The 72,089-nt window shown below is 32.1% G+C and overlaps 1 non-coding gene across 1 annotated transcript; it reads left to right on the forward strand.

The window, feature by feature from the left end:
* The first annotated feature begins 40,058 nt into the window (after window positions 1–40,058).
* Window positions 40,059–40,165, forward strand: LOC139879244 (small nucleolar RNA R71). The gene has a single exon (XR_011770097.1). It is a non-coding gene; the product is annotated as a small nucleolar RNA R71 (small nucleolar RNA).
* The last annotated feature ends 31,924 nt before the right edge of the window (window positions 40,166–72,089 follow it).

Consider the following 72,089-nt stretch of genomic DNA (forward strand, 5'->3'; position numbering starts at 1 on the left):
TTATTTAACGGGTAGGTACTGTAGTGACCCGAACTTTTCCATGTTTATATATATTAATTGAGATTGATATTTACATGATTAAATGTTTCCAACATGTTAAGCAATCAAACTTGTTAAGACTTGATTAATTGAAATATGTTTCATATAGACAATTGACCACCCAAGTTGACCGGCGATTCACGAACGTTAAAACTTGTAAAAACGACATGACGATATATATATAGATATACATATGGTTAACATGAGATTATGATAAGTAAGTATCTCCATAAGTATATTAACAATGAGTTATATACATATAAACAAGACTACTAACTTAAGGATTTCAAAACGAGACATATATGTAACGATTATCGTTGTAACGACATTTAAATGTATATATATCATATTAAGATATATTAATATATCATAATATCATGATAATATAATAATTTAACATCTCATTAGATATAATAAACAATGGGTTAACAACATTAATTGAGATCGTTAACTTAAAGGTTTCAAAACAACACTTACATGTAACGACTAACGATGACTTAACGACTCAGTTAAAATGTATATACATGTAGTGTATTTAGATGTATTAAAATACTTTTGGAAGACTTCAAGACATATATCAAAACACTCATACTTAACGAAAATGGTTACAGTTACTTTCCCATTCTTTTCTTTCATCAAGAATTCTAGTCGTATTCTTACCCGTATTATACACAGCTTCAAAACGTACTTACTATGGGTATATACCAATAGGAACTAGCATGGGATTCCACTCTTGATTATTTCATGTATGACTAATCAATTTTAACTTCTACCATGAGCTATTCAACTAACTAGAACTCCTTTTAACCCCACTCACCACTCACCAATTACCACTCATCATTCACTCCATTTCACTTCCAATTCTCTTTCTAATTCTCTCTCAACACACCCACACTATTATGAACGTATTTTTCCAGTAGTTAATCATCATCTTCATCAAAAATCACTTCAAGAATCAAGCTATAATCATCATAGGAAGAACACTTCAAGAACACTTCAAAAATCCCTTCAAGGTTACTAATTTACTTCCAAGCTTTCTAATCCATTCCAAGTAATCATCTAAGATCAAGAAACCTTTGTTATATACAGTAGGTTATCTTTCTTATTCAAGGTAATATTCATATTCAAACTTTGATTCAATTTCTATAACTATAAACTATCTTAATTCGAGTAAAAATCTTACTTGAACTTGTTTTTGTGTCATGATCCTACTTCAAGAACTTTCAAGCCATCCAAGATCCTTTGAAGCTAGATCATTTCTTGTCACTTCCAGTAGGTTTACCTACTAAACTTGAGGTAGTAATGATGTTCATAACATCATTCGATTCATATATATAAAACTATCTTATTCGAAGGTTTAAACTCGTAATCACTAGAACATAGTTTAGTTAATTCTAAACTTGTTCGCAAACAAAAGTTAATCCTTCTAACTTGACTTTTAAAATTAACTAAACACATGTTCTATATCTATATGATATGCTAACTTAATGATTTAAAACCTGGAAACACGAAAAACACCGTAAAACCGGATTTACGCCGTCGTAGTAACACCGCGGGCTATTTTGGGTTAGTTAATTAAAAACTATGATAAAATTTGATTTAAAAGTTGTTATTCTGAGAAAATGATTTTTATTATGAACATGAAACTATATCCAAAAATTATGGTTAAACTCAAAGTGAAAGTATGTTTTCTAAAATGGTCATCTAGACGTCGTTCTTTCGACTGAAATGACTACCTTTATAAAAACGACTTGTAACTTATTTTTCTGACAATAAACCTATACTTTTTATGTTTAGATTCATAAAATAGAGTTCAATATGAAACCATAGCAATTTGATTCACTCAAAACGGATTTAAAATGAAGAAGTTATGGGTAAAACAAGATTGGATAATTTTTCTCATTTTAGCTACGTGAAAATTGGTAACAAATCTATTCCAACCATAACTTAATTAACTTGTATTGTATATTATGTAATCTTGAGATACCATAGACACGTATACAATGTTTCGACCTATCATGTCGACACATCTATATATATTTCGGAACAACCATAGACACTCTATATGTGAATGTTGGAGTTAGCTATACAGGGTTGAGGTTGATTCCAAAATATATATAGTTTGAGTTGTGATCAATACTGAGATATGTATACACTGCGTCGTGGATTGATTCAAGATAATATTTATCAATTTATTTCTGTACATCTAACTGTGGACAACTAGTTGTAGGTTACTAACGAGGACAGCTGACTTAATAAACTTAAAACATCAAAATATATTAAAAGTGTTGTAAATATATTTTGAACATACTTTAATATATATGTATATATTGTTATAGGTTCGTGAATCAACAGTGGCCAAGTCTTACTTCTCGACGAAGTAAAAAATCTGTGAAAGTTAGTTATAGTCCCACTTTTAAAATCTAATATTTTTGGGATGAGAATACATGCAGGTTTTATAAATGATTTACAAAATAGACACAAGTACGTGAAACCACATTCTATGGTTGAATTATCGAAATCGAATATGCCCCGTTTTATTAAGTCTGGTAATCTAAGAATTAGGGAACAGACACCCTAATTGACGCGAATCCTAAAGATAGATCTATTGGGCCTAACAAACCCCATCCAAAGTACCGGATGCTTTAGTACTTCGAAATTTATATCATATCCGAAGGGTGTCCCGGAATGATGGGGATATTCTTATATATGCATCTTGTTAATGTCGGTTACCAGGTGTTCACCATATGAATGATTTTTATCTCTATGTATGGGATGTGTATTGAAATATGAAATCTTGTGGTCTATTGTTACGATTTGATATATATAGGTTAAACCTATAACTCACCAACATTTTTGTTGACGTTTTAAGCATGTTTATTCTCAGGTGATTATTAAGAGCTTCCGTGGTCGCATACTTAAATAAGGACGAGATTTGGAGTCCATGCTTGTATGATATTGTGTAAAAACTGCATTCAAGAAACTTATTTTGTTGTAACATATTTGTATTGTAAACCATTATGTAATGGTCGTGTGTAAACAGGATATTTTAGATTATCATTATTTGATAATCTACGTAAAGTTTTTTAAACCTTTATTGATGAAATAAAGGTTATGGTTTGTTTTAAAATGAATGCAGTCTTTGAAAAACGTCTCATATAGAGGTCCAAACCTCGCAACGAAATCAATTACTATGGAACGTTTTTAATCAATAAGAACGGGACATTTCAGTTCGACCGTGTACCTCTGACATCTGATTCTTATGACCGTTTTTGTCCTTTAAAAATTGTCTTTTTACCTTGTTGAATAGTTGCAACTAAAGGCCAATTACTTCTGAAATTATCCTCATTACCCTTTATGTTTTAGACATAAGCTTAGAAGTTGACATGTCCATTAAAGAAGAAGGTCTTCAATCTTTGACCATTTGTCATTGATTACCAAAAGAGGTAATTGCAGATTTTTGTCTCTTGACAAACCATTATCTTCCAAAAGCTTCATCAACCTTTCTTAATCACTTGTCATTTTGCTTATGGGAGTTTCTTGCCTTTTAGAACATTGTTACAACTTAAATGAACTAGTTTTGGATCTAGTTTGAACATAATGATTCTTGTTACAACTTGACTAGACTTGAACTAATTATATTCTCATACAAATAATGATACATAGAACTAATGAGAGAGCAACTCTTTAATTGGGACTTTAATGACCATTATTAGTATGTTTAAATGACACTATGCATTTGGATAAAAGGATATGTCACTTGAGTGTTTTAGCCTAAATCAAGCTTAAAGTGTCATTAAGATGTCATTAGGTGTGATTAGTAAAAATTAACATCTTTTGGTTCAAAACTCTTTTGAGATCAAAAAGGACAACTATTATAAGTGTGTTTAAAAAGGTTTCATAAATTATAGATGCCTCAAAGTGGTCTATCTTAAAGTGGATGAATTTGGTAACAGAGAAAAATGCGGTCGGGCTGCGGTCGTCCGTGAAGTCAACCGTAGATTTACAGTTTTAGAAAAACTTGAACTCGTTGATACAGGACACACACGGTTGGTTTCACAGTCGACTATAGTACAGCCGTGTAGCATTTTTACCAAGATAATTACTTATGTGTTGGTCTTTTGCTAGAGATAGTTTAGGCTTATGAACTCATGTCGTCCTATATATGATTAACGAGTAGGTTCTTGTGTGTCATCATCAAAATAAAGTGATTAACTTTTGAATATTATGATTTGAATCTTAACCAACAGACTTCTATTCCTAAACTTGGGACTTTTGGAAATATCCCGGAGCTTGTTGTTAGAAACCCCCACTAAACCCGGTTGAAATCTCGAACCCTGATTTCCTTGAGAATTATAAGGATTATTGAAATTTCTGTTGAACTGAGCTCTTCCCTAAAACTGACTGTTGTTCTGTTGACTAATAAAAGCAATTTCTTCTTTCTGATTCATGGTCAACCCCGCATCACAATCCTTAGCCAAATGAAGCCCACCAAAGAATTCACACCCAACCTTCATACCATGGATGTCTTTATACAGCTTCTCTAGGTGTCTCCCAAACTTATCCAACTTTGCATTAATCGAACCATAATTGTCGTAAGCGCCAGCGATTGCGACTGAAGAAGAACGAGATAAATCATTATCCTCATGCCACTCATGAGAATACTCAGCTTGCCTCTCAATTATCTCATACGCCTCCTGTTCGGTTTTGTTCATGAGACTACCCCCTACTGCTTGATCAATAGTAACACGAGTACTTATGGTACACCCCTTATAAAAGGTTTGTACCTTGACAAAGGTACCTAGCCCGTGTTGAAGACAAGATAGCAACAAACGGATGAAGCGATTCCAAGCTTCATAAAGAGTCTCGTTAGGCTTTTGACGAAACTGAGAAATTTCTTGTTGAAGTCGAGTGGCCTTAGATGCAGGAAAATACATTCTTTAAAACTTCTCAATCAACGTGTTCCAATCCTCAATCGTACCCTCAGGTAGACTGTCCAAGAAAACTCTGGCTTCCCCCTTGAGTGACCATGGGAAAAGCTTCAAATAGATAACGTGATCATGGACATTGCTGAACTTGAACAACCTACAGATCTACAGAAAAATACGAAGATGCTCGTTAGCATCCTCTTGTGGTTCCCCTCCAAACTGAAATTTTGACCCAATCAGACTGATAATGGGGCCTTTGATCTCAAAATCATGCGTGACATCCGGAGCTCTGATAGCGTTACCTTGACCTACTCGGGAGGCCTTCATCCTTTCTGCCACACTCTGACCTTGTTGTGCCATTTGACGAACTACTGGAACCTCAGGTATAAATGGAACCTCAAGTACAACTCGATTATTAAGTACCACTGGTGGTGGAGAAACAACTGGTATCTCCTGAGTTTCAATCACTACTGAATCGGTAAAACTGTCCAAATTAATCACAGGATTGCTAGTTGAGGGTATATCAAAAGTATTTGTTTCGGAAGCCAGTGTGTCTGACTCATCTATGTTATGTCCCCAAATTACTCTCTCTGGTTCAGAATAAGGCACATACAACTCAGCGTTAGACGAGTGTGTATCTGGCATAAACTACCTGTAACTGCAAAATCACAACTAACAAACTAATTAAACGTACCGACCCAATCAAGAATAAACTAAGAACAAAAATATACTAACAAACTAAGACTCAACTAAGAACAATTAGATAAGAATCTTAATTTTTGACACAACTGTCCCCGGCAGCGGTGCTAAAAACTTGATATGTAAAATCGAGTCTATTATTTATGAAAGGAATTACCGGTTGTTAAAGTTTACCCACTAACATGCAGTGTACCCGATCGTGCAATAGTATATAAGTTGGTAAATCCAAGATCGTTCCACGGACAGTTTTTCGCGCGAGAATTAAAATTGTAACTAATGAAAATAAACTAAAGTTAATCTACGAAAATACAAAATACGAAATAGTTTGGTTTTGTGGCTATTTATCGATTAGCCAAATCAAGAGTAGATCAAAAGTAGAAAAATATTTTTGGTTTTTAAATTTATAAAGTGAAAACAATAAAGCAATTAAGATAGTTTTGATATCAAGTGGAATGGATATGCTCGTCTAGACCTTTTACCCTCGGTAATAGATATTTTTATATTTTAGCCCGATAAATAACTCAATTGCATGCAAATTACTCAGTCGACCCACCAAGAGTTCTCTTTAGCAAGTACTCAAACTAAAATTACTAGATGTAGGGTTTTCTAGTATCTAAGACCTTTTCGTTTGTGACCAATTAATTAACTAGATCAAAGATTTGAATAACAATTGCCTTTGCGTTCGCTCTACACAATTCACCCCTATGATGTCTATCCTTCTGAATCTAATTTACCACTTTGGTCCAGTTAGCAAACAATCAATTAAGACAAACCGATTGTAAATCAATATACTAAATTGACAAGAGTTCTCTTATTCAAACAAATGTACTAATCAATTGAAATCATCAAGTTAAACAAACATAAGAATCGATCTTTTATTCAAACTATTGAAATACACATGCATAGAGTTTATAAATCATAAATCATAACATCCAAAACCTTGGTTATTAGTCTAGACAAGCATTAAAAGCTTAGCCAACAATCATGGCTAAAGACAAAATCACAAATAAACAACTAGGAGAATTCATTGTGTTGACAAAGAAATAAACCTTAATGAAAATATCGATCTTGAATGATGAACGAATCGATAAGCGTTTCTGGAATGATTGAACCGTTTGAATGATGTTGGGATTTCCAAAAATCACCAAAATTCATCCTAGAGCTGCTGCAAAACGTCCCAGAAAAAGTCTTTGAAAATTAGGGTTTAATTCCCTTTTTATACCCCCAAAACCGCCACCAGTTATGACCCGCGCCGCGGCTCAGTGAATACTTTGAAGTCTCATTTTTCATCTACCCTCGACTCCACTTTTACCTTATAGCACACGCCATGGAAATTCAAGCAGCGCCGCGGCTTAACATGCATACAGATTCCACCTTTAAGCAATACTCTCGACATGATTTTCACTATTTAACGTGCGCCGCGGGCTAGATAGCCGCACCGCTGCTTATGCCTGAAGCTGACATCCTTAAATGAAACTTGCAAATCTTGCCCAAAATTAACTTAAACTATGAAATCGAGGTAACGAAGATAGACTAACACCAAATGTACCTCATAATGCTCCAAAAATCGTACCAATGATCTTCTCGACTCTCCAAACTCAAATCTATCAAATATCTCATAAAATAGCTCCAATTCGTATCCAATGGACCAAAATGCGACTGATATTGCACGAATAAACAAGTGCAAAATAAGCAATATCAGTTATTGACTAAATACCAACGGATAAAGAAATGTTTTCTGTTGTACTTGACTTTAATGGTAACAGGAATTTACATCCCTATTAGGTAGGGATTAGTCTATGGTCAATTTAATTTGAAAGTAATAACCATTTCAAATCAACTAAGAACTATTTATATTATGTTTATTAGTTTATTCTACTATACTTAAAGGAATTTGTTAGTAACTATAGTGATGTTAGTAATACAGAAATTGTTATCAGAAAAAATAAGAAGGAAAAATGGAACAACACTGATATCATAATATAAATATAAATTTATATTAATGTTACTGGAGTAATTTCCATACTTGTTACAAAAAGATTTTTTTCCCATAATATTAACATAAATCTAATTGTAGCCGGAAGAAAAAAAACATAAATCTAATTATACCCATATCGATCCACAAAAAGCTTCAACTCATAAGCCCAAAAGCACGGCATGCATTACGGTATCGTGAGTTCAAACCCATGAATGTGTGGGAAATAACCTTTGTGGCTGAATATATGGCACCTCGTTGCCACATCAGCAAAAGGATGGCGGTTCCTTCTCCATGTTTGATGTATGAGATCATAAACCTTTGTTCTCACAGCAATCACACAATCTGGTATCGGTGGGAATGTCTGATTAAGAATTTTTAAATCGATATACTTTTCACTTACATCGTGAGACGCAAACATCACCAAACCATAAACATAAACGGCCTATACTTGTTTGCAGTTTTATGCTTCTTCTAAATAACGGAGCCCATCTTGGGTGTATTTTTCATCAAAATAAATTAATAAACCCCTGCGAAAAATCGCATTAGGTTTTTTATTTATCAAACAGCGATGGTAAAGATAAACCATCTGAGGGATAAACCAATGGATGCTCGGCTTGCTTAAAAAAGGATTTGCAAACCAATCGAGCAACACCCAACTGAGTCGATGAATTTATACAAACTCTTGATAATATTTCACCAAGCATATCTTGAGGAAGAACATCGACAATATTGTTGATCTTATGAATTTTTATTTTTTTCATTATTTTAAAAAAGATATAAAAGATGGAAAATAAAGTTGAAGTTTTTGTGAATGGTGTGTACTTAAGATGTTCTGTAAAAGCAGAAAGTAAGTTCAGAATGATGCAAGTTGCCGTCTGAAAAGTAAGCCTTGAAAGTAGTTTTTTTGGGTTACTGATGCGACGTGGTATGTGAACACGTGTGCACTTAAATGATAATAAAATTAAAGCTCAAATATCCTTTAAAAACTTTTATAAAAAAGCTGAATATGGAAAGTATATTTTTAATTTTATTTTATAAGTAAAAAAAATGGAATTCCGAATTTTGAAATTTTTAGATAAGATTTGACGAAGCATATGTTGAGGAATGGGTTCGAGATTATTCTTTTGAATAAGATAAATGTTTTGTTTTATTTAAAAAAATAGATGAAAAGGTGAAATAGATGTTTTTGTGAAAAGTAGTCACTTGAGAGGTATTGTCGAAGATGAAAGTAGTTCAAAATGATGCAAGTTTTAGTCTGACAAATATGGCTTTAAAGTAGTTTTTGAGGCTATTAAATTGACATGGTATGTGAACACGTGTCCAATGAAATGATGATAAAATTTAAACCAACCAATACTTGTAAAATATTTTATAATAATTTATTAAGAGACATTTTAGGAAATAAGGCTCAAAATATGGTCCAATTTTATAAACGTATTATATATCTCGTTTATATATAATAGTCTAATTTTAGAAGTTATACTGGTTTATATATGATCGACATTATTTAACAATTAATTGTTTTAGATGGTATTATTAATAAGATCAACATTACATGAGTTAAACTGATACAAAATAAGAAAGAAAAATGAAACATTTATATTAATATCATAATCAAAATTTATAATAATATTAGATGAGTAAATTTTATACAAAATAACAAAAGTTTTTTCACATAATAATAACATAAATCTAAGTATACCTAAATCGATTTACAAAAAGCCCTAACTCATAAGCCCAAAAACGTGACTACAGTCTGGTATGGTGAGTTCAAAGCCATGAACGTGTGGGAAATAACCTATGTGGCCAGATATAGGGAACATGGTTGCCAAGTTAGCAAAACGATGGAGGTTCCTTCGCCATAGTTGCTATAACAAGCCATAAACATTCATTCTGACAGAAACCACCAAATCCGGCAATTGTGGAAATGTGGCATTAATAATTTTTAAACCCATATCCTTTTCCTCTAAATTGTGAGAGGAAAACATGATCAAACTATAAACATAAACTGCCTCTTTAAGTTGGCAGTTTAAAGCTTCTTCTAAATAACGAAGCTCTAAGTCTGTGTATACTCCATCAAAATAACCTAACAAACCCAAGAGAAAAATCGCATTAGGGTTTTTATTTATCATACACCGATTGAAAAGATAAACCATCTTCGGGATACCCCAATCTAATATAGGCCACATATCTAAGGAAATCCTACGAAAAACCAAATAATGTTCGGATTGCTTACGAAAGGCTTTGCAAACCAATCTCGCAACTGACAACTGAGCCGATGATTCTTGACCGATCTTGAAAAGATTTCACCAAATATGTCTTCAGGAAGAGCATCTACAATATTCTTTGAAACTTGATCCATTTTTGTATTATTTGAAAAAAGTTTAAAAAGGATGGAAAATGAAGTTGAGGTTTTTGTGTTAGGTATACTTGAGAGGTCTTGTTGCACTAGAAAGTAGATCAGAAGAATGCAACTTGCTTTCTAACAAGTAAGGGTTTAAAATAGATTTTGGGGCCTACTCAATCGACTTGGTAGGTTAACACGTATGCACTCCAATAAATTCTCCACTATTTATAACTTTAATTTCCTACTAAATTTGATTTTATATAGGAATTTGGAAACTCTAATTTTAATTATAATGGGAGCGGGTTATGATATTCAAAAGAGGTCAATAACAATAAAAAAACCTCAACGTAAAAAACATCAAGGCAAAACACAATAAAAATATAAGCAAAATAAATTAAATTGTTCTCTATATCAAGGTGGATATGGAGACCAACAGAAATAGTTATGGGAAAACATAATTGTAGAGTTTACATGCCAAATGGAATTTGGTAGAAGGAAACCAAAATCCAACATGTTAACAAATGTATCTTTTTAAATTATGAATGGGATGAGGGTAATTGTTTACAACGATCGGACAATTTAACCTTTGTTGTTGAAGACTTAACAGATGGTGAAGATTTGATTCCTTCTTGTTTGATTTTTTTGAGAGGCGGGCTGAAACATATATCATGACTGGGATCAAATGCCTGACTTCCAGAAGCATTAGAAGCACACTACACAGTTAACTATAATGAGTTTAATGATGATTATTAAAAATGAACTTGATATGAAATTAATTTAGAACTGAGTATTATAGTAAGTATTCATACATTCCCAGAAGAAGCCTATTTGGAAGACGATTCTTCAATCTCAACATCTTCAAAAACCACTTGATGATCGATCCAAGTGATATTAAAGATAGGTTAAGAAACTATTGAAATTTTAAACAGCATACAAACATCAAGTTAAAATGAATAATAATACAAAAAACCAAAAGACAATTATGAAATAAATATATATTATATCCAGAAAAATTCATCTAAAAGTATTAAATGTTACCTTGAAACTCTCATAGATTTTAAAACATGATGGGTCATCGGTCGCATCTTTAACAGTGTAGTTTCGAATTCCCCGTTCTCTGCTATAACCACTAACATCTATCTTAAACAGAAGGGTCTTCTGTAAAAGAACTTCCAGCTGTTCAGGATAATCATCATCTTCAGACAACACCTTCATTAACTCAAGTGCCGATGGGGTAATGTACTTCTTCACCACAGATTCGAAAAGAGTGAAAGACGTTGTGCTGGATTGATTTTCTACCCTAATCGGCACTTTAAACCTAGAATGTAAAATTTTCAAGACAGACAAATTATCATTAAAGACAAAAACTAATCTTTTACACTAATGTTTTGATTGTTTTGAAAATTCACCTCACTACCACCTCCGGCTTATCGATACAACCGTAACACTTCCGTTCCAAGTTTAAAAATTGATCAACGGCCAATGTAAGATCACAGTTAGGGATAACAGGTTTCGCACTCCTTGTTACACTTCTTGCAGGTAATGTAATATACGTACCTTCCTGAAAAGATTTTATTTCAAGAGTTTAATATTGGAGATACGTTTGGTTAAATATGTGGTGCCAAAATTCATTAAAATGATTACCATGGTAGGGTTTGACCGATCTAAACCAACATAATGTGCCTTTTTTAAAAAGGACTTTGGATCACGTCCAGAAGAAATTGACAACGAAGGAGCTAACAAACCAACGGAATCTTTAGAAGAATGAATTTCGGTGAGGCTACGATAACAATAAGCAAGTTAGTTACTTTAAGTGAAGTAAAAAACAACGTTCAATTCATGAATGCGAATATAACTTTACTAGTAAAATGTAGTATATTTGTTTTAAATGCACAATTAATGTACTCATTTATGTAGTGGACAAATGATTGAGGACTTTGGAAATTGGTTTAGTTATTTTAGGAACTACTATGTTGAATAAACATTTTATTATGTTATTAGTAACATTTAATGAATTAAATATTTAATGAATTAAACATTTAATGAACTAAAGTTTTATAATTACCTTGAGATCATTTATCAATAATAACATTTAGTGAATACTAACAGAATTAGATATTATGTCAGCATGGTTTTTTTTATATATTTTCTAACACATTTTTTTTATTTTTTTTGCTTGAAATCATTTAAAGTTGTATTCATTTATTAGTAAACTTCCAGGGAAAAATAAATGAACACTTTCAACATGTATATTTTCATTTATTAGGAAAATGATTGAGTATCTCATAAATTGGTCTACTTTTTTTGGGAAAATGCTTCAGCTAAAAATAAATACAACAATTAAGATTAGTCTTTTATATTGAAATTAGTTAAATTGAACATATATACAGTATTCATTAATAGTCTGAAGTTAATGTTTTTGGGTAATAATGTACCATTTTCTGAACTCATTGATCTGCGGATGATCAGTGTCAATCAAAAAATTCGTGTTTTTCCAGTTGGTAGAAACTGCCAGTTTCTCTGTAGCATTAAAACACAAAAGAAGTTGGTATACAATATCAATAAGATTACATAAACATTTATAATTAAAAAACTGATAAGGTGTATAACATTTAAAAGGAAAACCTTGGTACAGTTTGGTGACTCCAAACTGAATCAATAAGGTGTATAACATTTATTGGTTAATTCGAAATAAATATATAAGGTGTATAACATTTAAAAGGAAAAACCTTGGTGCAGTTTGGAGACTCCAAACTGAATCAATAAGATTACGGAAGCATCATGAGCCAAAACTTTCATAAGGTGTTCGAAATCCATGTAAAATTGACCCCATAGAGTTGCATCCAATTGCAAGCCACTATTTAAAAATGACTCAAAAACGATGTATAAGTGTCTTATGATTTTAAGAACATGTGTTAACAATTAATTCTGAAAATGGTTTTAACTAAAAAGGTGTTAGATATTACTCTAAATCAATGAGTTGAAGATTGATGTACTTAGAATTCATTTCACCACTATTTCGAAAATCATGTACTTCTGAATAACCGGATACAAGTCCAATAACATCTAAAGGGCCACAAAAAATAAAATAAATTTTCATGACATTATAAAGAGTTGTAAGTCAAAGCAAAGTCAATATCAATATTCATGTTTAAAAAAAACTAAAAAATTGAGAAAATAAACATTTATTAACCTGCAGAAACTCCAACTTTAAGGCCTCTAGATCTCAAAACATCAAAAGGGGTGAAACTAAAACCATTAGTCCCACTTCATTCGGTTGCTGGGAATGGCACAATAGTTGTCTTCTTAGTAAACATGAGTTTGAACTCATATTGTATATGTTTGGTCTGAAATTGAAGCGGACTATCAACTACAGCAGCATTAGAAATACAAAAGAAGCCACATTCCCTAATGAGGTTATCAAATTTGTCCTTAAGGGAGTTATAGATGTTGATTACAATCTTAGCACCCTAATATGGAGAAAATAAACATACAAAAGAAAATATAAAAAGGTTCTAAAATGAAAAGAGATATACAAAATATACTAATAAAAGATAATGAACACAAACCTCCTCATCCGAAACTATTAGCTCCAAAGTGGGCTTGCCTTCATCGTAACCATATCCCAGCTTTTGAAGGAGCCGAACGACTTTAATTTTAAGGGTAAAATTAACTTTACGTCCGTCAATCTCTGAAACCTTAACGTTGTTCTTCGATGTGGCCATTATTTAAAATTAAAATGAAAAGAAACATAAGTTAGAAAATAATCATTCAAAAAACATCAAGATTATTGAAGTAGCGTGAAAAAATTAAACCTAGAGATTATTCAAAATGGAAATCGAGAGAGAATTTGAATTCAAAATAACAAAGATGATTTTGAAAATAATCTTATAATAGGCGGGTTAAGGTAGTATCAGATGTGTGAAGTAAAGGTATGTTGGTAAATGTGTGCACTTGAGTGTATTTTTGAAAGAAAAAAAAGCAACCTTCTCACCACTTTCTATACTAAAAAGTAATTTTTTTATATCCATAATGTCTTTGAAAATTGTGATTAGTTGAAAAAGTGGGCTTTTGGTGGAAAGGTATAGATTTTGAATTTAAACTGATCAGGTTTTCTTTTGCCATGTGGAATGGTGACGTGGTGTATGTATTGTATGTATAGATTTAGTGTGAGGTAAAAAAAATAGCAACAAAAGTTGTATATGTATAGTTTTTTGTGAGACAAATCTCTCTCCTATGTGGACCGAAAATGATGGGCTGTTGGACATTTGGACAAATGCTTAACCATATATATGTATACATAGATATATATATATATATATATATATATATATATATATATATATATATATATATATATATATATATATATATATATATATATATATATATATATATATATATATATATATATATATATATATATATGTGTGTGTGTGTGTGTGTGTGTGTGTGTGTATGTGGCAAGCATCTTTTGCTTTTCTCTTCGAGGTCTCCTTTCTATCGGCGGTAATCCTGATACTTGACTTGGATGCTAATGCGATTTTATAGAGGATTTCCCGGAAGTTATGATTTCATCGGAATTTATTTCTTTATTTATGGGGTGAATGAAAAGGGTGGATAGCGGTAGATGGTTTCATGGTGGATTTGGAGTGAAAATGGAAATCGAAGTATGTAGTGGGGGTGTTTAGCCTTAACGAATAGCTAAGGTTTCTAACTTAGTAATTCTCGTCAAAAGGTGTGATTTCGAAATGTAGATCAAGAGCAAGTTTTGATTCATAGATGCCAACATAGGCGCACTCGACGGAAATATAGTGAAGCACTAAAAATGAGTGCTTGTTGGCCTTATTTGGGGTGCCTCACAACTATTATAATATGTCAAATTGCGCCTTTGGTTATGCAATGCTCTTTTAGAAAATTGGCTCAATTTTCGCCAAAAGTTTCGACTTCGTTTTACCCTTTTGTTTATTTTGTAACAAAAACTTTTTGATCATTTATAGAATTATGGAATCCTAAGTGTTTTATAGCTCGAAAAAGTTTTAAATTTTGTGAAAAATTTTAGTTTGTTAAACACTTGAGGATTTTGCGAGAATCATATGTGTAATATATTGCTATCCCACACTTTAAAGTAACATTGTCCTCAATGTTAGGGATACTGCGTATCCCACACTTTAGTTTTGAAAAACATTTTGTTATTTAAAGTTTATTTTGGCAGGGTTGTTAATCCCACACTTAGTGTTTAAAGTGGTCTAGTATATTGCGTATATTCTATTGAAAAAGCGGTGAAGACTTAGTACTCCCCTATGATTGCAAGGTGTGTATGGATGGCTCGCTGATTGTTGTTTCTTCTATTCTTGTGGTGGCACCATTCTCGTTCAATGCGTCCTTGCTCCCAGTTGTGCTTCCATCTTGTGTACAGTCTCGATCGTCGTTTGTTTGTGACGTTTATTCATGCAAACTTATTTAACTAATATCATACAAACTAAAAAGTAAAAAGATAGTTATGCCCAAGATTGAGCGTACAGTAATAAAAAAATGTAATATTATATCACAGATAATCATAAGTGAAATGGTAGAGAGAGAGAGAGAGAGAGTAGAGTCATGGCTGATCTGGTATATGCGGAGGGAGAGAGTATGATATGCCGGTCCAAGGCTGCCTCGGGTGCCTCAAGTCTGATTAGCCTTCATCGCACATCTCCTCGTCAGTGGCCAATCTCCGTACCCACCCTGAAGTGTTGGTGCCTGAAGATACCACGATACGAATCTCATCTGAGCGTGCGATTAGTCGAGTGAGAGATGAGGTGCTAGTATGAATCATTGGCCCCGTACGCCAACCCTGTCCTTCCTGCAGATCTCTATCCCAGTCATTATGCATATCCATTCCTCCAAGACCCTGTGATACATCGTCGGTCATACACTGGCTCATAGCATGTTCCCATGCAGAAGTCTGAACACCGACAGATGTATCTCTATGTGTACTGACGAGGTTTGGACCGAAAATACTGTTGGCCAGATCCTCATACTCTGTGTTCTGCTCCTGTCGTGGAGAAGGAATAACCATGTGCTGTGTGTAGCGATGCTGAGGAGGAGGAGGTGGTGGACGCTGATAACTGGTCCCGATGTCTCTAGGATCCTTGTGGGCGACAATCAAAGGATGGTGACATGGATATGGTGGGATGTTAAGCTGCCTTCCTACATGATGCGTGAAGTGCTGAAGGTTCTGGAGCATGGCAGACTAAACAAACCATCTATCCGGCCAAGGTATATCTCCCATATGATAATGATAAGGCTCATAATATGGGCCCCCTGACGTACTAGTGAGTGCCTCTGACTATCACTATCGGTGGGCTCACCATATGAAGTGGGATCATCCTCATCTCTTGGTTTCTGAGAACCATGAGCTCGCCTCCTACCATCCCTCGTTCTAGGGTCAGGCCTAAAACTTCTGACTACTACATTAGGCACAGTCCGGTCGACTGAGCCTGCAACCGTTGGGTCAGCCCGAACTATGAACTGCTGATCCCATATCTGAATGAACTGCCAATTGTGTAGCAGTTTGTACCCTATCCCCTCTGACTCATTTTCTCTCCTATAACCCATTGTTTCAACACTACCCAAGATATGCATTCGCCTAAGTAGTTTGGTGACAACATCCCTCAAAACTGGCTCACCGTGCGTGGTGCAAGTTTCTCAACAGTAAATGCCTGAGCCAATAGATATGCAACCTGCATGTTCCAGTTCTGGAACATGGAGTGCATAAGCTGCATGTCGGCAATGGTGATGACTTCGGTATACTGGGTCTTCGGGATGAGTAACTTTGCCAAGAGGTGGTGAAGGATGCGATGAACTCGGTTGATGAAACTGGAGGCCTTTTTTCCTGACCTCCAGGCTGCTTAATCAGTGGTGTAGGTGTGCCTGAAAGCTTGATAATCGACTGTCATATCCAAATTAGTGTACCCCTGCTTAATTATCGGGCGGTTCAAGTGAGAACTCTTGTACAGTTCCAGATGTTGGGCGAACAGTGCAAGAGTAAGATGACGAGTAACGTTCTGATGGAGGAAGTGGATGCATTCACGAGTGTTATACTCATCTGAATCAACGTTTGCCTCAAATTCCCATGTAGCCATGAACTCTGCAAACGGTTCCTGATACACGCGCTCATTTATCTCAAAAAGCCTTAACCATGCGCTATGTGTATTCTCATTTGTCCGAAAGCTTAACAGATTCCTTAGCTCATCTGCCCACCCGCATTGCTCCATTATCTCCCAATTAATGTACTTTCTGTGCCCCTTCCGCCTTTTAATCCAATTTTCCATAAAGGGCTCGTATATCCCCGGGTTATCCTGCCCGTGGATAGAATGGGGTAACTCGTACTCGTCGGGAAGATGATATCTATTTTCCATTTGCAATAATTAAGCAATGTAGGTTATGTTTCAAAATAATAAGACTTATCATAACAATAAGACATGAAAAGTGTATATATTTTCGAAAAAAGTTCGAAATGAGGGCTTTAAAAATGGCACTTTTCATCTCCCTATTATTGACAATTATAGCCAAAATTACCGAATACAATATCCAAACTAATTACAAATATATTTAAAGCAAAATTCAAAGCGTACCCGTGATTGCAACAAATAATGCTAAAAAATAATAATTTTAGCGAGTTAGTCGTAATAAGCAACTTTGTTCAAAGTTTGATGGTTTTTCAGCATACAATGATCATAATGATCATTTTTAATTACCTTCAATATTTTAAAACATCAAACTTTCCTATAACGTCCTTAATTCATGATTTAAAACCATTTTTTACCGAAAAATATTCATTTTAACTAAAACATACATAATAAGAAAAAACAAAGACTAGGTTCCAATCTCATTTTTAAGTCAATGATATCTTAATTTTAACTAGTTTCTAAGCCATCCTAAGTTTTAAAAACGTTTTAACATTAGGAAAAATCGAGAGCCTAGTTTTGTACATTTTTATCAAAATTGCAACTTCCAACCAAATGATTCTAAATTGTTTCAAAACTTATTCCTAACTGTTTTGGGTGAATCACTAAGCCTAAATGAGCTAGCAAAACATCAATGCTCCAAAAATTTCACTAATTTCTATCCTAGAACACAAATTCATGAATCGTATGCCAAAAGTGAACCAAATTGCCTCAATCGAACATAAAAACTAGCCTACAACAATCACATTGTCTAACTAAGCATGTAAAGAATCAAAATTGGGCATAAAACAGAAAAAAATTTCAAAAGTAAAAATTTTATCCTAAGCAAAAATTCGATTTTTAACCGTGAAAGAGTACCTAACTTGCGAAGTTGACTGCGAAAATGAGTTTAGAAGGTCTGAGAGACTTGGATTCGAGCTTTGATTCATTGTTCTTAGTGAAGATTTAGTGAGTGTGTGTGTGTGTGTGTGAAGTCACGGTCGAAGGGAGGGGAGGAAAGGAGAAAGAAGAAAAAGAAAGAAAGAAAAGAGGAAGAAGAAAGAAAAGGAAAAAGAAAAATGGGTCCGTGTGGCGCACGGGCTTAAATCCCTGACCCGACTCACGATTTTTATAATTTTAAAATTTTAAATTTGATAACTAAATTTATAAAAGATATATAAAATTTTGCTTCGGATTTTAGTTCAGTTATTTTTATGATTTAAACTAAAATATTAAGAAAAAATAACTGACAGAGTAAAATAAAAATTCTTATTTTATTAATAACACAGATTACACAGGTTCCATAACTAAGATCCAAAAATGACGCGGAAAGAAAGATAAGTTTAAAGCTTCTTTGACCATCCAGAGTAAATCAGCGGAGTGTACTGAGAATATTTCAAAATCACTTAGCGTTTTATGCTCACCCTTTTGTAAACCCCCGATGTCATCCATTAGTTTAACCAAAGCTCTTCTAACTTTCTTACTGTTCGAAATTTCATCCCTTGGTCCAGTATCCCGGTAATTAAGTTCGAAAAGAAGTTTTGACACCGTGTCTGGAAATAAAAGATCTTCCGCCGAGTTAGGATCACCGATAGTAAATTTTAAATTTCCAGATAGTTCTCGAATGACCTTTCTTTGCGGAGTTGTAAAGGGAAATTTTGACGTAGTGAGGATTTGCACGAGTTCAGAATATATTTCCTTTCTTTTTTGCGAAGAAATTCTGATGTATTCTTTCCTCGGTTGAATCCAGAAAAACTTCAATTAATCTTTGAATGAGAATGATGCTGGATCAAAGTAGAAGAAATCTTGATCTCCGTATTTTGAAATAGGGTTAGGTTTTTTGCTTTAAATCCAAAATTCTAATTCAGAATTCATTACGGCGACATAACGGTTGATATGAATTTGAGAAAATTCCTTAATATCATTATGAGGTATAAAACTGACGAATGACTCTAAATCAAATTTGAGGTCGATTTCTACATCGCGATACTAGACAAAAATATCATCCCCACATTCCTTTAATAGTTTGTGAAGAGAACAAACTTGATCACACAGCTCTTTTAATAGATTTATTTGAAACTTTGAAAACGAGAAGTCTGAGTAATAGAGGTGATTAATGAATTCACTATAGATGTCTAGCCTCCTGCTAGGATTTAACAGATTTCCAGTAAACGGAGGATCTGAGTTATCAACGTGTCGTTTTTCATTTGGAATATATTCAAACAAGTCTGAATATTTGAAAATAGTTGGCTATTCTTCCCGTATTTCATCTTCCATAATGAGGAGTTAATTTTAACTGAGTCTCCCTTTTGGATCGTGAAGAGGGTTGAATCCTGGTTCATTTGAGTAAAACTTATCCAAAAGCAATGAAATCTCTAAGTCGGATGAAGTTATCCGGCTTCTTGGACTACATGGATCAAGAACTTGTTCTTGATGAAATTCATTAGGGTTTAGATTCATTTTATTTTTATAAAGGAAAACTTCTCCAATTTCTGAAGTTGTGGGAGAGCAACTGCCTTTCGCACTTTCTTCGTAATCGGTTAAATTTGAACCGGAATCTACAGAAATTAATACCATAATTTATGTTTTGTTTTGTATTTTAAAAGGGTTTACTATATTGGCGACTTTAAATCCTATAACGACAAACTCTCTACTTATTAAGCATGTATGTTCCTTATCAATTTATCTTTGAAACAAGTGGCCAGATCGACAACGGAGAGGCAGGATCCTTTTGGTTCCAATATAATTGGAGAGTGTTCGGAAAATCCAACAACCAAGTCCGTGTATAATTGTCTTTCTTAGACACTACTCAAGAATCTCAGATCTCTTGACAAAATCAACGGTTACCTTAACAAACAGTTGATTACATCACGAGGTACTTGATCTCTATATGATACATTTTACAAACATTGCATTCGTTTTTGAAAAGACAATCTTTCATTACATCGAAAGTTGACGGCAGGCATACTATTTCATAATATATCCAACTATAATTGACTTAATAATAATCTTGATAAACTCAACGATTTGAATGCAACATCTTTTGAAATATGCCATGAATGACTCCAAGTAATATTTCTAGAATGAGCAAATGCACAGCGGAAGATTTCTTTCGTACCTGAGAATAAACATGCTTTAAAGTGTCAACTAAAAGGTTGGTGAGTTCATTAGTTTAACATAAATAATCATTTTCATCATTTTAATAGACCACAAGATTTTCATTTTCAATTCTCATAAATATACATCCCATGCATAGAGACAAAAATATCATTCATATGGATTGAACACCTGGTAACCGACATTAACAAGATGCATATAAGAATATCCCCTATCATTCCGGGAAATCTTTCGGATATGATATAAAACAACATCGAAGTACTAAAGCATCTGGTACTTTGGATGGGGTTCGTCGGGCCCATAGATCTATCTTTAGAATTCGTGTCAATTAGTAGATCGGTTTACTAATAGGGGCATATTCGGCTTCGATCATTCAACCATATAATGTAGTTTCGATTACTTGTGTCTATTTCGTAAAACATTTATAAAAATTGTGCATGTATTCTCAGCCCAAAAATATAAAGGGTAAAAAGGCAAATGAAACTCACGTAATGTATTTTGTAGTAAAAATACATATGACTATATTGAACAATGCAGGGTTGGGCTCGGATTCACGAACCTATATCATTTGTATATATATTAAAACGTGTATTTGTAATCGAACAAATTTATATATAATTATTAGTGATGTAATTGTTAATTGTAATAATTTATATGTTTCATTATTTATCTTTATATCTTTATTTTATATATAGTAATATTAATATAATTGAGTTATGTATATTAAATATATCTTTTATATGAATATCATTTGTTTATGAAATTAATAATTATAATAATACTAGTATTAATAATAATATTGATACTATATGATGATAAAAATGGTAATAATAATGTTAATGAAAATATGATATTAATATTGATAATAATACTAAGTTTTATAAAGATAATTATGATAACAATAATTATAAGACTTTTAATAATTCCATTAAAACATACTTTAATTAAGGTTTTAATTATTTCCTTAATAATATTTATATCCAAAATTTCTATATTTATTATCTTATCGATATTATTAAAACCTGTATAATCATAGGTATAATAATTATAATCTTCGCGTTTAATTTATAAACTAATGACGATAGTTTCTTTTATCATTAATTTGTAATCATAAAATAATAATAATACTTAAAACGGTAAAATTAATAAAAATAATAATATTAATGATATTTATAATAATACCCTAATAAAATTAATAATAAGGATAATATCAATCATGATAATACATAGTGATAATACCAAAAATGATAATAACATAAACTATATTAATGATAATAATTTTTAATAATCATGTTATTAATAATAATATTGATAATAATTAATAATACATAATACTAACATTTAATTATAGTAACAATGATGAGAATAATAATATTATTTACCTTAATGGTAATATTATTTATAATATTAATACCAGGGATAACACTAATTATCATAGTATAATACATAATTAATAATGACAATAATGAAAATAATAATAATAATAATAATAATAATAATAATAATAATAATAATAATAATAATAATAATAATAATAATAATAATAATAATAATAATAAAAATAAGACATGTGACTACCTTAGTTGAAGCTTAAAAAAAAAGACTGCCCATGCCAAGATTCGTACCCGAGACCTCTCGTAAACCCGAAACAACTCCTAACCATCACGATGTGCTTGTTTTTCTGAACATTTATACGACCCATATTTATTTAACCCATATTAAATTCTGTTTTCAATTCCATCTTCATCAACAATTCAAGATCGACCCAGACTCAAACAAATGTGATAATCACTCATCTAAATGTTTTTAAGACTCTCAACCAAATTATAAACGAACCATAAAAGCTCTTGTTTTAATTTAAAACAAAAAAAATATTATTTGCTTCTACTGCAGTCGCTAAACAAAAAAAAAATCGTGAACTTGAGTTTAAAGATGTTTTAGCTAGTACTCCCAACATGAAAATGATTTTAAATCTTTCTTAAAAACTGTCTCAAACATCAATTGCTTCATAAACTCAGGAACGAATTCGAATTCCTTTAATAGTTTGTGAAGAGAACAAACTTGATTACGCAGCTCTTTTAATAGATTTATTTGAAACTTTAAAAACGAGAAGTCTGAGGAATAGAGGTGCCTAACGAATTCACTATTGACGTCTAGCCTCCTGCTAGAATTTAACAGATTTCCAGTAAACGGAGGATCTGAGTTATCAACGTGTCGTTTTTCTTTTGGAATATATTCAAACAAGTCTGGATATTTGAAAATAGTTGGGTATTCTTCCCGTATTTCATCTTCCATAATGAGGAGTTAATTAAGACTGAGTCTCCCTTTTGGATCGTGAAGAGGGTTGAATCCTGGTTCATTTGAGTAAAACTTATCCAAAAGCAATGAAATCTCTAAGTCGGATGAAGTTATCCGGCTTCTTGGACTACATGGATCAAGAACTTGCTCTTGATGAAATTCATTAGGGTTTAGATTCATTTTATTTTTATAAAGGAAAACTTCTCCAATTTCCGAAGTTGTGGGAGAGCAACTGCCTTTCGCACTTTCTTCGTAATCGGTTAAATTTGAACCGGAATCTATAGAAATTAATACCATAATTTATGTTTTGTTTTGTATTTTAAAAGGGTTTACTATATTGGCGACTTTAAATCCTATAACGACAAACTCTCTACTTATTAAGCATGTGTGTTCCTTATCAATTTATCTTTGAAACAAGTGGCCAGATCGACAACGGAGAGGCAGGATCCTTTTGGTTCCAATATAATTGGAGAGTGTTCGGAAAATCCAACAACCAAGTCCGTGTATAATTGTCTTTCTTAGACACTACTCAAGAATCTCAGATCTCTTGACAAAATCAACGGTTACCTTAACAAACAGAAAATCCGATCCCCGAGCGGCGCCAAAAACTTACTACCCTCTTGATATGGCCAAAAGGGATGGTTTTATTTATGCGGTGTGTAGAGACCCGTCCTAATCCATCCGGACGAAGTCCATGTCGATTATAAACGATTTACAACAGTTGATTACATCGCGAGGTACTTGACCTCTATATGATACATTTTACAAACATTGCATTCGTTTTTGAAAAGACAATCTTTCATTACATCTAAAGTTGACGGCAGGCATACTATTTCATAATATATCCAACTATAATTGACTTAATAATAATCTTGATAAACTCAACGATTCGAATGCAACGTCTTTTGAAATATGTCATGAATGACTCCAAGTAATATTTCTAGAATGAGCAAATGCACAGCGGAAGATTTCTTTCATACCTGAGAATAAACATGCTTTAAAGTGTCAACCAAAAGGTTGGTGAGTTCATTAGTTTAATATAAATAATCATTTTCATCATTTTAATAGACCACAAGATTTTCATTTTCAATTCTCATAAATATACGTCCCATGCATAGAGACAAAAATATCATTCATATGGATTGAACACCTGGTAACCGACATTAACAAGATGCATATAAGAATATCCCCTATCATTCTGGGAAATCCTTCGGACATGATATAAAACAACATCGAAGTACTAAAGCATCCGATACTTTGGATGGGGTTCGTCGGGCCCATAGATCTATCTTTAGGATTCGCGTCAATTAGTAGATCGGTTTACTAATTCTTAGGTTACCAAGCAAAAAGGGGCATATTCGGCTTCGATCATTCAACCATAAAATGTAGTTTCGATTACTTGTGTCTATTTCGTAAAACATTTATAAAAATTGTGCATGTATTCTCAGCTCAAAAATATAAAGGGTAAAAAGGAAAATGAAACTCACGTAATGTATTTTGTAGTAAAAATACATATGACTATATTGAACAATGCAGGGTTGGGCTCGGATTCACGAACCTATATCATTTGTATATATATTAAAACGTGTATTTGTAATCGAACAAATTTATATATAATTATTAGTGATGTAATTGTTAATTGTAATAATTTATATGTTTCATTATTTATCTTTATATCTTTATTTTATATATAGTAATATTAATATAATTGAGTTATGTATATTAAATATATCTTTTATATGAATATCATTTGTTTATGAAATTAATAATTATAATAATACTAGTATTAGTAATAATATTGATACTATATAATGATAAAAATGGTAATAATAATGTTAATGAAAATATGATATTAATATTGATAATAATACTAAGTTTTATAAAGATAATTATGATAACAATAATTATAAGACTTTTAATAATTCCGTTAAAACATACTTTAATTAAGGTTTTAATTATTTCCTTAATAATATTTATATCCAAAATTTCTATATTTATTATCTTATCGATATTATTAAAACCTATATAATCATGGGTATAATAATTATAATCTTCGCGTTTAATTTATAAACTAATGACGATAGTTTCTTTTATCATTAATTTGTAATCATAAAATAATAATAATACTTAAAACGGTAAAATTAATAACAATAATAATATTAATGATATATATAATAATACCCTAATAAAATTAATAATAAGGATAATATCAATCATGATAATACATAGTGATAATACCAAAAATGATAATAACATAAACTATATTAATGATAATTATTTTTAATAATGATGTTATTAATAATAATATTGATAATAATTAATAATACATAATACTAACATTTAATTATAGTAACAATGATGAGAATAATAATATTATTTACCTTAATGGTAATATTATTTATAATATTAATACCAGGGATAACACTAATTATCATAGTAAAATACATAATTAATAATGACAATAATGAAAATAATAATAATAATAATAATAATAATAATAATAATAATAATAATAATAATAAAATAATAAGACATGTGACTACCTTAGTTGAAGCTTAAAAAAAAAGACTGTCCATGCCAAGATTCGTACCCGAGACCTCTCGTAAACCCGAAACAACTCCTAACCATCACGCTGTGCTTGTTTTTCTGAACATTTATACTACCCATATTTATTTAACCCATATTAAATTCTGTTTTCAATTCCATCTTCATCAACAATTCAAGATCGACCCAGACTCAAACAAATGTGATAATCACTCATCTAAATGTTTTTAAGACTCTCAACCAAATTATAAACGAACCATAAAAGCTCTTGTATTAATTTAAAAAAAAATATTATTTGCTGCTACTGCAGTCGCTAAACAAAAAAAAATCGTGAACTTGAGTTTAAAGATGTTTTAGCTAGTACTCCCAACATGAAAACGATTTTAAATCTTTCTTAAAAACTGTCTCAAACATCAATTGCTTCATAAACTCACGAACGAATTCGAATTTGATGAAGAACAGATTGTTGACTTTTTGTTCATAAACCTTTGACTCCAAAATTTGTGATGGTTAGGAAGAATTGGAATTTAACACTTTACAGATAGTTTGAAATAAGGATTCCAATCATCACTACATTATTACAATTTGTAATTAATTTCAAAATCGAGTTTTTCAAAAAAAAGAACACGAACAGAGTTTCCTTCTGTGTTCTTCAATTATTTTTTTTTTAAATTTAAAGTTTGTAAAAAGGCATTGATAAGTGATGGTTGTTACTGTAAAATCGAATGAGTGCATTAACACTGGATTTGGTCGAAGTATATAAGAAAATGGATGTTGACCGATTTATTGATCAGTAAATAAATAAATATAAAATATAAAAGTAGAAAACGAGAGCTAACAGATTTTGGAAGGTTTCTGTGGATTGAGATCGAATTGTGATCCAGATTGGCGACAAAAACAAAAACGAATTACAGTATTGATAGCAACTGGTAACAAATTGGTACGTACTTATTGATTTTAAATATTTAATATTAATAATTAATAATTATATAAATAATAATAATAATTATATTAATAATAATAATAAATAATAAAGATACTTCTAATAATAAAAATGATAATAATATTATTAAAAATGTATTAATTTCTAATATCAATAATAATGGTAATAATAATTTATGATAATAATACTAACAATTGTTTATAATTTTGATAATAATAATATCTAATAATAATACTAATATTATTCATAATACTAAAATTAATTTTTTTTAATATTAGTTATAATGATATTGACAATGATAATAATAATTTTATTATTATTATGAATTTTATTAATAACACTACTTATAATAATATAAATATTATTAATAACAACTTATACATATCCTATTTCATTTATATTAAAATTAATAATACAAATAATAATACTGATGTTAATAGTAATACTAATAATGATAGTAATACTAATAATAATATTGACATAACAAATAATGCTTATCAAACCTCATATTTATATATTATGTATTAAATTAATAATAATATTAATAATACTGAAATCGATATTAGTAATATTCATTAATATAATAACTATCTTGTATTTTATATATTTACATTACATATAATTAATTATGTAAGATTCATATAACATAATCGAATAGTAATACAATATACTTAGTATATTAATTGTGTACAAAAATTATATATATATATATATATATATATATATATATATATATATATATATATATATATATATATATATATATATATATATAGATTCATTCTATATATCAGTTTAATTATTTTGTATCTGATGTTTCGCAAGGTGTATATAAAATACTATTAAATTTTACAAGGAAATACTATTAAATACGATACAATTTTACACAAGATATTTATTTATTTATAGAATGGATATACTTAAACCTTGCTACAACACTTATAGGCAGTGTACCTAATCGTACAGTAGTGTAGTTTTTAGTAAGTCCGGTTCGTTCCACAGGGAAAATCTTTAAACAAAGCTTAACGCTATATTAGTTTACTTTTATAAAAATACAAATATATATACAAGTAATATTATTATTATAAAGGGGGGTTTTTACCGTTTAATGACCGGTTTGTCAATTTTAAAACTTTAGTCGCAGTTAAAACCAAATGTAAAATAATAAATAAATACAAGACTTAATTTAAAGCGTAAAGTAAATAACGATAATGAAATTGCGAATAATAAAAATGCGATAAAATAAACTTGCGATAATTAAAAAGTACGATAATTAAAAGTGCAATTAAATACAATAACAATAAAAATGTGATAATTAGAAGTGCAATTAAATATAAAATAAAGGAAATTAAATATGAAATAAAAGAATTATGCTTATTTAAACTTCCGTAATCATGATGTTTGACGTGTTGATTTTAGTTTTATGCCCATGGGTTAATTGTCCTTTGTCCTGGATTATTTAATATGTCCATCTGGTTTTTGTCCATAACAGTCCATCAGTCATAAATATAAAGTGCGAGTGTCCTCGTCAAATTATCCTTATACCCGAAGTTAAATATTCCAACTAATTGGGGACTTAAACTGTAACAAGATTTTAATACTTTGTTTAATAATTACACCAGGATGTCGACTGAGTGTAACCCAAGGTTTTAATATTTTGTTATCAATTATACCAAGTGTCCTTGTACATAATTTCACCCCTGTTTTAATTATTCTAGTGGCTATTAATCCATTCCCGTGTCCGGTTAAATGAACGATTATTCATACATATAAATACCCCGCCCATCGTGTCCGATCGAGTGTATATGGTAATTTATAGGGACGCCCAATTGTAAATCTTTATATTAACATTAACAAACTATCATTTAGTTAAATAAATATAAAGCCCATTAATAGCCCATAGTCTAATTTCCACAAGTGTCGTTCTTTTGTCCAAACCCCAATTATGGTACAAAGCCCAATTACCCAATTTTAGTAATTAGCCCAACATCATGATTACTTCGGATTAAATAAGCATAATAATAACTTAGCTACGAGACATTAAAAAAAAAAGGTTGAACATAACTTACAACGATTAAAAATAGCGTAGCGTTACACGGACAGAATTTCGACTTACACCCTTACAACATTCGCTAACATACCCTTATTATTAGAATTAAAATTAAAATTAAAATTAAAAATATAATATATATATATATATATATATATATATATATATATATATATATATATATATATATATATATATATATATATATATATATATTACGTTTGTAAGATAGAGAGATAGGATGGATTTTACGTTCACCAAACTGCGAATTTATAAGCCTGTGAACTGAAAAAGGAGCTCATGCGATCGCATGAGCTTTGCTCTTCAAGGCCATGCGATCGCATGCCCAGCTGGGGAGGCTCACATTTGGTTGTTTTCTTCTGCCGACGGTTTTATAAATAAATATAATATATTAAATAATTATAAGAATTATTTAAATATTATATTATATTTATGTACATAGTTGACTTGTAATTTTTAGTCCGTTGCATCGAGCGTTGAGAGTTGACTCTGGTCCCGGTTCCGGATTTTCGAACGTCCTTGCGTACAATTTAATATCTTGTACTTTTTGTTTTGAATCTTGTACTCTTGTAATTTTGAGACGTTTCTTATCAATAATTGGAACCTCGTTGATTGTATTTTGTACTTTTGAGCTTTTTGGTCGTTTGCGTCTTTAATTCGTCGAATCTGTCTTTTGTCTTCACCTTTTATTATTTAAACGAATATTACTTGTAAATAGAACAATTGCAACTAAAAGCTTGTCTTTCTTGAGGAATAATGCTATGAATTATATGTTCGTTTTTAGCATTATCAAATATTCCCACACTTGAGCGTTGCTTGTCTTCAAGCAATATAGTCTTGAAATACAAGAATCACTTCTTTATTCTTCACACTTTGTACATCAGTGATTTCTATACGGCGGTATAAACAATGGTAGTAACGATGTGGTTTACAGTCCCATATGACTATATAAAAATTTAGATCCATTAAGGAAATTGGATCTTTATAAAAACATTTGATCTTTTGAAAATTAAATCTAGTTTTTACCCTAGATAAGTTTTCCGGAATAACCCTTCACCGGTGTTTGCAAAATATTATTGTGGGCTTGGTGGGTTTCAGATTTGAAAATTTTAGCTCAAAACTTGCAGTTTTGTGTCACCCACTTGCTAACCTTGTATTAGGAAAGCAACACGTCCAGTTTACTTGTCCCGTATATTACCTTTCGATAAACTACCGTCCGGTTGTAAAGGAAAGCGTTGAACAAGCAACTGTTAAGGCAATGTCCCCTGACATGCTTTTAATTATAGTCTATAACATGTCGGGCGCAATTACTATCCTTGGTAGGAGCAATAGTAAAGCTCACCCTTATGATTTTTCGGGCTGGTACAAGGTCCTGTCTTCGACCATGCTATGCAACCACCGTTCTTACGGTTGACACCCGATTTGGTTCAGGTGACCTAATGAATTCCAGGTGAATTCCTAGGATTTTACGTTCAATGGTAATGAACGCATTGAAAATAGGGTTTTCAAAAAACAAATCGGTTTGTAATTTTGATCAAAATATTTTCTCGTTCAAGCTCGAGTTTAGATATCAATGAATTCCATGAGTTTGAATTCTCAATCTTTAAGGTCAATCTCTAGGATTGAGTAATATCAGGCTTAAAAGCTGATTTTTAATCTTTAAGGAGATTATCCTTTCTGGGGATCTGATTCATTAGTCTTATCCAGCTAATTTGCACGGTGCCCCCCCATTTTACGAGATAAATCCTTCTCATGGTTAGGATAAATCTGACCACTTGGCGACCCTGTTTGATGCTGAGGTCCGTGGATTTCTTGCTGATTTTAGTGATGACTTTTCTAGGTTTTTCGTCAACCTACAGCTGGTCTGGACGACAACTTCATGACCTAACTCAAGAAGCGCGTTTCTTTTTCGGAAGACTTTACTTCCTTTTAATGATGGAATTGATTCATCGTGTAGATCCATCTCTTCTTTTCTTTCATCGGGTAAAATAGTTTAGTTTAGTCCAAAGCAAAAGTATTTTCAGTTATTTGTTACAGAAATATGTGACATATGTTTAAGATAACTTGGTAATTTTTCCCACACTTGGCTTTTATTTTTCTTTTTATTGTTCTCTATTCCATTTTAAATGAATTTTAACATTTTGGTTTGTTTCTCAATTTATGTCCTTTCCGAGGTAACAATAATTTCGGTGTTAACACCTAGTTTTATCGTTCATAAATATGTATAAACAAGATTTTGAGTTCATTTAATTAAAAAATTTTACTAGAATTGGCTAGTCAGTATATAAGACTAGGGCTGTTCTTTATTATCAGAGAGCACTAGATTCTAATACAACTACTACGTTACTAGTATTTTTAATGGTAACCAAGTGTATAAAGATAAAAATTTTAAAAATCCGAAAGAATTTAACCCCTTCCCACACTTAAGATCTTGCAATGCCCTCATTTGCAAGAAATCAGTACAATTTAAATTATTGAGGGTGATTAGCGTAGAAATGATTAAATTTTACCAAAGTTTCCAAACTTATTGGCGTTTGTTTGCTGAATGATAAATGGTGCATATCATTTGTTCATTTCGTCTGTTGTTACATCACATTTATTTGTCATCTTGTCGTCAAAATTAGTAGCTTTTGCTGAACTTAATGCCAGTCTTTGAAAATGCGCTGTTTTACCCTGTTTTGTACAATCGACAATATACATACATACAAATATAATCATGCATGGCAATTTGAAATGGGACTTAATATCCCACTTTCAAATTCCAAATATGAAATATTAGTACACAATAATAATAAAATAATAAAAATTACACAAATATATCCAATAACATAAGTTTAAACATGAAAAAGTCAAAAGATAAAAACATAAAAATCATAAAAATAACCAAATGGAACTAAATCAGTCTGGATAGGGGTTCCAGTTCATCTCATCGGGTGGGTTCCATTGTTGGTTATAGGTGTTCTGATAGGCTTGGTTATAGTCATACCGGTTAAAGGGTGGTCGGATATCGGGGCTATGTGGCGGAAAATGAGCAGGTCGAGTAGGTACATAGTTATTTGGTACCTGATATGATAGCTGGCTCATGATTTGGTGCTGATGAACTAACCAGCTATCATGTTGGCGTCGCCTATAATCCTCGTATACTCGCTCGGAGTTCCACTGCTCATACATACTATGTCTGGCCGCGTTCGTCATTGCTTCCTCATCTATACGAACGTGGACGTCAAGAATAGCATCTCGAAAGACATCCCTAATGTCTTCCGCCTCCTCCATTTCCTCGTCTGAGCCTCTCTCTACCTGAGGATGAGATCCCTCATAGGGTACTGCCTGGTTACGTCTACTTTTCAATACCTTAGCACCCACATAAACTTTCAATCCTAAGGGCTCAACCTGTTCTCTACAAAGTTGTAATGGACCCCCTTGGTTCCTATCAACACCTAAATACTCTCCAATGAGAGTCACAAAAATACCTCCTCCTATTATACTCCCGTCCTGCATTCCCTCTACCATTTTAGATAAATAAAAAGCAACACAGTAAGGGATATTGACAAAGCTTCTAGGATCCCGAATACACTTTAGGTAGAATAAATCATGTAAGGTAATTTTTTCTTTATTATGACCTCTCTGTGTAATCGAGTTAGCCAAAAATCTATGAATAATACGAAGCTCGGCTCTGTCAATATGTGTATAGGAGTGTCCTCCTGCTCGTGTAAAAACATCAAAATGTGACATACGCCTCCAAATGGCGTCAGCGTCAAAGTTACTATCTACCCTTTCACCATAATGAATCAAGTTTGTACAATCGGGTAATAGCAACTCACCAGGAGTATATATCTGTAAGGCCCTGGCCATGTCCAGCATGGACATTCTGTACATCCTACCGCCAAGGATAAACCTAAGAAATCTTCTATCATCTATTCTAACTATATTTGTATCAAGTGATACAGTACTCATCAACTCAACACACCATTCCTTATATACAGGTCTACGAATGGTGAAAAGACGTTCCCAATCTGTAAAAGAAGAACTGCCATACCTTTGAACTAAAAACTGTCGAACACGGTCAGCTAGATGGACCGTTTCCAAAGGGGCCCAATCGATTACCCTTGGCACTTCTACATTTTTTGTTACCAATTTGAATTTGTTCCTTTGATATGTCTCGTAATCTCTCCATCTTCTATCAAATCTCAGATTAGGATGTAGAGTGTGCTCAGGAATCGTTGGGAATTCTACTGGCAGCCTCATTGGGAATACTATGAATTCATCAACAAACTGTACCGGATCATAATAAGGTATGTGCTGATCAGGCTGTTGTTGTTGTTCCTGTTGTGGTTCTTGTTCGTGTTGCATTTCTGGTTCTGGTTCTGGTGCTGGTGCTGGTCGTCTAGATGATGATGCTCCTGAACCTCCAGTATCGGCTTTCTGCAAAACACATTAAATACAAAATTTGTGCATCCAAATATGCATTAGTGTTAGCAAAATAACAACTTAAAACAATCACTATAACATGTTAAATCAAAATTAAACTTATACACATTTTCACAATTCTACACTTTTCAAATAAGCACATATGAAAATGTATACAAAATTCATAAGCATTTAACTCAAATAACATGTCAAAATATTCATTACTAATAATTAAACAAGTCTCAAATGGCAAATATATCAAATTAATCAAGTTCATGAATTTTGGACTTAAAAAGTCCACTTTAATCTCCAAAAATCATGTTTAGGATCATTGTTTGGATCATTTAACTATCTAAACATGTTACACTACTCAATTTAGCAATAATTCATGACAAAAATCGGCCATAACCTGTTTATATCAAAAAGCCCCAAATTGCTCAAGAACACAAACCCTAGATTTCTAAAAATTTTGAAGTTTTTGGCTTCAAATCATGTTAAATAGCATCAATCTAGGTTATACATGCATAATATACTAACAATTTAACACTAATTACACTAGAAATTAACAAAATTGCATTAGGTAAAAAATTGGTAATTATCACAAAAACTAGGAATTTATAGAGTTTAGGGGTGTAATTTTTACCAATTTGCTGAAGAATGAGAATCTAGGCATGATTAGAGCAAGAATTTTGATGAATTACGGTGAAAAAATGGCGAAAATTGGTGAATTTTTGGGTGAGTTTCGTGAATGTATGTGTGTGTTTGTGTTGAGGCAGAACCGAGCTGCTGTATGTATCAGGCCTGCATTTGGTCCCCATGCGATCGCATGGGTTCCAAGTGCAAACCCCATGCGATCGCATGGGGTGCCGGCTACAGTAATTTCAGTTTTTTTTTTTTTTTTTTTTTTTTTTTTTTATATAAAACCTTATACTTTATAAAACTTATAATTAATTAAATTTTAAAAATTTTGTTTTCCTTTAGGAGCGAGGGCGTTTCGGATCGTTGTCCTAGTCTGTCCCTCGACAAAATTTTAAAATTTGTCAAATCAAAGCGCGGTTTTTAAAAGTAAAGATTTTTGGGTTTTTTAATGTTTTTGGCCTAATTTAATTCAATAAGATTAAAAATAATGATAATAAAAGTTCTCGTCCCTCCCTCGGGTAAAGCAATTTCGGTTCAAAGACCTAGTCTTCAACTTACGACGAATTTTAAAAATCATATTTTTAACTTAATGAGATAAAGTAAATTTATGTTTTTAAATTCACACAACTTAAATATAAAATTCAAAATTAATATTAAAAATTCACACCAAACTTAAAATTTGAAATGCATAAAATTAAAAATTCTTATTTTAAAAATTAAAAATTCACACCAAACTTAATTTAAAAATTCATATTATAAAATAACACCAAACTTATATTAATTTTTCAAATATTTACAATTTTAAATATATTGATTTTACAAAGTTTACAATATTAATTTAAGATTTATATATTAATTTTAAAAATATGGTAAAAATAAAATTAAAAATCTTTTTGGCTTTTTATCCCACTTTAATCAATCAAATATTATCAAAAATATATGCCCCTTTTTTAGGTAAAGTAATTTCGGTTCCATGACCTAATTTAACTCATGACGAATTTTTGAAATATTTTGGGTTGATTGATTAAAGATATTTATACCTTAAGAATAAACGTTAAATTTAGCAGTGATGTAATAAATTTTTGTATGATATCAATAATTTCGGTCGCCAAACCTAATTTTATTCAATACCAATTTAATACTTCATAGTGATCAAATTAGCGTTTATTATCAAAAGGTTTAAAAATAAAAATAAATATAAAGACTGTACAGACTTACCTGTGAAATAGATTTCTTAGTTATATGATCTATCCCATTCATAAGATAGTCGGTTTAATTGGTTTTCCATGGCTACATAGGCGTAACCTCGAGCATTCAGTGTCTTTTCTTCTAAACATATGAACGGTCTGTCTCTGCATAAAGTAACAAATTCGGTATTTGAATAGGTTTGATTATTTGAACATTTACCTCCATGTGACCATTTTCCGCATTTGTGACATCTTTCTAGGTGTCGTGCTCTTCTTTTCGCTGCAGATTTTGATTTTCCTTTACCAAATTGTAACTTATTATCTTCGCATCTGGATTCTTTTCTAACTTCGTCCAATCTTTCTCTGATTACTGATACTATTTCACTCGGTAGTGTGTCATTATTACGTTTAGTGATCAAAGCGTGTAGCATTAGACCATGGTTTAGTTCACAGGCAGTCTTCATTTCGTAAAAACCTAAAAAAAATAAAAATTCAGAATGGGGGGAGATGACTAGTTCTTTAGGGTCTGCTAGGGAAAGACCATTCGAATTCTATTTTCGAGAACTACAAGAAAACAGACACTCTAACTCTAACAGAAATACATAAACCCCTTTAAAGACTTGATTCTCCCCACACTTAGTTAGCTGTGGTATCGAAATTGTGATTAACTTCGTTGTCAACTTCCATCGGACCATGTATGTAATGTTTAACTCTGTGACCATTAACTTTAAATTCAATCCCATTTGAATTTATTAATTCTATCGTTCCGTATGGGAAAACTCTTTTGACTATGAATGGTCCAGACCATCTTGATTTCAATTTTCCAGGAAATAGCTTGAATCGTGAATTGAAAAGTAGAACTCTGTCTCCTTCTTTAAATTCTTTTGAACTTCTGATTCTTTTATCATGCCATTTCTTCATTCTTTCTTTATAGATTAACGAATTTTTGTATGCTTCATGTCTTAATTCTTCTAATTCGTTTAGTTGACTTAATCGTAGACGTCCGGCTTCATGTAAATCAAGATTACATGTCTTCAAAGCCCAAAATGCTTTGTGTTCAATTTCTACTGGAAGATGACATGCTTTTCCATAAACAAGTCTAAAAGGTGTGGTTCCAATTGGAGTTTTGTAGGCTGTTCTAAAAGCCCAGAGTGCATCCTCCAATTTAATGGACCATTCCTTCGGATTCGATCCTACGGTTTTCTCTAGAATACGTTTTAAAGCTCAGTTGGTATTTTCAACTTTTCCACTTGTTTGTGGATGATATGCGGTGGAGATTTTATGAGTTACTTCATATCTTTTAAGTACTTTCTCAAGTTGATTATTACAGAAATGAGTTCCCCGATCACTTATTAAAGCTTTCGGTTTTCCAAACCTTGCAAAAAGACGTTTTAAAAAATTGACTACAACTCGTGCATCGTTAGTTGGGAGAGCTTGTGCTTCCGCCCATTTAGATACATAATCAATGTCTACGAGTATATATAGATTATTATGAGATTTTGGAAATGGACCCATAAAGTCAATACCCCAAATGTCAAATACTTCACATACTTGTATGACATTTTGTGGCATTTCATCACGTTGACTTATTTTTCCGGCCCTTTGACATGCATCACAGGATTTGCAAAGAAGGTGTGCGTCTTTGTAAATTGTAAGCCAATAGAATCCAGCATCATAAACTTTTCTTGCTGTTAGTTGAGGCCCATAATGCCCTCCTGTTGGTCCTGTGTGACAATGGTTTAAAATTTTACTAGCTTCATCTCCAAATACACATCGGCGTATTATTCCATCTGGACAACTTTTAAACAGGTGTGGATCTTCCCAAAAATAGTGTTTTACATCACTGAAGAATTTCTTTCGTTTTTGGTACGATAATCCTTTTTCAAGGAATCCACAAACTAAGTAGTTTGCATAGTCTGCAAACCATGGGATTTCATTATAATCTATCTTCAATAGATATTCATCAGGAAAGTTTTCTTGTATGGCCGATTCATTTAGAACTTCTAATTCGGGATTTTCAAGACGAGAAAGATGATCAGCGGCGAGATTTTCTGCTCCTCTTTTATCTCGGATTTCAATATCAAACTCTTGTAAGAGTAAGATCCAAAGGATTAATCTTGGTTTAGCATCTTGTTTCGAAAATAGGTATCTAAGAGCAGAATGGTCGGTATAGACCACCGTTTTTGCTAGAACGAGATATGAACGAAATTTGTCAAAAGCAAAGACAATAGCAAGGAGTTCTTTTTCAGTAGTTGTATAGTTCGTTTGTGCTCCTTGTAACATCTTACTAGCATAATATATAGGTTGAAATCGTTTTTCAATCCTTTGTCCTAAAATGGCTCCCATTGCAAAATCACTTGCATCGCACATTAGTTCAAATGGTAGATTCCAATTTGGTGTTATCATGATCGGCGCATTAGTGAGTTTCTCTTTAAGAATATTAAAAGATTTGATACACTCATCTGAAAAGATGAATGGAGCATCCTTTTCTAGGAGTTTATTCATAGGAGTGGCAATTTTAGAAAAATCTTTTATGAAACGTCGGTAAAAACCGGCATGCCCTAGAAAACTCCTAACTCCTCTAACATTGGTGGGATGTGGAAGTTTAGCAATTACATCTACATTAGCTCTATCCACTTCAATTCCTTCTTTTGAAATTTTATGTCCAAGAACGATGCCTTCTTTAACCATGAAATGGCATTTCTCCCAATTAAGTACTAGATTTGATTGTTCGCATCTAATAAGCATTCGTTCAAGATTAACTAGACATGATTCAAATGTATCACCGAAGACTGAAAAGTCATCCATGAAAACTTCTATGCATTCTTCTATCATGTCATGAAAAATCGCCATCATACACCTTTGAAAGGTTGCAGGGGCATTACAAAGTCCAAATGGCATGCGTTTGTAAGCAAAAGTACCATAAGGGCACGTGAATGTGGTTTTCTCTTGGTCCTCGGGTGCTATTGGAATTTGAAAATATCCGGAAAATCCATCTAGAAAACAATAGTAACTATTTCCGGCTAATCTTTCCAACATTTGATCTATGAAAGGTAAGGGAAAGTGATCTTTTCTGGTGGCGTCATTTAATTTTCTATAATCAATACACACACGCCATCCTGTTACAGTCCTAGTAGGAATAAGCTCATTTTTCTCATTTGTAATGACAGTCATGCCACCCTTCTTAGGCACGCATTGAACTAGGCTTACCCATGGACTATCTAAAATTGGATAAATTAGACCTGCATCTAGCAGTTTAATAATCTCTTTCTTAACTACATCTTGCATATTAGGATTTAGTCTTCGTTGGCGTTGCACATACGTTTTATGACCTTCTTCCATAAGGATTTTATGTGTGCAATACGAAGGACTTATTCCTTTAATATCATAAATCTTCCATGCAATGGCTGGTTTATGAGCTTTCAATACAGAAATGAGTTGTGATTTCTCATTTTCAGTAAGAGAAGACGATATTATTACAGGTAATTCAGATTCACCATGTAAATAAGCGTATTCCAAATGGTTTGGAAGTGGCTTTAATTCTAATTTCGGAGGTTCTTCTATCGATGATTTATATCGATATCTGTCTTCTTCTTTTAGCATTTGAATTTCTTCTGTTGTTGGTTCATATCCATTAGCTATAAGTGTAGCTAACATTTTAGCTTCATCAATTGGTTCATTACCTTCTCCTAAAGAACATTCTCCTGTTCCTTGTAATTCTGGAAATTCTTCTAATAATTCTGCATGTGCATCTATAGTTTGAATATAATAACATGTATCATCTGCAGATTGTGGTTGTTGCATTGCTCTATCAACTGAAAAGGTAACACTCTCATCCTCTATACTTAGGGTCAGTTTCTTACCGAACACGTCTATCATTGCTTTAGCCGTGTTTAAGAATGGTCTTCCTAATATGAGAGGAACTTGAGAATCTTCTTCCATGTCCAGAACAACAAAATCTACTGGAAATACTAAAGTACCAACTTTAACTAGCATGTTCTCCATTATCCCTCTAGGATATTTTATTGATCTATCGGCTAGTTGTATGCTTATTCTAGTTGGTTTCAATTCTCCAAGGTCTAGTTTAGCGTATAGTGAATACGGCATTAAATTTATACTAGCACCTAAGTCTGCCAATGTTTCTATTGAACTAAGACTACCCAGAAAACATGGAATTGTGAAACTTCCTGGATCAGATAGTTTTTCTGGTATCTTATTCAACAGCATTGCTGAACAATTAGCATTCATAGTAACAGCCAAGAGTTCTTCCATTTTCTTTCTATTTGAGATTAGATCTTTCAAGAATTTAGCGTATCTAGGCATTCCTGAAATCACATCAATGAAAGGAAGATTTACATTTATCTGTTTAAACATATCCAAGAATTTGGATTGCTCGGCTTCAAGTTTCTCTTTCTTCATTTTACTCGGGTAAGGAAGTGGTGGTTGGTATGGTTTAACATAAGGTTTAGCCTTAACTATGTTATCTTCATTAACCTTTTCAACTACCGGTTCTTTTTCCTTATCTTGATCAGGTTGTGGTTCTTGTGGAGTAGGAATAACTTCATCAGAAGTTACAGGTATTTCAGGTGGTTTAAGTGTTGTACCACTTCTTGTGGTAATGGCTTTAGCTATTTCATTCCGGGGGTTAGCATTTGTATCACTAGGTAGACTTCCCGGTTTTCTTTCACCTATTAACCTTGCTAGGTTACTTACTTCTTGTTCCAGATTTTGAATAGAAGCTTGTTGATTTCTAAATGCTTGAGCATTTTATTCATTAGTTTGTTTTTGAGATGTGAAAAACTGCGTTTGAGTTTCAACTAGCTTCGTCATCATATCTTCTAAATTCGGCTTTTTATCATCGGTTTGTTGTGGTGGTTTGTTTTGAAAATTAGGTCTTTGCTGGTTGTAAGTATTATTGAATACTTGTTGATTGCTAGGACCTTGTTGGTTGTTGTATGGAATATTTCGGTTATAATTCTGGTTTTGATTGTAAATTGGTCTTGGCGGTTGATAATTATTCTGATAATTATTTCCAGGCCTTTGGTTTATGTATGAAATATTCTCTCTTTGTTCCATTGTTAATTCAATACTGAGACAATCTTTTGTCAAATGTGGTCCTCCACACTGCTCACAACTAATTCGTATTGAGTGAATATCCTTAGTCATCTTTTCCATTCGTCTCTCGACAGCATCTATCTTTGCGGAAATGGAATCTAAGTCATGGCTAGAATCGGCTCTAGCTGCTTTAGATGATCTAACGATATCTTTTTCTTGGTGCCACTCATGTGAGTGGGAAGCAGTGTTATCAATAATTTTGTAAGCATCAGTTTCGGTTTTCTTCATAATAGAACCACCAGCTGCTATATCTATGTCTTTCCTTGTAGTGATGTCGCATCCTTGGTAGAATATTTGTACTATTTGACAGGTGTCTAAACCATGTTGCGGACATCCTCTTAACAACTTTTCAAATCTTGTCCACGCCTCATATAGAGTTTCATTTGGCTTCTGTGTAAACGTAACAATTTCTGCTTGAAGTCTTACGGCTTTAGATGCAAGAAAGAATTGTTTAAGAAAATTTTCAACTAAAACGTCCCATGTATCAATTGCCCCTTCAGGTAACGATTCCAACCAATCTTTGGCTTCTCCCTTTAAAGTCCAGGAAAATAACATGAGATATATCTGTTCATCCTCCACTTCTCGAATTTTAAATAGTGTGCAGATCCTATTAAAGGTACGTAAATGTTCATTTGGATCTTCCTTCGGCGCACCACTAAATTGGCATTGATTAGTCACCATGTGTAGAATTTGTCCTTTGATTTCATAATCTGGTGCATTAATGTCTGGATGAGTAATTGCGTGACCTTGGCCAGTGTGTTTAGCTATCATTCGGTCTTCCATACTTAAAGGTTCCAGATTCTCCATAATTGAATTTGTTGAATCGGAATCACTAGAGGATTCTGATTTAATGGTTCGTTCCTCAAAAATCTCTGTTTGAATGATTGGTGGTTCCGGAGGAAAGTTTAGTGGTTCAGGTATATGAATCGTTCCTGAATATTCTCCGGATTCTCAATTGTGAGGTCGGGTTCAAAAAATGGATTATCGGAAATTTGAACTGGAGTACTTGGTCGACTGGATGACGATTCTAAAGAAAAATCAACGGCAGTAATATTTGCTAAATGTCTTGATCTAGTTAGAGGTGGTGAACGTACAAAAGGTGGTAAACGTCTTGCTCGGTGCATTCACTGAATATCCTATTAGTTTTTAAAAGGAAAGAAAAATTATACTAAGTTATCCAATCAATAGACTTTTCTGATTTTGCCCACGTTTCGAATAGCCAAAAGATGCAGCAGAGGGGCAGGATTCGTTTGGTCTCAATATAATTGAGGACTGTTTGGCTCCAATAACCCGGTCCACGTACAAATCCAACTATTACTACGAACCAGAAAATTTTGATGTCTATCAATTTAACCACTTAAAATAAGTTTTCGTAATTTTAAGAAATTTAGATAAGAAGTAGAATAAAAATCTATGTCCTAAAACTAGAATAGCGAGAAATAAGAAAGAAAAAGAGTTCGTCGAAAAAGGTCGAAAAAGAAAAATGGTTGAAAAATAAAAGGTGACGGAAAAATAAAAGAAACTTATAAAACTTAAAAACACTTGACTAACCCAACCTTATCACTACAACTAACTTAAAATTATAATCGCAAATTGAGATTACTAATTGGAATGATAATTGATACATAGGTAAAAGGTGTCTAAAAATATTAAAGCTTACAGGAAAAACTATATCCCAAATGGAAATAACTTAAAAAGAAACTAAAACTTAAAAAGGCGTTGCAAAATTTTAAAGTACCTAAATCTTAGTCTAAAGAAAAACACTTAAGGGATTTTACGGCAAAGCCTAAAAATCTAGAAGTAAAAATAACTATGGCAAAAACTAAGTTTAAAACTAAATATGAGCGAAAAATACAAATATTACGCTAAAACGATTAAAAAGGGACAAAATATAAAAATATACAAAAAGTTGTAAAAATTACAATTTTTATAAAAATATTATTTTTATATTATTTATTTTATAAAACTATTAATTTTACAATTTAATTAAACTAATTAAACTAAATAATACAAATAATAAATAAAACTAAATTAATATATTAATTAACTAATAAACCCTAATTAGGGTTTTAATAATAATAATAATTAAAATATACTCCGTAATTAATGCAGTTGTAGTCTGGCGTGTCAGATGGGCTCATGCGATCGCATGAGTCCTAAACAATCCGGCCATGCGATCGCATGGGCTAGGGTTTCGGGCCACAGATTGGGCTGCTACAGTACCGGCCGAATTAATAAATTTTTTTTACTGTTTTTGCTGTAAAATATAAAATATATTTATAAATTAAATAAAACTTATATTTTTACAAACTAAAAAAAATAGAAATAAAGAAACTTTATAAAACTTAAATATTTACCAAACTCTTAAAAAAAAAAAATATTTATATTTTTGTTTTTCTTTTAATATTTTTGAATATTTAAAACGTATTTTTACAAAAGCGTACTAAAAATAAAAATCTTTTTTTTTCTATATATATTAGCGTTGCGCTTCTGGCTTTTAAGCTAGATTGATTCCCCGGCAGCGGCGCCAAAAAATAACTTGATGTTTCGCGAGGTGTATATAAAATACTATTAAATTTTACAAGGAAATACTATTAAATACGATACAATTTTACACAAGATATTTATTTATTTATAGAATGGATATACTTAAACCTTGCTACAACACTTATAGGCAGTGTACCTAATCGTACAGTAGTGTAGTTTTTAGTAAGTCCGGTTCGTTCCACAGGGAAAATCTTTAAACAAAGCTTAACGCTATATTAGTTTACTTTTATAAAAATACAAATATATATACAAGTAATATTATTATTATAAAGGGGGGTTTTTACCGTTTAATGACCGGTTTGTCGATTTTAAAACTTTAGTCGCAGTTAAAACCAAATGTAAAATAATAAATAAATACAAGACTTAATTTAAAGCGTAAAGTAAATAACGATAATGAAATTGCGAATAAAAAAAATGCGATAAAATAAACTTGCGATAATTAAAAAGTACGATAATTAAAAGTACAATTAAATACAATAACAATAAAAATGCGATAATTAGAAGTGCAATTAAATATAAAATAAAGGAAATTAAATATGAAATAAAAGAATTATGCTTATTTAAACTTCCGTAATCATGATGTTTGACGTGTTGATTTTAGTTTTATGCCCATGGGTTAATTGTCCTATGTCCTGGATTATTTAATATGTCCATCTGGTTTTTGTCCATAACAGTCCATCAGTCATAAATATAAAGTGCGAGTGTCCTCGTCAAATTATCCTTATACCCGAAGTTAAATATTCCAACTAATTGGGGACTTAAACTGTAACAAGATTTTAATACTTTGTTTAATAATTACACCAGGATGTCAACTGAGTGTAACCCAAGGTTTTAATATTTTGTTATCAATTATACCAAGTGTCCTTGTACATAATTTCACCCCTGTTTTAATTATTCTAGTGGCTATTAATCCATTCCCGTGTCCGGTTAAATGAACGATTATTCGTACATATAAATACCCCGCCCATCGTGTCCGATCGAGTGTATATGGTAATTTATAGGGACGCCCAATTGTAAATCTTTATATTAACATTAACAAACTATCATTTAGTTAAACAAATATAAAGCCCATTAATAGCCCATAGTCTAATTTCCACAAGTGTCGTTCTTTTGTCCAAACCCCAATTATGGTACAAAGCCCAATTACCCAATTTTAGTAATTAGCCCAACATCATGATTACTTCGGATTAAATAAGCATAATAATAACTTAGCTACGAGATATTAAAAAAAAGGTTGAACATAACTTACAATGATTAAAAATAGCGTAGCGTTACACGGACAGAATTTTGACTTATACCCTTACAACATTCGCTAACATACCCTTATTATTAGAATTAAAATTAAAATTAAAATTAAAATTAAAATTAAAATTATAATATATATATATATATATATATATATATATATATATATATATATATATATATATATATATATATATATATATATATATATATATATTACGTTTGTAAGATAGAGAGATAGGATGGATTTTACGTTCACCAAACTGCGAATTTATAGGCCTGTGAACTGAAAAAGGAGCTCATGCGATCGCATGAGCTTTGCTCTTCAAGGCCATGCGATCGCATGGCCAGCTGGGGAGGCTCACATTTGGTTGTTTTCTTCTGCCGACGGTTTTATAAATAAATATAATATATTAAATAATTATAAGAATTATTTAAATATTATATTATATTTATGTACATAGTTGACTTGTAATTTTTAGTCCGTTGCGTCGAGCGTTGAGAGTTAACTCTGGTCCCGGTTCCGGATTTTCGAACGTCCTTGCGTACAATTTAATATCTTGTACTTTTTGTTTTGAATCTTGTACTCTTGTAATTTTGAGACGTTTCTTATCAATAATTGGAACCTCGTTGATTGTATTTTGTACTTTTGAGCTTTTTGGTCGTTTGCGTCTTCAATTCGTCGAATCTGTCTTTTGTCTTCACCTTTTATTATTTAAACGAATATTACTTGTAAATAGAACAATTGCAACTAAAAGCTTGTCTTTCTTGAGGAATAATGCTATGAATTATATGTTCGTTTTTAGCATTATCAGTATCATTCATTACGTATTTGATTCTAATGTTCCAATTATATTTTATAAATTTCAGATTATTTTATGTTCTTATATATATATATATATATATATATATATATATATATATATATATATATATTTACAAATTTATGTACACACAATTGTTCGTGAATCGTCGGGAATAGTCAAAGGTCAAATGCATTCATGAAAAATTGTTCAAACATTTTGAGACTTGATTTAATAAACTTTGCTTATCGTGTCAGAATCATAATAAGATTTAAGTTTAAATTTGGTCGGAAATTCTCGGGTCGTCACAGTACCTACCCGTTAAAGAAATTTCGTCCCGAAATTTGAGTGAGGTGGTCATGGCTAACAATAAAAATATTTTCATGATGAATATGAGTTGATAAATAGAGTTTTATCATCATTGAGTAATATGGATAAAACAATTTGATTATTCGAAGACACGAGTGAAGCTATTCACAAAAGAATGAAATGAGAAACAAAGATTTGTTTTTAACTTTTGACGTAGTCAGGTTTGAATTCCGGAATTCAAGGAATTTAAAGAAAATCTTCGAAATCTAAAAGATTTGATTCTTCGACGAATAAGGAGATTAAGATCTCTATAATTAAATACGGTGATCTGCCTCGATTACTCTGTCTGATATTTCCATTATAAATTAATCTCCTCCGTTCCATTATTCTCACCATTCATATACTTTCTTTCTTAGTTCATACATCCAAAAGATTGTGAAAATGTTTAGTCCAGTTCTAATCACTAATATTTTCCTATTTATCATTTCTGTCATCTTTCTTTTCAATCCTCCACCAGAAAAATCTGTTTACTTTCAATATAACCTTTGGGTGATACTATTCTTAATTATGCAGTGTCTTTATATTGCTATTCCTATTAATATCCACGGTTTGTAACTTCCGTGTTATTTTTTTTGGGCTTTATATTTTTCTTAAATTTTTTGATCTCTTTGCCTTTTTATTATCTTCTCGACCTCTAGTAAAGCGAGTAATGATCCAGAATTCGTAAGTATGGAGTTTCGAATGAACTTAATGTTCTAAACGAGAAAGAACGTAATAGCACGATTTGATTTGTCAAATTACCAGAATCACTGAGAATAGAACTATCAAGAATATATTTTCTTGATATGTTCAGAAGTTAACCAGAATGAAAGAATTATGTAACATGACACATGATGATGTTATAATCTATGAATCATCATGTTCCATTTAGAAACTCAGCATGACTTACTGTAATATAATCATATTTTAAGATCGAAAGTTTTCAGAGTATAGAAACTAACAGTTTCTATATGATGTAACACTAATAGCACGAAGAGATTAATGATTTCAGATAATAATAGTTATGAAAATATCTTCAGAAATATGGAGGATATTTATAATGAAAGATACTATGATATCTTGGAATTTCAAATATCGAAGGATGGTGAAGAAAATTTATCCGCAAGAGTTTGGAGTCAGAAGTAAGATATTCGCTAAAGATTTCATCAGAAACAGAATCATCAGGATTCTTAATGTGCAAGTTTAGTCCTTGTGATTTGTTCAGAGACTCCTTCGTAGTTTGCTCAATTAGTTTTTTTTTTTCAGTTTCAAACTTTTTCTGAGCTTTGCCAACATACAATTCTTTATCATCAACTTTTGGCTGTTGAGGTCGTTTACAGTTTTTGTTGCTTCATTCAACTTTTCAAAATTCAGAGTATTAATTCGCAGACTGGGTGCTTTTCAGAATTTCAGAATGGAAGATCATAGTTCTAAGAGATAAATGTTATATGGATACATATAACTGTTAATGTGGAAATGTTGCGAGACTCACAATACATATTTGCTAATTCCCAGTAATTGGTATGGCAATTCTTGTTACAGGGTATAGATGAATACACGATGGGGTTTCAAAGAATATAATGATTTTTCGGAAAGTCCAAATTCATTGAAGTTGCTGGTAAGTTTACTGTTAATGTGGTGGAATAAAAACGGTTCCCCGGTATCGATGACGACAGGCAAACTTATATATCGAGGTTATAATAAGGCTAATTCGAATAGAATTCGAAGTTGATTTGCTGGAGCTGTGACAAAATTTGCTATTTTGAAAAGGGACTGAAAAGTTATTTTCGGTAATAACAACGCAAAAGGAGTTAGCACAAATACGTGTCAAACGTTTACTCAGGTTTCGAGAGTTCTTTTTATTTTTTTCAGGTGCATAATTATATTCATCAATCTTTTCTTTCGTAGATGAAGTGCAGTTGGTTTATCATCTCGATTGAGGTGTTTTCAAGAATCATGAAAGGTTTGAACACAGATTGTAATCGTCAAGATACAAATGAGGTTAAGATGAAATCAAGTGGCAAACTTGAAGAATTGTTTAGTTTCATATGTTATAATCAGTATTTTAATTCATTTTAATTGTCCAATGTTTGTAGTCCACAGTTGATAGTCCACAGTTAACAGTCCAATAATTCATATATAGCTTAATATATAAAATTCGAATTAATTAATACGTATCGTGACCCATGTACATGTCTCAGACTCGATCACAACTCAGAGTATATATATTATTATAGAATCAACCTCAACCCTGTATAGTGAACTCGATCATTACAGCATATAGAGTGTCTGTGGTTATTCCAAATAATATATATAGATGCGTCGATATGATATGTCAAAACCTTGTATACGCGTCCCGATATTTAAAAAGCGTAAAAATAAATAACAGAAATTAAATGACGATAAATAAAGTGCGTATAGTAAATAACAGAAATTAAATGACGATAAATAAAATTGCGAGAATATAAATTGCGATAAATAAACTGCGATAAATAAATTGCGATAATTAAATTGCGATAAATAAATTGCGATAAAATATAATGTAATACGGAATTAACAGTTAGCTAGGAACAGTTAGCTAGGATCTTGTTAGCGTGGTTTCCTAACAAAATTTCATATTGTTAATTAGTCTGTTTCTAATCAATTTTTATTGTGTCCATTATTTCTTCATTATGCCACTTGTTGGATTTTGATAGGTCAAAATCCAAATATGAAATTGAATTTGAATGAAAATAGTTATTCTTTGGTGAACGGATACGTATATCGGTGGTTGTAAATAGGATAGTAACTGACTGTTGAATTAGATTTGAAAGAATGTACAGTGTACTTATTAATGTGAAATCTAAATATTCCTCGGGTATTACCTACCCGTTAAAATATTTTCACCATTAACAGCTTGTACAAAAGAATTTTTAATTACAATCTTTATGAAAATATACTTACATATATATTTTCCTCAGATGTAATCATGGATTTAATGAGTTAATATGATATTAACTCATCTGATTTACCGTTAGAACAAGAATATATAATCTCTAAAACATTAGAGGTTACATAACCATCATGTTGAACAAAGATAAATGATGTAGAACGTCGTGTAGAACGGTGATTATACTCGAGGTACAGAATGAGATGTTGAGGCATGTGATGTTGAAACTTGAGTTGTTGGTGGTACTGTTGGGGCCGGTGATGTTGTGTGAAGCTGGTAGGTTTTGCACCACGTTTTCTAAATTGATTACTCGAGCGCGAAGTTCGTTGACTTCTTCTATTATTCCGGAATGATTGTCGGTCGGAATGAGCGGATGAATAAGATTTAGAATTGTGGATAGAATATAATCGTGACGAGCTACTCTAGAAATGAGGCTGAAAATGGTGTTTCGAATAGGTTCACAGGTAAGTGTTTCAGGTTCTTCACCAAGAGGTGAATTCGGTTGGTGGAAAGTATTGCCTTCTTCTCGCCTCCATTGATTAAGTCAACTACAAACTCATCAGATGAATTGGGGATGGCGGATTGGTTGATTCATTCTGATGACGCTACTTTCGGAGCTTAGGTGAACATCCATGTCGAAATAGCTGTCGGAATAACTATCGGAATAGCTATCGGAATCTGAGGGACTCGAACTGGTTGAGGGATTCATCTCGTACGATCAGATGAAGGATTTTTGATAAGAAATAGATTATAGGATGTAGATTAGTACCCTACAATACATAATTTACATATGCATATATAATACTAAAATCTCATAAATTACGGAGGAATCTACGAAAGCTGTCAGGCAAAGGTAACAATAACAGATATGCTAAGATATGAATTTATCTATACACTGTCTATGCAATAGAGGCAGTAAGACGTGTCTAGACTAAGAATGATAAGAAGGTAATTTCCTAAGGATGATAAGCAGGTGATTTCCGACAAAAATGATAAGCAAAACTTTTGACATGCAGACACGGTCGAAGTCCAGACTCACTAATGCATCTAAACAACTATCAGCTAGACACACTAATGCATGACCTGGTTCGCTAAGACCACCGCTCTGATACCAACTGTAGAGACCCGTCCTAATCCATCCGGACGAAGTCCATGTCGATTATAAACGATTCACAACAGTTGATTACATCGTGAGGTACTTGACCTCTATATGATACATTTTACAAATATTGCATTCGTTTTCGAAAAGACAATCTTTCATTACATCGAAAGTTGACGGCTGGCATACTATTTCATAATATATCCAACTATAATTGACTTAATAATAATCTTGATAAACTCAACGATTCGAATGCAACGTCTTTTGAAATATGCCATGAATGACTCCAAGTAATATTTCTAGAATGAGCAAATGCACAGCGGAAGATTTCTTTCGTAACTGAGAATAAACATGCTTTAAAGTATCAACCAAAAGGTTGGTGAGTTCATTAGTTTAACATAAATAATCATTTTCATCATTTTAATAGACCACAAGATTTTCATTTTCAATTCTCATAAATATACGTCCCATGCATAGAGACAAAAATATCATTCATATGGATTGAACACCTGGTAACCGACATTAACAAGATGCATATAAGAATATCCCCTATCATTCCGAGAAATCCTTCGGACATGATATAAAACAACATCAAAGTACTAAAGCATCCGGTACTTTGGATGGGGTTCGTCGGGCCCATAGATCTATCTTTAGGATTTGCATTAATTAGTAGATCGGTTTACTAATTCTTAGGTTACCAAGCAAAAAGGGGCATATTCGGCTTCGATCATTCAACCATATAATGTGGTTTCGATTACTTGTGTGTATTTCGTAAAACATTTATAAAAATTGTGCATGTATTCTCAGCCCAAAAATATAAAGGGTAAAAAGGCAAATGAAACTCACCTAATGTATTTTGTAGTAAAAATACATATGACTCTAATGAACAATGCAGGTTGGCCTCGGATTCAAGAACCTATATCATTTGTATATATATTAAAACGTGTATTTGTAATCGAACAAATTTATATATAATTATTAGTGATGTAATTGTTAATTGTAATAATTTATATGTTTCATTATTTATCTTTATATCTTTATTTTATATATAGTAATATTAATATAATTGAGTTATGTATATTAAATATATCTTTTATATGAATATCATTTGTTTATGAAATTAATAATTATAATAATACTAGTAATAGTAATAATATTGATACTATATAATGATAAAAATGGTAATAATAATGTTAATGAAAATATGATATTAATATTGATAATAATACTAAGTTTTATAAAGATAATTATGATAACAATAATTATAAGACTTTTAATAATTCTGTTAAAACATACTTTAATTAAGGTTTTAATTAATTCCTTAATAATATTTATATCCAAAATTTCTATATTTATTATCTTATCGATATTATTAAAACCTGTATAATCATAGGTATAATAATTATAATCTTCGCGTTTAATTTATAAACTAATGACGATAGTTTCTTTTATCATTAATTTGTAATCATAAAATAATAATAATATTTAAAACGGTAAAATTAATAACAATAATAATATTAATGATATTTATAATAATACTCTAATAAAATTAATAATAAGGATAATATCAATCATGATAATACATAGTGATAATACCAAAAATGATAATAACATAAACTATATTAATGATAATAATTTTTAATAATCATGTTATTAATAATAATATTGATAATAATTAATAATACATAATACTAACATTTAATTATAGTAACAATGATGAGAATAATAATATTATTTACCTTAATGGTAATATTATTTATAATATTAATACCAGGGATAACACTAATTATCATATTAAAATACATAATTAATAATGACAATAATGAAAACAATAATAATAATAATAATAATAATAATAATAATAATAATAATAATAATAATAATAATAATAATAATAATAATAATAATAATAATAATAATAATAATAAAAATAATAATAAGACATGTGACTACCTTAGTTGAAGCTTAAAAAAAAATACTGCCCATGCCAAGATTCGAACCCGAGACCTCTCGTAAACCCGAAACAACTCCTAACCATCACGCTGTGCTTGTTTTTCTGAACATTTATACGACCCATATTTATTTAACCCATATTAAATTCTGTTTTCAATTCCATCTTCATCAACAATTCAAGATCGACCCAGACTCAAACAAATGTGATAATCACTCATCTAAATGTTTTTAAGACTCTAAACCAAATTATAAACGAACCATAAAAGCTCTTGTATTAATTTAAAACAAAAAATATATATATATTTGCTGATACTGCAGTCGTTAAACAAAAAAATAATAATAATAAATCGTGAACTTGAGTTTAAAGATGTTTTAGCTAGTACTCCCAACATGAAAACGATTTTAAATCTTTCTTAAAAACTGTCTCAAACATCAATTGCTTCATAAACTCAGGAACGAATTCGAATTTGATGAAGAACAGATTGTTGACTTTTTGTTCATAAACCTTTGACTCCAAAATTTGTGATGGTTAGGAAGAATTGGAATTTAACACTTTACAGATTGTTTGAAATAAGGATTCCAATCATCACTACATTATTACATTTTGTAATTAATTTCAAAATTGAGTTTTTCAAAAAAAAAGAACACGAACAGAGTTTCCTTCTGTGTTCTTCAATTATTTTTTTTTTTAAATTGAAAGTTTGTAAAAAGGCATTGATAAGTGATGGTTGTTACTGTAAAATCGAATGAGTGCATTAACACTGGATTTGGTCGAAGTTGAAATGTCCCGTTCTTATTGATTAAAAACGTTCCATATTAATTGATTTTGTTGCGAGGTTTTGACCTCTATATGAGACGTTTTTCAAAGACTGCATTCAATTTAAAACAAACCATAACCTTTATTTCATCAATAAAGGTTTAAAAAGCTTTACGTAGATTATCAAATAATGATAATCTAAAATATCCTGTTTACACACGACCATTACATAATGGTTTACAATACAAATATGTTACAACAAAATAAGTTTCTTGAATGCAGTTTTTACACAATATCATACAAGCATGGACTCCAAATCTCATCCTTATTTAAGTATGCGACAGCGGAAGCTCTTAATAATCACCTGAGAATAAACATGCTTAAAACATCAACAAAAATGTTGGTGAGTTATAGGTTTAACCTATATATATCAAATCATAATAATAGACTACAAGATTTCATATTTCAATACACATCCCATACATAGAGATAAAAATCATTCATATGATGAACACCTGGTAACCGACATTAAAAAGTTGCATATATAAGAATATCCCCATCATTCCGGGACACCCTTCGGTTATGATATAAATTTCGAAGTACTAAAGCATCCAGTACTTTGGATGGGGTTTGTTAGGCCCAATAGATCTATCTTTAGGATTCGCGTCAATTAGGGTCATATTTTGTTAGATTACCAGACTTAATAAAAAGGGGCATATTCGATTTCGATAATTCAACCATAGAATGTAGTTTCACGTACTTGTGTCTATTTTGTAAATCATTTATAAAACCTGCATGTATTTTCATCCCAAAAATATTAGATTTTAAAAGTGGGACTATAACTCACTTTCACAGATTTTTACTTCGTCGGGAAGTAAGACTTGGCCACTGGTTGATTCACGAACCTATAACAATATATACATATATATCAAAGTAGGTTCAAAATATATTTACAACACTTTTAATATATTTTGATGTTTTAAGTTTATTAAGTCAGTTGTCCTCGTTAGTAACCTACAACTAGTTGTCCACAGTTAGATGTACAGAAATAAATCGATAAATACTATCTTGAATCAATCCACGACCCAGTGTATACGTATCTCAGTATTGATCACAACTCAAACTATATATATTTTGGAATCAACCTCAACCCTGTATAGCTAACTCCAACATTCACATATAGAGTGTCTATGGTTGTTCCGAAATATATATAGATGTGTCGACATGATAGGTTGAAACATTGTATACGTGTCTATGGTATCTCAAGATTACATAATATACAATACAAGTTGATTAAGTTATGGTTGGAATAGATTTGTTACCAATTTTCACGTAGCTAAAATGAGAGAAATTATCCAATCTTGTTTTACCCATAACTTCTTCATTTTAAATCCGTTTTGAGTGAATCAAATTGCTATGGTTTCATATTGAACTATATTTTATGAATCTAAACAGAAAAAGTATAGGTTTATAGTCGGAAAAATAAGTTACAAGTCGTTTTTGTAAAGGTAGTCATTTCAGTCGAAAGAACGACGTCTAGATGACCATTTTAGAAAACATACTTCCACTTTGAGTTTAACCATAATTTTTGGATATAGTTTCATGTTCATAATAAAAATCATTTTCTCAGAATAACAACTTTTAAATCAAAGTTTATCATAGTTTTTAATTAACTAACCCAAAACAGCCCGCAGTGTTACTACGGCGGCGTAAATCCGGTTTTACGGTGTTTTTCGTGTTTCCAGGTTTTAAATCATTAAGTTAGCATATCATATAGATATAGAACATGTATTTAGTTGATTTTAAAAGTCAAGTTAGAAGGATTAACTTTTGTATGCAAACAAGTTTAGAATTAACTAAACTATGTTCTAGTGATTACAAGTTTAAACCTTCGAATAAGATAGCTTTATATGTATGAATCGAATGATGTTATGAACATCATTACTACCTTAATTTCTTTGGATAAACCTACTGGAAAAAAGAAAAATGGATCTAGCTTCAACGGATCCTTGGATGGTTCGAAGTTCTTGAAGCAGAATCATGACACGAAAACAAGTTCAAGTAAGATCATCACTTGAAATAAGATTGTTATAGTTATAGAAATTGAACCAAAGTTTGAATATGATTATTACCTTGTATTAGAATGATAACCTACTGTAATAAACAAAGATTTCTTGAGGTTGGATGATCACCTTACAAGATTGGAAGTGAACTAGCAAACTTGAAAGTATTCTTGATTTTATGTAACTAGAACTTGTAGAATATATGAAGAACACTTAGAACTTGAAGATAGAACTTGAGAGAGATCAATTAGATGAAGAAAATTGAAGAATTAAAGTGTTTATAGGTGTTTTTGGTCGTTGGTGTATGGATTAGATATAAAGGATATGTAATTTTGTTTTCATGTAAATAAGTCATGAATGATTACTCATATTTTTGTAATTTTATGAGATATTTCATGCTAGTTGCTAAATGATGGTTCCCACATGTGTTAGGTGACTCACATGGGCTGCTAAGAGCTGATCATTGGAGTGTATATACCAATAGTACATACATCTAAAAGCTGTGTATTGTACGAGTACGAATACGGGTGCATACGAGTAGAATTGTTGATGAAACTGAACGAGGATGTAATTGTAAGCATTTTTGTTAAGTAGAAGTATTTTGATAAGTGTATTGAAGTCTTTCAAAAGTGTATAAATACATATTAAAACACTACATGTATATACATTTTAACTGAGTCGTTAAGTCATCGTTAGTCGTTACATGTAAGTGTTGTTTTGAAACCTTTAGGTTAACAATCTTGTTAAATGTTGTTAACCCAATGTTTATAATATCAAATGAGATTTTAAATTATTATATTATCATGATATTATCATGTATGAATATCTCTTAATATGATATATATACATTAAATGTCTTTACAACGATAATCGTTACATATATGTCTCGTTTAAAAATCATTAAGTTAGTAGTCTTGTTTTTACATATGTAGTTCATTGTTAATATACTTAATGATATGTTTACTTATCATAGTATCATGTTAACTATATATATATCCATATATATGTCATCATATAGTTTTTTACAAGTTTTAACGTTCGTGAATCACCGGTCAACTTGGGTGGTCAATTGTCTATATGAAACATATTTCAATTAATCAAGTCTTAACAAGTTTGATTGCTTAACATGTTGGAAACATTTAATTATGTAAATATCAATCTCAATTAATATATATAAACATGGAAAAGTTCGGGTCACTACAGTACCTACCCGTTAAATAAATTTCGTCCCGAAATTTTAAGCTGCTGAAGGTGTTGACGAATCTTCTGGAAATAGATGCGGGTATTTCTTCTTCATCTGATCTTCATGCTCCCAGGTGAACTCGGGTCCTCTACGAGCATTCCATCGAACCTTAACAATTGGTATCTTGTTTTGCTTAAGTCTTTTAACCTCACGATCCATTATTTCGACGGGTTCTTCGATGAATTGAAGTTTTTCGTTGATTTGGATTTCATCTAACGGAATAGTGAGATCTTCTTTAGCAAAACATTTCTTCAAATTCGAGACGTGGAAAGTGTTATGTACAGCCGCGAGTTGTTGAGGTAACTCAAGTCGGTAAGCTACTGGTCCGACACGATCAATAATCTTGATTGGTCCAATATACCTTGGATTTAATTTCCCTCATTTACCAAATCGAACAACGCCTTTCCAAGGTGCAACTTTAAGCATGACCATCTCTCCAATTTCAAATTCTATATCTTTTCTTTTAATGTCAGCGTAGCTCTTTTGTCGACTTTGGGCGGTTTTCAACCGTTGTTGAATTTGGATGATCTTCTCGGTAGTTTCTTGTATAATCTCCGGACCCGTAATCTGTCTATCCCCTACTTCACTCCAACAAATCGGAGACCTGCACTTTCTACCATAAAGTGCTTCAAACGGCGCCATCTCAATGCTTGAATGGTAGCTGTTGTTGTAGGAAAATTCTGCTAACGGTAGATGTCGATCTCAACTGTTTCCGAAATCAATAACACATGCTCGTAGCATGTCTTCAAGCGTTTGTATCATCCTTTCGCTCTGCCCATCAGTTTGTGGATGATAGGCAGTAATCATGTCTAGACGAGTTCCTAATGCTTGCTGTAATGTCTGCCAGAATCTTGAAATAAATCTGCCATCCCTATCAGAGATAATAGAGATTGGTATTCCATGTCTGGAGACGACTTCCTTCAAATACAGTCGTGCTAACTTCTCCATCTTGTCATCTTCTCTTATTGGCAGGAAGTGTGCTGATTTGGTGAGACGATCAACTATTACCCAAATAGTATCAAAACCACTTGCAGTCCTTGGCAATTTAGTGATGAAATCCATGGTAATGTTTTCCCATTTCCATTCCGGGATTTCGGGTTGTTGAAGTAGACCTGATGGTTTCTGATGCTCAGCTTTGACCTTAGAACACGTCAAACATTCTCCTACGTATTTAGCAACATCGGCTTTCATACCCGGCCACCAAAAATGTTTCTTGAGCTCCTTGTACATCTTCCCCGTTCCAGGATGTATTGAGTATCTGGTTTTATGAGCTTCTCTAAGTACCATTTCTCTCATATCTCCAAATTTTGGTACCCAAATCCTTTCAGCCCTATACCGGGTTCCGTCTTCCTGAATATTAAGATGCTTCTCCGATCCTTTGGGTATTTCATCCTTTAAATTTCCCTTTTTTAAAACTCCTTGTTGCGCCTCCTTTATTTAAGTAGTAAGGTTATTATGAATCATTATATTCATAGATTTTACTCGAATGGGTTCTCTGTCCTTCCTGCTCAAGGCATCGGCTACCACATTTGCCTTCCCCGGGTGGTAACGAATCTCAAATCGTAATCATTCAATAATTCAATCCACCTACGCTGCCTCATATTCAGTTGTTTCTGATTAAATATGTGTTGAAGACTTTTGTGGTCGGTATATATAATACTTTTGACCCCATATAAGTAGTGCCTCCAAGTCTTTAATGCAAAAACAACCGCGCCTAATTCCAAATCATGCGTCGTATAATTTTGTTCGTGAATCTTCAATTGTCTAGACGCATAAGCAATCACCTTCGTTCGTTGCATTAATACAAAACCGAGATCTTGCTTTGATGCGTCACAATAAATCACAAAATCATCATTCCCTTCAGGCAATGACAATATAGGTGCCGTAGTTAGCTTTTTCTTCAATAACTGAAATGCTTTCTCTTGTTCATCATTCCATTCAAATTTCTTCCCTTTATGCATTAATGCAGTCAAGGGTCTTGCTATTCTGGAAAAGTCTTGGATGAACCTTCTGTAGTAACCAGCTAGTCCTAAAAACTGGCGTATGTGTTTCGGAGTTTTCGGGGTTTCCCACTTTTCAACAGTTTCTATCTTTGCCATATCCACCTTAATACCTTCTTTATTCACTATGTGACCGAGGAATTGAACTTCTTCCAACCAAAATGCACACTTTGAAAACTTAGAGTACAATTCTTCCTTCCTCAATACTTGTAACACCTTTCTCAAATGTTCACCGTGTTCTTGGTCATTCTTTGAGTAAATAAGTATGTCATCAATGAAAACAATGACAAACTTGTCAAGGTATGGTCCACACACTCGATTCATAAGGTCCATGAACACAGCTGGTGCATTAGTTAAACCAAACGGCATAACCATAAACTCGTAATGACCGTAACGTGTTCTGAAAGCAGTCTTTGGAATATCATCTTCTTTCACCCGCATTTGATGATACCCGGAACGTAAGTCAATCTTTGAATAAACAGACGAGCCTTGTAGTTGATCAAATAAGTCATCGATTCTCGGTAGTGGGCAGCGGTTCTTGATGGTAAGTTTGTTCAACTCTCGGTAGTCGATACACAACCTGAATGTACCATCTTTCTTCTTGACAAACAAAACATGAGCTCCCCACGGTGATGTGCTTGGTCAAATGAAACCACGCTCTAAAAGTTCTTGTAATTGGCTTTGCAGTTCTTTCATCTTGCTGGGTGCGAGTCTGTAAGGAGCACGAGCTATTAGTGCAGCTCCTGGTACAAGATCTATTTAAAATTCAACGGATCGATGTGGGGGTAATCCCGGTAATTCTTTCAGAAATACATCGGGAAATTCTTTTGCAATGGGAACATCATTGATGCTCTTTTCTTCAGTTTGTACTTTCTCGACGTGTGCTAGAACAGCATAGCAACCTTTTCTTATTAGTTTTTGTGCCTTCAAATTACTAATAAGATGTAGCTTCGTGTTGCCCTTTTCTCCGTACACCATTAAGGGTTTTCCTTTTTCTCGTATAATGCGAATTGCATTTTTGTAACAAACGATCTCTGCTTTCACTTCTTTCAACCAGTCCATACCGATTATCACATCAAAACTCCCTAACTCTACTGGTATCAAATCAATCTTAAATGTTTCGCTAACCAGTTTAATTTCTCGATTCCGACATATATTATCTGCTGAAATTAATTTACCATTTGCTAATTCGAGTAAAAATTTACTATCCAAAGGCGTCAATGGACAACTTAATTTAGCACAAAAATCTCTACTCATATAGCTTCTATCCGCACCCGAATCAAATAAAACGTAAGCAGATTTATTGTCAATAAGAAACGTACCCGTAACAAGCTCCGGGTCTTCCTGTGCCTCTGCCGCATTAATATTGAAAACTCTTCCGCGGCCTTGTCCATTCGTGTTCTCCTGGTTCGGGCAATTTTTAATAATGTGGCCCGGTTTTCCACATTTATAACAAACTACATTGGCATAACTTGCTCCGACACTACTTGCTCCACCATTACTCGTTCCGACACCATTTATTCCTTTCGTTCTATTAACCCCTGGTCCATAGACCTCACACTTCGCCGCGCTATGATCATTTCTTTTACACTTGTTGCAAAATTTGGTGCAGAACCCCGGGTGATACTTTTCACACCTTTGGCATAGCTGCTTCTGATTGTTGTTGTTGTTGTGATTGTTATTGTTGTTGGGACGATTGTTGTAGTTGTTGTTGTTGTTGTTGTTGTTGTTGTTGTTGTTGTTGTTGTTGGGCCATTTGTTATAGTTGCGATTGAGGTTGCGATTGTTAGGATACTTGTTGCGATTATTATTGTAGTTACTGTTGTTGTTGTATTGGTGATTCTTATCACCATTTTCGTCTCACTTTCTTTTGACTTGCTTCACATTGGCCTCTTCAGCCGTCTGTTCTTTAATTCTTTCCTCAATCTGGTTCACTAGTTTATGAGCCATTCTACATGCCTGTTATATGGAGGCTGGCTCGTGTGAACTTATATCTTCTTGGATTCTTTCCGGTAATCCTTTCACAAACGCGTCGATCTTCTCTTCCTCATCTTCGAACGCTCCCGGTCACAATAGGCACAATTCTGTGAATCGTCTTTCGTACGTGGTAATATCAAATCCTTGGGTTCGTAACCCTCTAAGTTCTGTCTTGAGCTTATTGACCTCGGTTCTGGGACGGTACTTCTCGTTCATCAAGTGCTTGAATGCTGACCACGGTAGTGCGTAAGCATCATCTTGTCCCACTTGCTCTAGATAGGTATTCCACCATGTTAACGCAGAACCTGTGAAGATATGCGTAGCGTACTTCACTTTGTCCTCTTCAGTACACTTACTTATGGCAAACACCGATTCGACCTTCTCGGTCCACCGTTTCAATCCGATCAGTCCTTCGGTTCCATCAAATTCCAAAGGTTTGCAGGCAGTGAATTCTCTGTAGGTGCATCCTACACGATTTCCTGTACTGCTAGACCCAAGGTTATTGTTGGTATGTAGCGCAGCCTGTACTGCGGCTAGGTTTGAAGTTAGAAAAGTACGGAATTCCTCTTCATTCATATTCACGGTGTGTCGAGTAGTCGGTGCCATTTCCTTCAAAATAGTCAAATGGAACAAGTTAATCATGCAGAATATTAAGAGTAGTTAATAGTATTTCGTAGCATAATATGAACTCATTTATAAAAGCTTTTTCTTCATATTAGCGTTTTATAAGTTTAAATTCGGGTAGTACCTACCCGTTAAGTTCATACTTAGTAGCTAATATACAATTCAACTACTACAATTCTATATGAAAAACAGATTATAATAATATTTCGCGTTCAAACTTTTACATAATATTTTACAAACTTACAATACCGCTTATTTTACATATAGAATGAAATATAGCACATAATAAATTTGATACAAGATGGTTGTGAAGATAATTTTAGCTAGTACACAAGTCGTTCAGCAAAGGCAATAAAGACACGTAATTCATACGTCCAGAAACAAGTCATGCATTCTGGTTTTACTAGGATTACTTCCCATCCTTGGTCTTGTGGAACATAACCGTTATGGCCGTTGATAAGATAGCGTGTTGTAACGTTGTCAAAGGGACGAAGGTTACGTAATAACCTAATAACCTCATTTCTTACCCCAATTACCGACTCCGTCACTTGTGGGAACGTTTTGTTTAATTTCTGTAGCCCGATGTTCTTTTTCTCACTTTGGTGAGAAGCGAACATTACTAACCCGTAAGCATAGCATGCTTCTTTATGTTGCATGTTAGCCGCTTTTTCTAAATCATGAAGTCCTATATTCGGATACATTGAGTCAAAATAATTTCTTAACCCGTTGCGTAAAATAGCATTTGGGTTGCCCGCAATATATGCGTCAAAGTAAACACATCGTAACTTATGGGTTTCCCAATGTGATATCCCCCATCTTTCAAACGAAAGTCTCTTATAAACCAAGACATTCTTGGAACGTTCTTCGAATGTCTTACAAACTGATCTCATCTTAAATAGTTGTGCCGAGGAATTCTGACCGACTCTAGACAAGATTTCATCAATCATGTCTCCGGGTAGGTCTCTTAAAATATTGGGTTGTCTATCCATTTTGTGTTTTTAAACTGTAAAATAGACAAGAGTTAGATTCATAAAAAAATACTTATTAATACAAGCAATTTTTACATATATCATAAAGCATAAGCATACTATATTACATATATTACACCACACGAATACAACTATCTTATTCTGACTCGCTCGTTTCTTCTTCTTCGGTTCTGGTTCGTTTTGCCAAGTTTCTAGGGATATATGATGTTCCCCTAATACTAGCTGTCGTTTTCCACAACGGTTTAGAAAAACCTGGTGGTTTAGAGGTTCCCGGGTCATTGTTACAACTTAAGGACTTCGGGGGTTGACGATACATATAAAGTTCATCGGGGTTGGAATTAGATTTCTCTATTTTTATGCCCTTTCCCTTATTATTTTCTTTTGCCTTTTTAAATTCAGTTGGGGTAATTTCTATAACATCATCGGAATTCTCGTCGGAATCCGATTCATCGGAGAATTGGTAATCCTCCCAATATTTTGCTTCCTTGGCGGAAACACCATTGATCATAATTAACCTTGGTCGGTTGGTTGAGGATTTTCTTTTACTTAACCGTTTTATTATTTCCCCATCGGTTCTATTTCTTCATCCGGTTCTGATTCTTCTTCCGGTTCCGATTCTTCTTCCGGTTCCGACTCTTCTTTCGGTTCCTCTTCGGGAACTTGTGAATCAGTCCACGAATTATTCCAATTTACATTTGACTCTTCATTATTATTAGGTGAGTCAATGGGACTTGTTCTAGAGGTAGACATCTATCACATAATATCAAACGCGTTAAGAGATTAATATATCACATAATATTCACATGTTAAAAATATATAGTTTCCAATAAAATTTGTTAAGCAATCATTTTTCAATTAAACACGGTCGAAGTCCAGACTCACTAATGCATCCTAACAAACTCGATAAGACACACTAATGCAAAATTCTGGTTCTCTAATACCAACGCTCGGATACCAACTGAAATGTCCCGTTCTTATTGATTAAAAACGTTCCATATTAATTGATTTCGTTGCGAGGTTTTGACCTCTATATGAGATGTTTTTCAAAGACTGCATTCATTTTAAAACAAACCATAACCTTTATTTCATCAATAAAGGTTTAAATAGCTTTACGTAGATTATCAAATAATGATAATCTAAAATATACTGTTTACACACGACCATTACATAATGGTTTGCAATACAAATATGTTACAACAAAATAAGTTTCTTGAATGCAGTTTTTACACAATATCATACAAGCATGGACTCCAAATCTCGTCCTTATTTAAGTATGCGACAGCGGAAGCTCTTAATAATCATCTGAGAATAAACATGCTTAAAACGTCAACAAAAATGTTGGTGAGTTATAGGTTTAACCTATATATATCAAATCATAATAATAGACCACAAGATTTCATATTTCAATACACATCCCATACATAGAGATAAAAATCATTCATATGATGAACACCTGGTAACCGACATTAACAAGATGCATATATAAGAATATCCCCATCATTCCGGGACACCCTTCGGTTATGATATAAATTTCGAAGTACTAAAGCATCCGGTACTTTGGATGGGGTTTGTTAGGCCCAATAGATCTATCTTTAGGATTCGCGTCAATTTGGGTGTCTGTTCCCTAATTCTTAGATTACCAGACTTAATAAAAAGGGGCATATTCGATTTCGATAATTCAACCATAGAATGTAGTTTCACGTACTTGTGTCTATTTTGTAAATCATTTATAAAACCTGCATGTATTCTCATCCCAAAAATATTAGATTTTAAAAGTGGGACTATAACTCACTTTCACAGATTTTTACTTCGTCGGGAAGTAAGACTTGGCCACTGGTTGATTCACGAACCTATAACAATATATACATATATATCAAAGTATGTTCAAAATATATTTACAACACTTTTAATATATTTTGATGTTTTAAGTTTATTAAGTCAGCTGTCCTCGTTAGTAACCTACAACTAGTTGTCCACAGTTAGATGTACAGAAATAAATTGATAAATATTATCTTGAATCAATCCACGACCCAGTGTATACGTATCTCAGTATTGATCACAACTCAAACTATATATATTTTGGAATCAACCTCAACCCAGTATAGCTAACTCCAACATTCACATATAGAGTGTCTATGGTTATTCCGAAATATATATAGATGTGTCAACATGATAGGTCGAAACATTGTATACGTGTCTATGGTATCTCAAGATTACATAATATACAATACAAGTTGATTAAGTTATGGTTGGAATAGATTTGTTACCAATTTTCACGTAGCTAAAATGAGAAAAATTATCCAATCTTGTTTTATCCATAACTTCTTCATTTTAAATCCGTTTTGAGTGAATCAAATTGCTATGGTTTCATATTGAACTCTATTTTATGAATCTAAACAGAAAAAGTATAGGTTTATAGTCGGAAAAATAAGTTACAAGTCATTTTTGTAAAGGTAGTCATTTCAGTCGAAAGAACGACGTCTAGATGACCATTTTAGAAAACATACTTCCACTTTGAGTTTAAACATAATTTTTGGATATAGTTTCATGTTCATAATAAAAATAATTTTCTCAAAATAACAACTTTTAAATCAAAGTTTATCATAGTTTTTAATTAACTAACTCAAAACAGCCCGCAGTGTTGCTACGACGGCGTAAATCCGGTTTTGCGGTGTTTTTCGTGTTTCCAGGTTTTAAATCATTAAGTTAGAATATCATATAGATATAGAACATGTGTTTAGTTGATTTTAAAAGTCAAGTTAGAAGGATTAACTTTTGTTTGCGAACAATTTTAGAATTAACTAAACTATGTTCTAGTGATTACAAGTTTAAACCTTCGAATAAGATAGCTTTATATGTATGAATCGAATGATGTTATGAACATCATTACTACCTTAAGTTCCTTGGATAAACCTACTGGAAAATAGAAAAATGGATCTATCTTCAACGGATCCTTGGATGGCTCGAAGTTCTTGAAGCAGAATCATGACACGAAAACAAGTTCAAGTAAGATCATCACTTGAAATAAGATTGTTATAGTTATAGAAATTGAACCAAAGTTTGAATATGATTATTACCTTGTATTAGAATGATAACCTACTGTAAGAAACAAAGATTTCTTGAGGTTGGATGATCACCTTACAAGATTGGAAGTGAACTAGCAAACTTGAAAGTATTCTTGATTTTATGTAACTAGAACTTATAGAATATATGAAGAACACTTAGAACTTGAAGATAGAACTTGAGAGAGATCAATTAGATGAAGAAAATTGAAGAATGAAAGTGTTTGTAGGTGTTTTTGGTCGTTGGTGTATGGATTAGATATAAAGGATATGTAATTTTGTTTTCATGTAAATAAGTCATGAATGATTACTCATATTTTTGTAATTTTATGAGATATTTCATGCTAGTTGCCAAATGATGGTTCCCACATGTGTTAGGTGACTCACATGGGCTACTAAGAGCTGATCATTGGAGTGTATATACCAATAGTACATACTTCTAAAAGTTGTGTATTGTACGAGTACGAATACGGGTGCATACGAGTAGAATTGTTGATGAAACTGAACGAGGATGTAATTGTAAGCATTTTTGTTAAGTAGAAGTATTTTGATAAGTGTATTGAAGTCTTTCAAAAGTGTATAAATACATATTAAAACACTACATGTATATACATTTTAACTGAGTCGTTAAGTCATCGTTAGTCGTTACATGTAAGTGTTGTTTTGAAACCTTTAGGTTAACGATCTTGTTAAATGTTGTTAACCCAATGTTTATAATATCAAATGAGATTTTAAATTATTATATTATCATGATATTATCATGTATGAATATCTCTTAATATGATATATATACATTAAATGTCTTTACAACGATAATCGTTACATATATGTCTCGTTTAAAAATCATTAAGTTAGTAGTCTTGTTTTTACATATGTAGTTCATTGTTAATATACTTAATGATATGTTTACTTATCATAGTATCATGTTAACTATATATATATCCATATATATGTCATCATATAGTTTTTTACACGTTTTAACGTTCGTGAATCACCGGTCAACTTGGGTGGTCAATTGTCTATATGAAACATATTTCAATTAATCAAGTCTTAACAAGTTTGATTGCTTAACATGTTGGAAACATTTAATCATGTAAATATCAATCTCAATTAATATATATAAACATGGAAAAGTTTGGGTCACTACAGAAGTATATAAGAAAATGGATGTTGACCGATTTATTGATCAGTAAATAAATAAATAAAAAATATAAAAGTAGAAAACAAGAGCTAACAGATTTTGGAAGGTTTCTGTGGATTGAGATCGAATTGTGATCCAGATTGGCGACAAAAACAAAAACGAATTACAGTATTGATAGCAACTGGTAACAAATTGGTACGTACTTATTGATTTTAAATATTTAATATTAATAATTAATAATTATATAAATAATAATAATACTTATATTAATAATAATAATAAATAATAAAGATACTTTTAATAATAAAAATGATAATAATATTATTAAAAATGTATTAATTTCTAATATCAATAATAATGGTAATAATAATTTATGATAATAATACTGATAATTGTTTATAATTTTGATAATAATAATATCTAATAATAATAATACTAATATTATTCATAATACTAAAATTAAATTTTTTTATTATTAGTTATAATGATATTGACAATGATAATAATAATTTTATTATTATTATTAATTTTATTAATAACACTACTTATAATAATATGAATATTATTAATAACAACTTATACATATCCTATTTCATTTATATTAAAATTAATAATATAAATAATAATACTGATGTTAATTGTAATACTAATAATGATAGTAATACTAATAATATTGATATAACAAATAATGCTTATCAAACCTCATATTTATATATTATGTATTAAATTAATAATAATATTAAAAATACTGATATCGATATTAGTAATATTCATTAATATAATAACTATCTTGTATTTTATATATTTACATTACATATAATTAATTATGTAAGATTCATATAACATAATCGAATAGTAATACAATATACTTAGTATATTAATTATGTACAAAAATTATATATATATATATATATATATATATATATATATATATATATATATATATATATATGTATGTATATATATATATATATACATAGATTCATTCTATATATCAGTTTAATTATTTTGTATCATTCATTACGTATTTGATTCTAATGTTCCAATTATATTTTATAAATTTCAGATTATTATATGTTCTTATATATATATATATATATATATATATATATATATATATATATATATATATATATATATATATATATATATATATATATATATTACAAATTTATGTACACACAATTGTTCGTGAATCGTCGGGAATAGTCAAAGGTCAAATGCATTCATGAAAAATTGTTCAAACATTTTGAGACTTGATTTAATAAACTTTGCTTATCGTGTCAGAATCATAATAAGATTTAAGTTTAAATTTGGTCAGAAATTCCCGGGTCGTCACACGGTGTCGTTAGGTCACAAAACATTAGAATCAGTTACCAAAAGGGAGTAATGAGTTTATTATTTATATTTAGCTGGGTTTTCCTAGCTATATTTCACCTACTTGTCTTCCTTTTAACGAGTAAGCGGTAAGTATAACTTAGGTTCGTATTTTTGTGTGTTTGTTCAATAACGTTGGACAAAAGTGCCTAAATAGTTAACCCTAGCAACAAGTAGTGATAGATTAAACTTAACTAAGGTAATACAAACTATAAAGATAAAAAGGGATAGGTATCAAGAATAAGATACTGATGAAGAGCTGTTAAAAGAGTCAACTTCCTAGAATGAACACTAAACCTCAATCAATCGGGCTATGAACCTAATCGATTTGTCACCAAGAGTTTAGGCATTGAAGATTCTGGCTAAGACGGATATCCCTACTCCTAACGTTAACCTTAGAGGGTTTAAACGACCTTATGGATAGAATCCTAGGTAGATGAATAAAGTGGTATATCCCTAAAGGAAAGTCTCAGTTTTTCTTAATCCTAGTTTGTTTAACTGCAATAACATTCCTCCACTTAATGCCAAGCTATGCCTTAACATTAACAGATGTTCAATTTTAGATATCCTAAGGTACTGCTAATTGGATTAGAGGTATCTCCTTTGCGATCACTTACTCAACCCCGGATCAACTTACAACATCTCAAGAATATTGATTCTGACGCGAATCATGCTTTTGAGTAAGTCAATGTTCACTGACCTCTATATCACTTACTCTAATCACAACCCAAATGGGCAGCTCTTCTTTGACGGATCAGTGATTAACCGTACGTAGGTACTATATCACTATTGTGAAGTTAAGCACACATAACTACTTACCTTGTATCCTAGGGTTGGTCAATTCCTAATACTAGGTTATAGCCACATGAGTAAATGGAAAGGGTGGTCCGTGAATTAGACTTCTAAACCGTCAAGGTTTCAGCATAACAATAGCATAAGTTTCAGATAAGATATTCAACATATAATAAACATTTGCAACAAATAGACAAGCATGCAAGATGAAAGCAACTTAAAGTAACAAAATAACTTTATTAGATTAAGGAAGGTGTTCACCGTATACAGACGAGATCTGGACCATTACAAGTGCTGACATCCTCTAGACCGCTCCTAGTACAATCTTCGGCGTTCGCCGCCGGGTACTTAATTTCCCGTTCGGAGGTGAGAAGGCGTTGAAAGCTTCGAGTGAGAGAGTGTATTGTAGTGAGAGAGTGTGAAGAGGTGTGTGGAAAATGGATGATAAGTGCCCTTTAAGTAGATTTAAAATATGCTGTCATACGGCTGGCAGGCCGTATGGCAAGCCGTATGGCCTGCTCGTATGACCTGGCAGCCCGTTTGACTTGAGAGTATGTATAGTAGGCCGTATCCCTTTGTGGAAAGCCGTATGGAAGCCCGGATGGCAAGCCATATGGCTTGCCTGACTTGCTGTTTTCGCTGGATCGTAACTTGATTTTCTGGGTCTTAACTTGTCTTTCACCGTTTTTGCTCTAGAATCTTCGTTTTAGCTCCGATTTACTTGATTCTTTTTGCATCATCTTCGTAATTACTAAATCTACAAAATCAACCGACTAAGTAATTATTTTTCCGATAAAGCTTGTAACTTTATTATTTTTGGGCCCTAATATCGAGGTAAAAATGTGACTTTTTAGCCGATATCAGGGTGTTGTGTGTGTGCGAGAGAGAGAGAAGAGGGAAATGAAATTTCCGAATCATTGATTGAACGTCTGAAGCTTGCTTTTTATAGGAGATATAGGTCACTAGTTTTGATCTCGGTCGCCAGTTTTAAAGCCCGGGTCACCAGTTGCTAATCACGGGTCGCCAGTTTGAAGGTCTGGTTCGCCAGTTGCTAACCATGGGACGCTAGTTGCTAACCACGGGTCGCTAGTTGAGTAGGCCCGAGTCGCTAGTTTGATCTCTGAGTTGCCAGTTGAGTGGGCCCAGGTCGCCAATTTTATCTCCGGGTCGTAGTTGAGTGGGCCTAGGTCGCCACATTGATCTCCGGGTCGCCAGTTTAAAAGTCATGTCAATCAACATTTGTCTCAACTGTCTCGAACCTGTCTCAACCCTTTAAAGTCCGACCGTCTTGATCCGTTTCGCGTCTTATTCCACATTCGACACAAGAGGAGCAACCTTTGGACGTAAAGTTATCTGTTTCTTATAAGATATTTATGATACATTTTGAGTCTATAAACATATGATACCAGTGGCGAGTGTAGGAGTACTCCTACGGGGTCCTGTGACACCACTAGTTTTCCGAAAATTATCACAAAAAATATTTTTTTCTGTATAGGACACCACTAAATATAATAATGTGACCGCATATATTTTTAGATTTTAAAAATTCATAGTTTGAACTATTAAAATAGTTGAAATCAGCCCGCTTATAATTTTATAGTATGGGCAATTTATATATTTAAACAAAAATAAACTTAGCCTTATCCAGACTCTATTAAGTGAGTCGAACATTAAGTGTCGATTTATTGGCGACTTGACTGCCGCTTAGATCCTAAATTTAATTTCAGACAGGTTTTAAAACCAATGGAAATTTAATTCTATTATTTTCATGGCGTCTCATTTTAATTTTATTTTATTATTTTAAAGTTTTCCTACTTATGGACTGGAAGTGCTTTTGGAAGCAATCTCTCTATCCATAGAACATTGAGAGATATGACTTTTGATACTCTTGGAGTGTTTCACTCTAGATAGAAAAATGACTTGTCTTTATTCTAGGATAGGAGAAGAATTGTCTACATCTTACCTCCTTCATACCTCAATTTTGTGGCATTGTGTTTTGTTGTTGTTGTTGTTATCCAATTTCCTATTTCCTTTGTATCTAGCGACCATCGATGATCATATGTGATTTCATTCCGTCATTCCTAATTTCGTGTCCTTCCCTCTTCATCCGAGTCATCCATTATTATGCAAGTATATGTACATTCATAATGTTGCACTACTCCTTATGTATGGATGTACATATATGTATTACTAATAAATATCAATAAAATTGCCTTTCTAAAAATGTAACTTAGTTGAGCTTTTTTGCTAATGATGTATCATGTATACATGTTTATAATTAGTTTCACAAATGATTGATTTTCATTTAAATATATATGTTTAGTTTATGTTTATAATTGTAACTTTTTAGTACTCATCTTTCATTTAAGTATTTATGTTTATAATTGCAATTTTTTAGTACTAATGTATCATGTATATATTTTAATTTTATTGGTGTATCATGTATATATGTTTGTAATTAGTTTTCTTAGATGTTTGATCTTTTTTGGTACTAATGTAATTAATAAAATTATCTTTTCGTACTGTAAATTTTTGGTACTGATGTATTAATAAAATTGCCTTTTGGTTTTGAATTTGACAACTATTATTAACATGTTAAGATACTTTGATTTGTGAATGATTATCTACTTACATATATTGAGAAATATGTGTTAGATTATATTAACATTAGCAATGATGCAATTATGGATGAATTTTATCGTATTAAATCTCGTAGACAAAAATAAAAACTTACTTTTAGAGTTGATTGTATTAAATATATGATATTTTTGAATAGGGGTTAATATTTGTGGAAATATAAATTCCCTTTTTGTATAAATGATATCATTTTGTATGGTGGTTATTGTAATGACAATATTAATAAATATGAACAACCTTTTGTGAGTACTATCCAATATCCCGACCCCACCCAATTTAACCTGACCCGATTTGACCCGAGACATTCAATATTTGTGCAACTAAGTTATCGAATAAGTTTTTTGAGACCCCATTGGATTTTCATACTAGAATCGTCACTGTATGATACTATAGATATATAAACATTGAAATGAAGAGTTAGAGTCTATCGATCGATGATTTGAAAATAAATTATATTTGTAATTCGATCTTGAAATAAATCAAAAGTTACTCGGTACAACCATGATAATCTAATCCGTAATACGTAATATAACTTTTGGAGTTAAAAATATAAGCATGATAAAGTATGATATATACTTCTTATAAATCACGTGACATTAAATGAATTGATAATCGATATATGAAGCATAGCTTAGCAAGAGTATTTGGTCAAACTTACAAATACAGTAGCCGTTTTGGTATATAGTAATATGAGGATAAAATTGTAAATTAAAATGACATAAATTGATTTTAGACGGGTTGTATCGGGAGCCATTCACTCCCGTTGAATCTGAGGTGGACACAAGCAACGCATGTGACAACACCCGTATCCATGGTTTGGATTGAAATCTTGATCCACGTTGGTTGAATTGCAACGGAATAGGTGTTGTGATTTAGCGCACTTTCAAGACCCGAAAAATTAATAGAACAATTAAGCAATAAATAAAGACACAAGATTTACGTGGTTCGGCGTGAGGCCTAGTCCACGGGCGGAAGCAAGGAAGGATTTTATTAGCAAATATGACAAACTCGAGGTTACAATGTATCACTCAATCTAGGATCTAAAATACTAACAAAGTATTTAGACCGCTCACTAGATTATAACACTTCTCTCTTAACTCACTCGTATAGAATTTTGATTAACAATTCTATACCTCTTCTTTTCTCTATACTACTTTTACAAGAGTTAATTAAACTCTTTCAAGTATGAGATGATTCACAAATGAAATCCATGCACTTCCTTTTATAGTTGAACTTTGTATATTAAGAAGAAGACTTCAAATTGACTACTCCTTCCATTTATCAAGTTGTAAACAAGTTGTTGTCAAGTTGTAAACAAGTAGTAAACAAGTTGTAAGTTCTAGTGCACCCCCCTTTCTTTGACTTGTAATATCAATATGTATACAATTTGAATTTGACATCTCAAATACAACTCATAACATAGTTGGCCTTCTAGAGTTTGTAAGAAAAAAGTTGACATGCATGTATCTAGGCTTCATTCTAATGTGAAAGCAAGTTAAAATTGAGTCAACATATAACATTGTAGGCTTGGCCAAGCTAGCATCCAACAAATCTCCACCTTGACGAACATTCCATGCCTTTGCTATCCTCTCTCAGTCTCTGCTTCCTTCCAGCCCCTGAGGGCTCATCACTTTTGAATACCGCGAATGCCAACCAAGTCCAAACAATGTTTGAACTTGATTGTAGTAACTACATTCGTCAACATATCTGCTGGATTATCTGATGTACGAATCTTTCTCACAATTATAACCCCTTCAGATATTACTTCGCGAATAAAGTGATACCGTATATCTATGTGCTTGGTTCTTTCATGATACATTTGATTTTTAGTCAAATGTATCGCACTCTGACTATCACAATGCACAATAGTATGATCTTATCGTATACCAAGATCACTAACCAAACCCTTCAGCCACTTTGATTCTTTCACACCCTCTGTCATAGCCATATATTCTGCTTCAGTTGTGGACAACGCAACAGTCGATTGTAATGTTGCTTTCTAACTAATAGCACATCTCCCGAAACTAAAAACATACCCAATCTGAGACCTTCTCCGATCCAAATCACCAGCATAGTCTGAATCAACGTATCCGGTAACATTAGTATTACAACCGCTATCAAATACTAAGCCAATATCAGTTGTCCCTTTGAGGTACCGAAGAATCCATTCCACCGCTTGCCAATGAACTTTCCCTGGACGATCCATATATCTGCTCACCACGCTTACCGCCTGTGCAATATCCGGTCTAGTACATACCATAGCATACATGATTCTACCCACAACACTAGCATAGGTGAAATGTCCCGTTCTTATTGATTAAAAACGTTCCATATTAATTGATTTCGTTGCGAGATTTTGACCTCTATATGAGACGTTTTTCAAAGACTGCATTCATTTTAAAACAAACCATAACCTTTATTTCATCAATAAAGGTTTAAAAAGCTTTACGTAGATTATCAAATAATCATAATCTAAAATATCCTGTTTACACACGACTATTACATAATGGTTTACAATACAAATATGTTACAACGAAATAAGTCTCTTGAATGCAGTTTTTACACAATATCATACAGGCATGGACTCCAAATCTTGTCCTTATTTAAGTATGCGACAGCGGAAGCTCTTAATAATCACCTGAGAATAAACATGCTTAAAACGTCAACAAAAAATGTTGGTGAGTTATAGGTTTAACCTATATATATCAAATCGTAACAATAGACCACAAGATTTCATATTTCAATATACATCCCATACATA

Source organism: Rutidosis leptorrhynchoides, chromosome 11 (genome assembly GCF_046630445.1).
Source record: "Rutidosis leptorrhynchoides isolate AG116_Rl617_1_P2 chromosome 11, CSIRO_AGI_Rlap_v1, whole genome shotgun sequence".
Lineage (NCBI taxonomy): Eukaryota > Viridiplantae > Streptophyta > Magnoliopsida > Asterales > Asteraceae > Rutidosis > Rutidosis leptorrhynchoides.